The following is a 60,948-nucleotide window of genomic DNA, read 5'->3' as shown; positions in this document are numbered from 1 at the left end:
CCTTTCCATTAGACATACAAGTTTATTAGGAATATCACGATTTGATAAGAGATGTGATTAATAATATCTTTAGAATAAATCATAAGGTAATATTTTCTACGATGACAATCTATCCTAAAGATAATACTAACCATATCTTTATTATACAATAATAGCCCTAATAAAGATACAAAAGATACTTAATTTTCAAAGTTAATGAAAAACATATATTGCGTGATTTGAGATAAGATTTTAGGCCACAGTACACGAAAAAAGATAAATCTCTAATTAATAGATGTTTACTAGCATGTAGCGGGGATAAAGTTGCTAATGCACATGAGATAATAAAGAAATCAATCAAACAAAAAAAGTGATATAGAAAAATATGATGCTAACATAGTAACATATAGTGTTCATGTAACTATAAATAGTGTTTATGCAACTAACAAATAGTGTTCAAGAAATATAATATATTAGAAAGTATGAAAGATGTGCAAACAAAAAAATTGTTTTCTCCTTTTCGTGTATGTGCGGGCTCCAACAACCGTTGATACTTCGGTTACAATCAGTTGGATTAAATTAAGTTTAACGTCAAAACTACTCGGTAGACCCCTGTAGAAGACTACATCAAACAATGATGTGTAAGCCGTGAGTTTTCGTCAATGTTAGATCTACTCAATGCTCGTAGTTTGCCATGATAGAATTATGTTTATTTTAATTTATCTATACAAATATAGTAAAAGACGTGCGAAATAAAGCCTATGTGCCACGTGACACTCTCCTCAAATTTTCAACACAAATGCTTTGTGTCCATGTGTACTCCTTACTTTTGAAAAAAATGCGTAAGTGCAAAGTATCGAACACGTGACCTTTGAGATGAAAAATTAAGAGTTTAACCATCAATACACTATGACCTTGTTGTCTAATGTTTCAAATAAAATACGATAAAGTCTTGTAATAATTATACTTAACTAAATAGACTTAAACAAGTATATACATCTATCACAAGTTATTAAAAGAGACGGTCTAATTTTATGTTAAAATTAGACTAACTTAAGTTTACCACTTTATTCAAAAAGCCCATTATTTTATTCAAAAAGCCCATTAATACTTATCTTCTTTCTATTGAGCTTAATATGTTGCCTAATTTTAAATTAAAATTAGACGGTCTCTTATAAGACCAACTCTCTATCTATAACACACTGCGTAACTTACAAGAGAATATTGATGTCATATTCTCTAACCACGATTCCTTTTAAGGTATTGTTTTCAAAATCAAACCATTCAATTTTTTTTACTTATTACGTCGTGACGTGAATTTTTCAATTTTTTAATTGACAAAAAATACGAAAAGTAGCAAAATAAATTATAAAATTTAAAAATAATAACATATTTGTTTATTGTAACTAATAACCCAAGGCATCGTCCGAGGAAAAAACTAATTTGATTTTTATTTCTTGACTTCTATTATAAACGTCGTATGACTTCATATCAACAAATGACTTTTCGCTTCTCCGGTCAAATAAATAAAGCCATTGTATTTCCAATGGACCATTATCCACGCTCCTATAAATTGAATTATATTTCCTCGTAACTGGGCCTAGTTACAAAAACCAAAGTTAGTCCATTTAAAAGGCGTAGTCACGTAGTAGTTAGTACAAAATTATCAACTCTTGGTTAACTAGCTTACCACGCAATCACAAGTCACAACAAGCAACACTAACGTCCACGATACTTATCAAGAAACAAATCAATCAATCGATCATAATGACATTAACTTAAACACTCTCATTAAAAACCATTTAAAATATTACAACTACCTAATTGTCGAATCAAATGTCGACTTAAAGAAGACAAATACTTTGATATGAATCTGGTTTTAATTTGTTATTCAGAACTAGTTTTGGGAGACTTTGAAGTTTACTTTCTGTGCTTTGTTCATCTGAAAAAATGGAGATTTTCTCTCTCCTAACCCACTTTCGTACTTCCACCAACTCCTTCTTTTCTCAATATGAGCCACTTGTTTTAATTCTTGCTCCAATTTTCTCTCTTTTTATTGCTCGATTTCTTCATTCTATTCTTACTGTTGTTCTTGAAAATGGGATTAAATCCACTCTTATAGCATCCTTTATGTACATGATCAAGTAATTTATCAAACTTTGTAGTTGTCTTGTTTTTTTCTATTTGCTCCGTTTTAAAATAAATGAAATACTTCTCGATTTTATGTGGGAGCTTTTTTTACGGAGGTGTTTCACTTATTTCAGAACGGAGTTTGAGGTATGTTTTTTTTGGGTTATGTAACTTATGTTTGATAAGATGAGTCTTTCAATTCTGAAATGTGTAGGTTGATTCCTGGTGTTAATCGTTACCTGGATGCTGAAAAACAGAAGGTACTCACTTTTTGTTTTTGTGGAATTTTGATTGATTGAATGAATAGAATGTGAGATTGCATTTAATGTTGTTGATTTTGTAGTATGATTTTGGGGATTGAGATAGTTGGGAATATTGATTTTGATGTTGAAGGGAAATCTAAATTTGACTGACTATTTTGCATTTGTGGCATACATTTATTATTGGTATATTAATTACTTGAGGTGGTATATGACATGAGTTTCAATTATAGTACCCTCTATATCCATCCAACTCGTCAAAGCAAGCACAATTTTTCGTTCTTTGGGCCGTTCTTTTCAACTTATTTTTGCTTATGGGAACTTATTAGACTATATTAGTCCTTATGAGTTAGGAGACCTATTTTGTGAGTGTGTCAAACCTTAATTTTGCTGAATTGAATTAATATGAACTTATTAGAGTGAACTTATCTGAACTTATTTTTTCTGATAAGTACCGACGAAAATGTGAAAACAACAGATGGGTTTATGTAGTCTTCTCACTCCTGGCAGCTAGCTGGTTTACTTGCTCATTTGATCTGCTAACCCCAGTATAAAGGGTTTAAAGCTTTGACATTGTTGGTATTGTTGTGTATCGATTGTCGTAATCAGCTGGTAGCATTGGTTGCTTATAGAGATGCTTGGTAAAGCCAACAGTACTATATAAATGGTTAGCTTTTGGGTAAAACAGTCATGATTTATTAGGAAAAGAACAGCCAGAAAAGCTGTTCCAATCAGCTTGTTCATTAAGATAGGAACAGTCCCTAAAATTCTACTCTAAAGCTAACCCAAAAAAAGCAGGCTGTAAACCACATGCCAAACAAACCTATATATTGAGGGACTTGTATCATTGTAATATTAACATTACTTTAGTACAGAAAGTAATCCAACTCCCTCCATATTCCATATAAATGTAATGGCCAAATTTGACTTTTTTGGTTGAAATAGGCCAACTTCACGTCTTCCTTTTGTTTATGACTTATAACTAAAAGTGTAAAACATATAAGAAGGTAATTTTTATGTAAACTACTTTTTTAAAGACATCTTATCGAGTGTATATCAGTATGTTGTTGGCAGAAAATGCTATTTGGTGCCTGGTAAGGCAAAGGAAATGGGAGCTAAAACCTGGTTTTGCAAAATTAGTTTACCACAAAGTGGGAAAAATATCTTGTTCCACACAGAACAATAGAATTTTTTTACTTGGTTTAAATATGAAGTTGTTTAAAACTTCCTCCATTGCAAAATAGATGTTACATAGACTTTTTCACGTAATTCAAGGTGCTTCTTTGGTCATTAGTATCTTTAATTGCGCACAAGTAAAAATCATTGAAAGTTGATAGTTTGGAAGTATGTATTGATACAAATTTAACACGATCTCACTTGACTATATGTGTTTCGTTATATAATAGCGAGAAAATAGAGTTAAAGTTAGTTGATAAATAGTGTCAATCTACACTTATTTTAGAAAGGAGGAAGTATATGTTTTGAGTGCTCCCACCATGGATTGTGTTAGAAGTGGACAACTCCATGTGTGGCCTACATTGTATTCTGCCCTTAAAATGTTAATATTTTCCTTACATATGTTTCTTTCATAAAATTAAACTTTATTGTTAAAGAAATTAGTGATCAAAGCTAAGGCTATTAACTTTAATATGTAAGCAACTCCTATTATAGTGGATAAGATGTTTGTATAAGTTAGCTTTCTTCACATAATGCTCTAGCTAATTGCAGGTTCTTGCATTTAGATTTTCGAGTAACGTTGTGACCGTGCAAACAAATTCATTGATTTACACATTAAATGTCAAATGAGAACACTAGTATTAGGCTAAAAGAAAATAGTCACTTGGGATGGTTATGCAAATGGAGGGAGTACTAACTTATGCTACCTTTTCCTAATATATAAAAAGATTTTGATATATGCAGTCCTTAGGATTGCATATAAACATTAAGATTAGAAAAGTAGTAATTTAGGAATTAATGTCATAATTATGCGTCGATCGATGTAATAATTCTTTGCTTAATATTTCAAATTTTAACTTCTTATATGCAGCTAATTTTTTTAAAAATATATTTATAGACAATAAGTATAAAAAATGTTGTTATATTTGAACAGCCAAACATCTATATGTAGTTTGATATGAAATGTGGCATCATTGATTATGGAGGGAGCGACGTCTGTGTTTTTGATTCATTACTTGGCCCACTATTAATGTGTATTGGCAGCTATGGATGTTAGATTTGAGCCCGTGAGTCCTGGTGTTTTAGAAGTTTGTTAAGGCCGTTGCAGCTCTTACAAATTAAGAACTAGAAAATATTGTGATCCGTTTCACTAGTGTCCTATCATATCTAGGTATCCCAATCGAAGTAGGTGCTTCAAGGTTTCTATATAGGTCTTGAGGCAGTTTTCTACTTTGTAATTAATGAAGCAAATGTGTTTGTAACACCTTGCTCTTGCTAACCTTGCTTCTTCAGTTAGGGTCGTATATTTTTCTTCAATTAAGGTAGTCAGGATCCTCAACTTCCTGCTCTTGGATGACACAGTATGAAGCTTTAAGAGTGGGTGCATCTTCGCATACAATCTACAACTATACTTATTTGATAAGTGTATTGTAACTCTTTTTGCTGGTTATTTCTTATATTTAAGGCATGTACCACCTTAAGACATCAATACTGTTTGGTAGAACGGCAAGATGGTATCTGTAGCTTTAGGTTCATGGAATCTGCATTAGAACCTTGTGAGCTAATATTGCATGCCACTGCTCTAATTGGTATTTATCACACCTGGATCTTGAAATTTGTAACAATTATCCTTTGTGGTCAATTTATATGCTTTGCTCTTTAGTGAGTGATATTAGTATCCATGAAACAAACTAGTGACCACATCTTATTCAGGGGGTTTAATTGTTTTCTTCTGATATGCAGGTCGTAGATAAGTTGCAATCAGGTAATAAGTCGAAAAGAGATGGTTGGAGAACTGAATTGCCGGCTTCTGGCTTAGGAAGTCGAGTGATTGAAATGATGAAAGAGGAAAAGAGAAAGGATGTGGCATGGCAAGGCAAATGTTCTGGTACAGTGTATGTTTGTATCTTCAATGCGTGATGCACATATAGCCTTTAGTGTATAAGAGAAGATGAATGTAAAAAAAAAACTCATTATTTTGGTATCATGAATTTGGCATGGATTTGTCTATGCTACTTCTGACGTTCAGATTGTATTTATTATAAGCTTACACTCTAATGTATACCTAATGATCTTTGGTGCAGATACATTGGAGGAACTGAGTTTGAAGGTCATTTTTCATTGATAAATGAAGCATGCTCAATGTTAGTAGTGAGCTATATCTGTTTATTTTGTCATGTTAATTTCATTATAACACAAATGCATTGCACTTGTGAAAGGGGTTCTAGTCTTAATTTCTGTATGCCCTTGCAAAGATTCGATTGCTCTTCTAATGCTATCTTTGATTTAGCTGTCCTCATCATCTGTTGTCCTCTACACCCTTATGTTGTCGTTTGTTGCTCTTCTTCATTTTTCCATTGTTGTGTTAGATTGCTTATCATTGCATGTTTAGCTGAGCCAGGTCTGATGGAGAGTAATAGTTATGGGTCTCGAACATGTACTCATTGGTTTTTTTTAAGTACTTATTGTTACTTCTTTAAATCAAAATATGTGAAGTTATTTTTCTCAAATTGAATACCTTTGTGAACTAATAATATTGAATGTGTACATTTTGGATTTGCAAATTATGTCTACTCTAAAGAGGAAAAAGTCTGTTCATAAATTAGTAAATGGTGTCCAAATGGTGAACTGTTTACAGAGAATAGTTTGCTGAAAAATGAGGGTTGGTAAGATTATATTTATGTAATTAAGTCCTATTTTGTATCTTTATGATGCATCTAATGCTACTTGTACAACCCAAATGAGCATTTAGATATTCTGTACGGAATTCTGATAGCTTTGTGTCACTCCTAGTGCGGCCATGCAATGCTATTCACAGATCTATCGTGTCCCCATGCATGCTTGTACCTAGCCTTGCACTTGCATGATTACATTTGTGTATTATAGTTTGCAAAAAAAAATTCCACTTGAGGTCCTGTTGAACAATTGGCGATGCTAATATTGTTACTCTTTACCAGGTTTGCACATACCAACCCGTTACATTTGGATGTTTTCCAAAGTGTCGTACATTATGAGGCAGAAGTAGTTGCAATGACAGCTGCACTGCTTGGGGGTAAAGAAAAGGCGTCTGGAGGTCAGATATGTGGAAATATGACTTCAGGAGGCACCGAGAGTATAGTATTGGCTGTCAAGTCCTCACGTGACTATATGAAAACTAAGAAGGGAATCAAAAACCCAGAAATGTATGTCTGAATGGCATTCATACCAAGTTACCAACTTCTAATTTGGTCAGTATTTCCTTGGCCCTTTCTATCATTGATCGCTGAAAGTTCCCTTTGTTCCTTTTATGGCTAAGTGTAGGATTATCCCTTTATCTGCCCACTCAGCATATGACAAAGCTGCCCAGTATTTCAACATTAAACTTAGGCGTGTTCCTGTGAACAGTGAGTTTCAGGCTGATGTGAGAGCAATTAGACGTTCTATCAACAAAAACACCATCTTGGTAACAATCAATTTATACAGTCCCTTTTTGCAGCTGTAATGTTCTAATTTAGCTAAGGATCTGCAAGTCTGCTGATTGCCTGGCATGTGAAATTAATGAATGTAAATTTCATGCATTAACGTCTCTCTCTAACTTCATGCCTCATAGATTGTTGGATCTGCACCTGGGTATCCACATGGCATTATTGATCCCATAACAGTAAGTAAAGTGGTGTTTAAGATCATTAAGATTCAAGCCTTTGAACATTAATTGATCTTGGAGATTCTCCGTAGGAACTTGGCCAACTAGCGATGAGCTTTGGGGTCTGTTTACATGTTGATCTTTGTCTTGGTGGATTTGTTCTGCCTTTTGCACGTAAACTTGGGTACGTTTTTTGTTGTTGTTGCTTGTATATCTAGTTAAGCTTCCTGTTACTTTCCTATCTTCCTTTGTGTCTGTTGAGCTACCTGAATATATAGGAGCTGATATCAGAGGTTCTGGCATGTGCCACAGCCACTTCCCCTTGTGTCCTAAAGTCTAAGTGTTCAGCTCTGTCCAACATTTCCCTTTAGTACTGAACTTATAAGTTGGTGGTGTTGATTAATAATCAATGACACATAACTTTTTTTGGGTAACAACTACCGCATCATGACAAGGGGTATTCACTTGTTTGTCAGTGGCTATATTTAGGAGCTTGCAAATTTACAAATGTGTAATGTCCTTTCAGGTATCCAATTCCACCTTTTGATTTTTCTGTCCAAGGAGTTACCTCAATATCTGTTGATGTACACAAATATGGCTTGGCCCCCAAAGGAACCAGTGTAGTTCTCTACCGAAATCATGAAATCAGGAAGGTATTATTAATATTGTGGATCTTATCTCTTATCTGAATATCTTTTAAATTGTAGGAGCTGAAAGGTGTACTTTTCTTTTAAAAATTTATTGATCTTCTATTTTTCACTAGTTTCTGGCTTTCTGCTTGTGTCTGGAGGTCTGACAGATTGTACAGAAGATGTACTTGTGCAGCACATAGGAATGTTTTTTATTCTTCTGCTTGTGTTTGTTTAAATGGAGAATGTTATACTAACTATGCATGTTTGCATGACTTCATGCTTTGTGGTGCATCTTCAACAGCATCAATTTGTTGCCGGTGAGTCTATATTATTCATTGTGTTCCCCAGTCATATTTTCAGGAAGCTGTTGGCTATAGTTCTGATTTTCTGAACTTCTGATTGCATGCTTGTTAATACGACAGTTACTGAGTGGTCTGGTGGTCTTTATGTCTCTCCAACCATTGCTGGGAGCAGACCAGGTGGTCTTATTGCTGGTGCATGGGCAGCGATGATGTCTTTGGGTGAGGAAGGTGGGTAACCAGGGCTACCTTTCTTATTTTGAGCTCCCAATTTCTTCCCAAATACTTCTTGTGTTTCATTTTGACTTTTGCACTATCCACAATACCCCACTTTGACCATATTATTCGACTAATATATAAAAACAAATACTATTATGTTAAATGCTATTGGATTTGTCTGAATATATATTCTCAAAGTATGCAACATTTAATAAATTCTGCTAGTAGATAGTTATAGCTATTAATGGTCAAAGTTGTGTGCTAGAAATGTGAAAGTCAAAGTGGAACTCTGAAAAGAATCAGAGGAAGTATGATGATTGATGTTTTCAGATTGCAAATATTATCGTTCTCCTGTAAATCACAGGGTACTTAGAGAATACAAGACAGATTATGGAGGTATCAAAGAAGATTCAGGAAGGGTTTGTGCTGTTTCACTTAACATCTCCCTTTTAGTTTTATGCTGTACACCAGCATATAAACTGATGAGAAATTTATTTCTTCAGAATAAAGGGAATTCCAGAGTTGTTTGTCGTTGGGAGGCCTGACATGACTATTGTGGCATTCGCGTCCAACATTGTTGATATTTTTGAAGTTAACGACTTGATGTCATCTAAAGGCTGGCATCTAAATGCCCTGCAGCGACCCAACAGGTACTTCTACCAGACAGAAACTCTTGTCCACTTCTCGGTACAGGATCATATGTTGTCTTTATCCCAAAACTACCTCCCTGCTAAGTCAGGAAAATCCCAAAATGCTTCATAGTCCATACACAGAATCTATAGAAAATATTATCCCAGTTGTTAATTTATCTATCCTCCTCTACCAAACGGGAGTCCCCTCTACTTCTTGATTTCTTTTTGTTGCATCAAGAGGCACAACATGGATCCATTATAGCTAATTAACTGGATCATTTGTCAGACCATCTGATCAGAACTTTTTGGTCAGATCTAGTTACTTGTGAAGTATTTTGCTGGATTTAAAAGTATCTTTGTGTAGCTCCATAGTTCACTAGAAGGTTAATTTCATACTGAATTTTTTTTTGACATTTAAAGTATTGTTTAACTAATAGACGGTCCGACTGTCGGACTGTTTTGACAGAAAAAATTGTCATATACGCAATGTGACGACATTTTAGGGACTTGGAGATATCTTTCTCATCCAAATCATTTACATGTAACAGCCTGCATATCTGTGTGACTCTTCAGCATGTATCAGTGGTTGATGACTTCCTAAAAGATTTGCAGGAGTCTGTGCAAAAGGTAAGTTCTTACAAATTATATCTTGATATCATTAGAGATTGGTGATTTTATTTAAGAAAAACCATCGAACTTTCAGGTGAAAGAAAATCCAGGTCCAATCAGTGGAGGACTTGCCCCAATATATGGTGCTGCTGGGAGAATGCCTGATAGAGTTATGGTACAGGAATTGCTGGTAAATTTCATGGACGGCACGTGTTGATATGCCCTTTCTTAAGCCTTCCTATCATCTTTATACAGTTCACATTTTAATTTGGAACAAGATTGAATGACATCTTAGATCATTCCACCCTATACAGTGTGAAAGGGGTGGGATTGAATGTTTTAGGGATGCAAGATATAAGTATCTCAAAACATTTACACACAGTCACCATTATCGTAGTAATATGCCTCTGGGAGAATGTTTTGTGTCCCTTACAAATATGACAGTAACTATTAAATGATGTTCTCTAAGTGTAAAGAAATATTGTTATGTCAAAATGAAGAAGACTCTTTCAAGATCGTTTGGATCGATTATTAGTGAGATATGCATTTACTATATCTGAATGAAGGTCATTTTTATTGCAAATGTATATCTTAATGAAGTAGTACATAATCATTTGGAATTTCATGTGTGTGGTGTGCCTCATAGCCTCAGAACAAGTATAAATTGTGCATGCAAACAAAATGGTGCTTCATGTGTAGCACAAGCATCGCTGTAACACAAGTATTCTACATGTGGCATTCGGACGTAAGTACACCCAAGTAGTAAGGGTGCGTTCTCTTCAACTTATTGGCTCTGAACTTATCTAAACTCGAATTTATTGGACCTGATTGGAATTTATTGACCTTATTGAAACTTATTAGACCTTATTGACCCTGATTGAAACTTATTAGATCTTATTGGACCTGATTGAAACTTATTAGACCTTATTGGACCTGATTGAAACTTATTAGACCTTATTAGACAAAAAATTGACCATTAATAACATAAATATTACCCCTAACGTAAATACTACCTCTCAAAATGTATTATGAAGTAATAATTATTGAAATTCGTCCTTTTAAAAAATTATTATTATTAATTATCTCTTATGATAAATAATTTAACAAAAAAAAAATTACTCCCTCCGTCCCATAATATAAGTCCTGATTCTGTTTTTACGCGGGAATTAAGGTTAAATGGAATCTTGATTTATTTGAATAAAAAAAATTATTTTTATTGATAAACACTTACATTGCTTTTTTCTTTTTAACAAAAAATAAAAACTATCATTTAATGTTGCATGATTTAATGTGTAGAGGAGTTTAATGAGGTAAAAGATTCCATTTTGTCATTAATAAGGTGCATTGGAAGCTGAAATTATGATGACATTTTGGGAATTAAACTATTTTCATAAGGGTATTTTGGGTATAATTATTGATTGAAAATAGAAATAAGACTTATATTTTGGGACACCTTATAAGGAAACAGGACTTATATTATGGGACGGAGGGAGTATTATTTATATATTTGCCTAGACATAACTTTCACCACTAATGTATCTAATAGTCTTGTTTTGATTTTATAAAGCACTAGTAGAAAATCAAAAGTTGATTAATATTTATTGCTAACAAGTTAAAATTGGCACATATGAAAAATTCTCACTCCACTTTCATTTACTTGAAGGTAGTAGAATGCATTAACTCCTTATTTAAAGACGAATTACAAAATATTGTAATTATAATGATTATTATTGTTAACCTTAATTATTTGACCATGATTATAATATTATTTAATAATAATATAACCAGCTAATAGTAATATGAATAATCAAATAATAGACAATAATACAAGTACTCCCTCCGTTTCTTTTTAATCTACACACTTTCCTTTTTCGTCTGTTTCTTTTTAATCTACACAGTGTTGCTTTTTCTATTTTTGGTAACATATCACATCTACTTTCCCCTCTTTTTCCATCCATGTCATTTACCTTTTAATATTTTAATCCACTTTTTTGTTTCTCTCTCCCACTTTTCTGTTTCTCTCTCCACTTTTTCAGTTTCTCTATCATATTTTTGTAATTTCTCCTTGGTTCTCTCCTAAAGTGAAATGAGTAAATTAAAATGAAACGAAGGGAGTATAGTACTATACATTGTGGTACGTTAATAAAAAATTCTAATAATAACATAATCAACTAATAGTAATATGAATAATAAAATAATAGACAGTAATACAAATATTTAATAAAATAATAGACACTAATACAAGTATAATACTATATAATCATTGTGGTACTTTAATTAAAATTCTAATAATAACATAATCAGCTAATAGTGGTATGAAATTATGAATAATAAAATAATGGACAATAGTACAAATGTTTATTGCACATTGACTATTTGGACCTTATTAGACCTGATCGAAACTTATTGGACCTCATTAGACCCGATTAGAACTTATTGCACATGATTGGAACTTATTGGACCTTATTAGACCTGATTGGAACTTATTGCCCTGATTGGACCTTATTGCAACTTATCTGAACTTATTGGACCTGAAACTTAATTTTTTAAGTTGAGGAGAACGCACCCTAAGAGTGTCCATACTAGGACTGTAACTAACTAGTACAATTTGCAATTTTATCTTGTGTCACCTTTTTTTTTTCTTTCTGAAAGTCACATACAATATTCGAGGACAATTTTGGACCGTTAAACAATATTAATATTAATCAAAATAAAACGAATGAGAGCTAGTAGATTAAATCATCCTACGACAGTTATACTTTCTTTATTTTTTTAGTGGCAACAATTTCTATATATAGATGTTTTATTTAGTTGCAATATTTCCTTTCTTGATAAAGGTTGTAAACTTGTAATTTGACCAATTTATCCCCATTTTACCTATCCCATATGCAAAAAGTATAGGTAATTGGGTCAAATGTTACGCTCTCTCCTATTTTCTTAATATTTGTGCAAAAAAACATTTGTTGCAACTAAAAAACAAACAAAATACATTTTATGGAACTCAAGTTTGACAAATTGCAATTAAGACTTTATTCTTTTGGACTTCTTTTCCGTTCAGTTACTCCGTACATTTTAGATCCTTTCAATTCTGTTCAGTGTCTTCCTGTCCAAAAAACGGGGCCTAATTTGCAAGGAGACATATAAGAGGGGAAAAAACTACTAATTTCTTCCGTTTCAATACTTTCAACTTCAACTTTCAAAGTTGAAACCATTCTTCCCGCCAGAAACAAGTTTTCTGCTCTCAAAAACTGAAGTTCGGCGAATTCTTCCGTAAATCAAACAGCGACAATTCTCAATTCAGAGAACTGTAAATTTTCTAAACAATTGAAGGAAAGAGAGAGAGATTGTTGCTCATCAAAAGACGACAGAATTATGATCGAAGGCATTGAAGTTCTCAGAAATTTCAGAAATGGTTGTTCAATACCTAATTGGTAAGATTCTATCAACACTTCCTTGAATCACGTTGATTGAATTTCGCCTTAGAATTGAATCTTAATGTTTCCTGTTTCCTTTTTATTGGATATTATGTGATGTTTTCAGATATAGTTTTGGTTACACATAATTGACAAAACTTGCAAATTTCATCGCCTGAAATTTTAGTGTTATTATTATCTTTCAAATTGTGACCTAGAATTATTAGCACCGACAGCTTAACTGCGACATTGAAAACTGTGATTATGAAGTAGTGCCTCTGTTTTTTTTTTTTTTTTTTTTAAAAAAAGATGTTGAATCCTACGGAGTAGTTGATTTTTGAGCTAGAGTAATGAAGATTTCTAAATAAGGTCTTCATCGATCTCTCATACGGAGCAAATTCGACGATTGTGATTTGTGAATTTTAGGAAGGTGAATGGCTAATGCATCAGGTCTTGGTGGTATGATGTCTGTCTACTGAGGTTAAGGAGTGATCAAATTCAGTTGGATTTAGTGTATTTTGTATTGATTTATAAGAGAAGGAAAGCGTGGTTGACAAAGTAATCATTGGAGGCGATAGCATCACAGCAGTGCTTTCATCCAATAAGGCAATACAGTTGTTCATGTCCTGTTATTTTCAAGGAAAGTTCTATTTGTGTAACCAACTAACAATAGGCTATTCTACATTTCTACCAATGTATGCACATCCATAAACCAAACTAGAGTTATTTGGTTAAGTGACTGTAAGAGCGTAATAGACTTTTCGCGTCATGTTATAACTGTGTTACTCTGTTAGGCAATTACCGTGGCTCTTAATTTGAATGTCACTACTAGAGAGGGTAAATGAAAGTGATAATTGCAGTTAAGGTACCTGTGAAAGTCTAAATAACACTATATGTAGTAGAACGACTATTTTATTTGTGTAAACGAGGAGAGTTTACTATATATCCAAGCATAATAAAGAACAACTTACTAGGAAGTAACACAACTGCAATATTACATAGACTGATAGATGATTCATAGTTTCGCGCCAGAGTTGCTGCTATTAATTGTATCTAGCTTCAAGCTCAGCCACTCAACATACTTGTCGAATATATACTAGGGACATTCATCCATGAATATATAGCATTACACACACAAAGATGTATAGTAGTTCATCATGATGGAATCGCCAGAGCTGCATTCTTGGATCTGCTTTCTACAGCTCCAAAACAAGGTCTACAAAATAGTTGTACATCTTATTGTGTTAGAATATTGCAAGAACCAAAACTGAAATTCATGCCTAATGCATTGTGGAGTCAATAGTTCAATAGACTCCAAGGCTATTTCAAAAGGTCTTGGTGGCTTTGTGCTATTGTGCTAATGTTAATAACTGATTCCTTAGAGATGAGAATTGACCATTATAAATTAAATATATTCTATAATATAATTCATGCCAAAGTTCTTTGTCAAAAGATCAACTGAAACGCTAAGTAGACCTTGTGAAATAAGAGAAAAAAGGTAATGGGTTTTGCTGTTCTTTTTGGACTATATAGAAAAATACGTACTCGGCCAAGTATTAGACTTACTCAGCTACGCAACTTTTGCATGTTTTTAGGGCCAGATTTAAAACCCAAGTCCATGCATCCATTTGAAAAGCCCAATTCTGATTGTTAAGTATCTAATTTGGTTATGTGAGCTATATTAAAAAGTCGGAATAATGCAGATTGACTCTAGATTGATTGAACTGTAGTCTTAAAGAAAAACAGCATCACTAATGAAATATGATAGATTATGATATGTCATGCATGTGACTTACAATCTGCATCAGTTTTGATCCAGCATTCCCTGCTGCCATTTGAATCACTCCCATCCTCTGAGAACTGAGTTGGGTTAGAAATGCTCTTCCTGCAAAGCATATAGCCACTTTGACCTGGTTTCTGAGAGAAAGTTGTGGTGCTTTCATCACGAAATGCATGCTCATCCTTATAATAGCCCGCATCCCAGGGTACCATGTTCTTGATCCCAGCATTATGCATTTTGTTGGATTTTTCTGTGGATATCAAGCATTCTGGATGCACTTTCTTGTGAAATTTCTGCAGGATCTGCATGGAAATACTATTAGGCAGAGAAGTCTGAGACCTAAACCTAGATTGTCAATGTGCAAATGACATGCTTTCTGAGAAGTCCGCAATTTCTTACGTTCCCTTCACTTCTCTCCTTAAACAATGATTGATGAACTGTCAGAGAATTAGAAATGAAAGCTTACATAAAGCAGTGGAGGTTATAGTTTCACGTGCTAAGTTCTTAAGAACCAATGATTTCTGCTATGTGCTTCAGTTCTACTATGTTTACCAATTCATGAGTGGTTTTAGGATGGAAAAGGATACTCATAGCTCACAAGAGAGGATAAAGTGTTCATAGCTGAAGTATTCTAATTCATGAACTTCTATTCTGCTTTTATGTGATTTCGCAATCACTCCTTTGCGTTATATAAGTTTTCAACTTCTCATATACAGGTTTATATGACTGGCTTGTTGCATTAGTTGCTTACTAACATGACAGTGATCCTCTCATGGAGCTTAATTTCTTTCTCTTCACTTTTTCTGGTACCTTGAGTTTTTTCCACTACTACTTTTCTATGTTTTCCCACTAGTAACATTGTGACACAAATTACAGAATGGTTTAAACTTAAATATTACCAGAAAAAGGGGGAGTTTGAAATGTTGTCTACTTGTCTCTCTTCTTTAAATTTAGAAAGATAATATTTTAATGACGCTGTTGCAAAAAGTTCTGCCTTTTGCCTTTTTCCCCCATTGATTTGATGAACATTACTAGTTATTTGGGGTGTGTTATATTATACTGAATTTAAGTTATCTGAACTTAGTTGAACAGAACAACTTCAGAGCAACAAAATACTAGAAATATACCATCAGAATTATATGGAAGTATAATAAATCTTTTAAGATCAAGATGCAGAGAAAACAAGTAGTCTTTTATTTGATAGTGTCAAGACAATATAACAAAAATTTTGTGAGGAAAATATTCTTTAAATAATATACTTGTATTGCTCGTATTTCCACCAAAAAAAAAAAAATATACTTGTGTGAAATTGTATAACCATAAGTTGTTCAGTGCTATTCTGCAATCTCTTTTGTGCAATTATATATATTTTCAGTGAAGTATGTGCTTTTGCCTTTAGGTTAACATGGAACTCAGTACGTTTATTGCACTAAATAAGTCAATTACCTTGCACAGTTTTGGCTCTGCTGAAGCAGATTCAGCAGTTCCACGAGTTGAGTTCCTAGAAGCAGCATGCAGTGCATTTTTCTTTTTTGTCAGTATTTTTTTCATGAGGTTCATGGAAGCAGTTTTATCACCATCTTTATCTTCCCTCTTCTCCCCACGTTTGCATTTGACCTCTGAGCTTTCCTCTGCCTTGTGCTTCTCAAATAGCTCACCCAGTGATGTCCGGTTTTCCTTTTTCGGTGCTGTTGCCTTCTCTGGCAAATCGACAGCTGATCCCAACAGATATTCTTGTAGTGGACAGTACATCAAATTATTTCCTGTACTTTCTGGAATTTCCAATGGTTTGCCACTTAGAGTGATGGTACTAGCATGACTGATTCTTCCATTGCTAACATGACTGTTTCTTCCTGAGGAATCTGTGTAACCATCATCCTTAGCTTCAGCAGCAAGCTCCCTCTCTAACTCATCATTGATGAGTGCTAATTCATTTTCTGTCACTTCGGCTTCTCCTTCAGCTAATTTCTCAAATGACACTGCAAACGTTGGTGTCTCGGGCTCTGAGATCACTGAATCTCTCATTCCAAGAGTCCCGATTGCCAGAAAACCTTCAAAGTACTCCGGAAATTCATCAATTGATGATTTTCTTTCGTATTCTGCAAACTTTGATGTCTCCACACTCGTAAATGATGATCTTCGTTTTCTCCCTTGGATTTGCTTTTGATAAAAGTGAGGATCATCAAGCAACGATTGGCCTGAAAAATGGTAGAGTTTGCTGCTTTATAATTCAAGAACTTTCCCATGTATGTATATTTGACTTGAATAGTCGGTAAAATTTTGAAATTAGAAAGCTCAGTATCTGTTTTGAAGAAAAGCCTAATTCAAATTGTAATATGCTTGGCTGAATGGTAAGGACTAAGGAGCATTCCTCATGACCTCGAGGTCATAGGATCAACCCCCCTCCCCTGCTATAGGCTTCCTGGGGATGGGTATTCCCTTATCCCTTTCTAACCGATCCTTGCTCTCATGGGGCTTGACCTGTTAAGCTAGACTGGGTGTTGACTCTGTGAGAGGTGCCGGTCCACTAGGATCTTTCCCCTTACTTTATTACAAAAGAAAATGGAGGTATTGACAGTTGAGGACTTAACGGGGCATGCATGAATCATGTAGGATTAATAGGACGGTATTTTGTGTTAACTAAGGCATTTGTTGTCTTTCTATGCTGCTCACAAGATTACTGTCAAACTGTATCTTCTGGCACCACTACATGTCAGAGGGTATTATGGTATGTTGGTACTTCACAAAAATTGATGCACAAGACTAGTACAAGCTGGAAGGAGATTGATGAATTTGCTGTAAGAGAGATATGACAAGAGGATCAAATTGTTGCATAGCATCAGAAACTTACCCATGGGACATTCCTTCAATGTTTCGCTGTTACCTTGTTTAAACTTGCGATGCATCCATGTTAATAACTACAACAGACATAGCAGAAAACACTGAAAATTTAGCACTCAGAAATTATTATTTTTGTCTTTGCAAATATAATTGAACCTACCTTCATTTTTTCGGTCTTCAAGCTGATGTCTGTCTGATCAGTTTCAGTTTCCTTCTTTTTTCTTCAGAGAGGATAAAAAGGGAGTAATCTTGATAAAAGGTCACAGTTGTCTGAACAAGTTGCTTTTCATTATTAAGATGGTAGAACATATCCATGATTCTAGCTCTGACTTAAGTAGAAGACAAGAAGAAGGATACGGAGAAATGTACAACTTCCTGGTTGGGTCTCATTTGTCATTGTTGAATCATTTTACCACTGGGGGAGTGGGCTTTGGGTCCCTCATGCTGTTGATACTATGAGCTAGAAATAGACATGAGCTTCACTGCCAAGGTTGATTACCTAGTTTATTCTGCATGTGGAAAGTAATTCACCCACGTAAGAGCTGAAATACATGCAAAAACATGATCACGTTCGAAATGCATGTTGCACGTGTCTGTGCTTCCAGGTATGCAAGTTACTTCTTAGTAAGATTTTTTAATTATCTACTTACCATGACTTACTCAGGTACTTGTGTTGGATATGAGTATGTGTTCAATTCTTTGACTTGACTATTTTATGAAAGATTTCTATTATTTTGGCCCATGAAGTGTTAGCTAACCATACCCATGCCGGAGTGTCGGGACCCGACATGTGTAGTTAATGTGGAATGAAGAATCCAAGTGACATAAATCGTTATATTGGAGAGAGTGGTGCTACCTTAAAAGAATTAAGAATTAACCCGTATTTCCAATGTGTGATAGAGGGTAACACTATTGGGTGTAATACTGCAATAGGAAAAAAAATCTAGTTACTTATTGGTGCTAATTTCTTAAGCACTAGAGTACGAATTTAGAGTAAAAAAACATCATTTGTCAAGAGACATATGCTAGGTGTACAAGTTGTTTTCAGCTTCATGAGATTTTTGTGTCAATAATTCTTCGTGCCACTGAACTTCATGTCTTCTTTCTTTGATAATTCAGCTGCGTCAACATATTTAGTGAGCTTGGTCTTTTTTTATTCAGCAACATTGCTGGTTTGTCTCAACCAATCTTCAAGATACATGTCCTTTCACAAAAAATGGTCACATATTGATGTGGGGGGTCAAATTTTGCTAATTTTGACTACTATTTCCCCAATTATATAGGCATTAAATGTTTGAAGTACAATGTGAAAATATCATCTGTACATTAATCTAAGAAAGTTCTTTATTAAATTTACTTAATAATTTCATTTTTATAGAAGCTAAGAGTCAAATTAAATCAGCTTTAACCACAAAAATCGTTTCATAAAGAGATAGAACATTCAAATTCCTGTTTTTGTAATTTAACTAGCTAAAAAACTCATGTGATTCATATCAGGGGTGTTTTGCAAGGAGATATCATAAGAATTGGGTAAGATGAGATCAACAGCTCATGTACTTCATCATATTTGAGGATATTGGATATGAACGCGAACTTGCAGCTGGGTTTTTGCATTTGCTTCATTATGTGCTTGATTGCCAAAATTTTGGTACATTTTTGTCACTCCACCTGTAAATTGGAATTTACCTGGTTATTGGAGCACACTTTTATGTGTCAGATATTGTTATGCTTTGTTACCTAGCTTGGGCACACGTATTGGACCTACTATCATGGCATCTTACTGCGTTATGATTCACTTGCACTTTTATATGGCAGCTTCTTGAAGTTTGATTCACTTGCACTTTTTGAGTCATCTCCCGAGCTGAAATTTTGGGGATTGCTGATATTTATCTTCAAGAAATTTTGCTAATTGATTGTAGTTGGTCACACATGACACAATGTATATATTGTTGATTGGTGAATAGACATAGACTCATCTTTGAGAGTGGACTCAATATGTCGTCATGAAGCAAATACGCTGCAAATAATAAGTTAGGATGTCACTGGGAGTAGACCAAGAACACTTTCAGATGTCTTTATATCATATTTTCCGAGGTAAGTTGATCCAAGGATTAGCGAAAATTTGTTAATCCTGAACAACCTCAGCTATCTGATCTGAAGTGCCACTTACAATGTAGTAATAATATGAAATACTATATGGGAATCACATATTCTTTTAAAAGACGGTCTCACATTAGTGTTAACATGAGATCTACTGATGTTATGCTGACATCACACGCGTGCATCATAACAACAGTGTATTAATATGAATATTAGTGTTAACATTTTCCTTTGTTGTAGAACCTTGATCATAAGTAAATGAGATGGAGTTGCTGGCATTTCAGGGTTTGTGAGAAAAGCTTGCTTAAGCCTATTGAGATCTGAGACAAAGGGTGAATATTATGAATATTAGTTGATTACTATTTTTCTTGATTGTTTCTTATGGAACCAATCCCACTCAAAAGCTATGAATTGTGGTTTTGTTGATCACATCATAAACATTAAAGTCTCAACTAATGCATAAGGAAAGCTAGCGATTTATTTTCTTTTAATCTTGTAGGGTATATTGTGTGTTGATCTTTTAGATTCGTTGTTTAGTACAAGATGGTTATTATAGAGCTTACGTTGCATGTTTATACCCATTCATTTATTTATTTGCCCTCTTTTCTTTTGCTCGCGTTTTGGGTTAGGTGCAATTTTGCACTTTATGGCATTTGCTGTTGAAGCTCTTATTTGGGAGACATAGCCTTGAGATCACTAAACTAAGGCATTTAATTGTTGATACTCTATTAATTGTCTGATTGTCTTTTTACTGCACTAATGTATAACTTTGCATCCTTCAGTTCAAACTATACCATCGTATGGGTAAGTACCCAGACTTATCCCCATTACTGGCCTAGAATGTCGATTGAGGCAGTCGGTCGAATAGCAGAAACTACTAGGAAAGTAATACCATCACCCATAGTGTAGCAGGTATGACTAGCAAGATTCTTCCTAACTAGCCTGAGAAACCCAACACAAACCTGAATTGTCACTATAAAAACCCCTCAACATGCTTACTCAAGTACGTTTTAATACCCTAGAATTCAATACTTTACTTTTACCGGTTCTATATGTGACTTTAGCATTAAAGGTGATTCCGAAACCCCTAAGGATAGCTTATGTGTACTCTTTTATTATGACCTTTCTTCTACTATTAGATAGTATACCATTGTACTTGTTTATGTCTAGAAATTATGGATTGTTAATGTGTGCTGAGTTGAGTAGGTCACTAAGAAGGTTTGCCTGAATTAGTTGATCATACGCCGGAAACCTAAAGACAAAGTTGAACTATCTGAGGTGGTTCTGGGATCGCCCCTACGACGCGTCGACACCCAGTTGATGTAGAGAGAGAAAGTGTCGAGATATGCTCTGTTTTGTTAGGTGAGAATTCAATACCTCCTTATTGATGACACTAGTGATATTTATAGTATTGCTAATTCTCAAACCGGCAACATTGATGTGATGGGCTTTCCTTGAGATCAATGGCTATGTTGCCTTTTTAGGCAATTAGCCTTTCCAGCCCCATTTGTGGATCCCTAGACACCTTAGAGCTAGGTCAACTCTCACGTAGGACCCACTGTGCCACATGTCTAATAACTTATAATGATGCGGTAGAGATTTTGGGCTGACCCTTTATGGAGCCCAAACAGTACCCTACCATTACAAAACTATATTGTTTTATTCCTAAGGGTAGTTAACATGTACACTTTACTCTTAATTGTCATATAACACTCTTAATCATCGCATGCCAATGAATAGGGTTTTTCTTAATTTCCACAGCAAAGAAAGAGAAATTGAAGAGTTGTTCTTGTTGCATTATGTACATGGTATAAGTCGATGACATAGACTACTTCAGTCTGCATTATGTGTTTGAAAGCTTTGTTGACAATTGTTGGATTTTGGCTGTTGGTTTTTCTTTCTTGCTTTGTCTTTTCAAATGTATAATTGAAGTGATGATATTATTATTATCGTTATCATTATCATTCATTATTATTATTATTTGGTAAAATTTCACTGTAGAGAGAAAAACTTGTATTCTACTATTCTCACAGGGATTGAACAGACTTGAATGAGCATATATCAGCAGTAAAGTAACCTCCTACAGGCTAACGCTGGTGGAGAACAATCAGGTAACAACTATTTATGGTATGTTCTTTCTTGTTGTTTTCTTCTAACGCTCTTATAATGTCTTTGATGAGACTTTATCAAAACTATGGGGGGCCTGGCTTTCTTTTATGCCTTTGTATTCTGTTGTTATTGATCTTTTCCTAGGCTCTTTTGGTCACTGGTTTTCGGATGCATCTGATATGTAGTGATGCCTTCTTAAATAAACCACGTCGAATTATTATTAGATGTACTTGAAATCATGGATGCATTTTCGTCCCCTTATTTCTTCTAAAGTTATCTAAACTTATTAAACCTAAAACTATTAAGGTGACCAGATTACATTATGCTCTATTTTCATTATATAATTATCGCATTATGCTCTATTAAATGCAGCAATTGGCCAAATTTTGAGTAATAATAGGTAGATTCTTCCCCATGAAAATATTGCTAAATCATTTGAGACTTGAGAGCATGTGTTTCTCGGTTATGTCCCAAATTGTTTAGATGCACTTGGGAGTTTGGATTATCATAGATCCATGGGTGGCTAAAACAACTTTGAAGGAGAAAACTCTAATATGAGAAAATTTAGAGTAGTTAGCTAAAAGATAATGACGGTTGTGGACCCACACAAAATCAACTTACAAAAACTGCCTCACTATACTCGGAGAATAAAGATCTAGCTAATTGCCAAATAGCTATCACCTATCAGTGATATTTCTTTTTAGAATTGCTGATAGTATGTTACATCCATTCCATCCACACCCATAAATCTATTTTTTTCCATGTGTATAATGCATTTGAGCATGTAATTTCTATATACTTCTATTTTTTAGTGTTACACTAATTTTCATGGTCTCAGTGACTCCATTCATACTTAACTGCACTGCTTTTCTGAAATTTTCGAAGAAATTTAACATTTTTGGCTGTTTGGATTAATGAGTAATAGTACTAACTTCATTGTAGGAGAGGGTGGTAGGGGACACAAGTCATGATCCGTACAAATTCTATGATGTAATCATTACTAATAAAAAAATCAAAACAAATATTTTAGTTTTTTTTAAGAAAAGAGAGATTTCACTAATTGAAGGTCAAACGACATGTATAGTATAGTTATCAGAAAAATATATAATCAAATCAAAACCAAATTCGTCTTTGATGAAACTACAATGAACCAAACCAAACAATGCAGTGTAGTAGTGTATGTTGTTTGTTTTCAATCATTTTGATATAGTTTGGAGAATAACATTGAGGATCTCACTCTGTTGGCTATATCCAAGTTTTCAATAACTTCATCGTGATAGTCTTAGACTTCAACCAACGAAAACTATGACCCAAACTTGCAAATGAACAAACTCCACTAACTAGAGGGATACTGATCTATACAAAGATGCACAAATACCCTTTAACAAACTACCCCGTCATAATCTTGGTGGAATTAACTAACCCCAAATAGGGGACTGTAGCCATCACAACGGATGGACTAATATTGAAAACAAAACAAGATGGGAGGGGAGCTTGACGGAAGCCTGTAAGGGTCATGGCAAGCTCCCCTAACAAAACCTCTCGAAGTGGGAAAGGAAAGCTAGATCGTGGAAGAAATAAGGTGAAGAGAAAACCTTTCGAAGGGGAAAAAGATTACTTATTAGTAGTTACTATTCCCTCCAATTTTTTTTTTTTTAATTTACACCTTTTTTTTTGGTCTGCTTCTTTTTAATCTACACATTTTTTTTCTAATTTTGTTAACATGTCATATCTATTTTGTCCTTTTTTTCCACTTATTTCATATAATTTTTAATATTTTAACTTACTTTGTAGTTTCTCTCTCACTTTTCTATTTCTCTTTCATGCTTCTACACTTTCTTCTTCGTTCTCCCCCAAAGTGAATTGAGTGAATTAAAAAAAAGCAGATGGAATATACTTTATTAAGACATTAAAAAATATCTTAATTAGCAGATAACATATGTAACATTATAACTCAAATAAAAGTCGAAAATACAATTAAAAATAAAAATATTTCCTCTATTTTTACAACATGTTTATTGTAAAACGAATACAACACTTTCGTTTTTGAAAACCTGCAACATTAACTTAACTTTTTTCTTTTTGTTTAAACAATTATGATGATATATTAAATACATTTTTACATAAAGTTTTTGTCGTTTTAAAATAAGATAAGAGGGCTCATTTGAGGGGGTATTTTACAAAGGAATTGAAAAAGATTGTTTGTTGTACTGGTTTGATATCCACTAGTACTATATTTCTTGATGTACATTCTTTATCTAATAGAAAGGGATTTACTTACCACTTGTAATATTAAACATCGTTCGTATTCTTATAAGTATTTTAAATTTTAAAAATAAACTTCTTATACATCAAAAAGATAAAAATTTAAAATTTTTTAGTTGGAACCAAAAGAAAATTTTAGTTATACCATGGTGAGATCGATCATTTTTTCTGGTTCTACCATGGTAGAATTGAAAACAAGTTTGGTAACCCCATGGAGGAACCAATTTTTTTGGGTGGAATAGAAAAAATGGTCGGTTCCATCATGGTAGACATGAAATTTTCGTTCAATTTCATGGTGAATCCAATTTTTTTGTAAAAAATTGCACAGCAGAAGAGGAGGAAGGGAGATTGTATTGGGGGTATGGGGAAGGGCTGCTCGAGGAAAGGGATTGCGGGGTTTGTGGGCTAGGTTGCATGTTGTGGAAGGAGAGGCGAGAGTGTTGTAACCTAAGAGAACACTCAAGAAGGGGGGGGTTGAATTGAGTGACGAAATCTAATCGATTTTCGCAAAAATCCTTTCACAGCTCAGTGCCAGGCTCTGAGCTGAACACTCAAAAATGCTAATTTACGTTTTTGCGAATAATAAACTTAAAAGATATTAGATTTGACACAAGATATAACGTGGTTCAATCTCACCTCTGAGATCTACGTCCACAAGAAACAAAAACTCTTTTATTTCTTTGAATCCTATAATATCAAACTCTTGATACAATACGATTCCCCTCACTACTAACCCTAGTAATGACTCCCCCAACACTTAACTCTAAGTGTTGGCACTCTCAATAATGTAAAAGTTACAGAAAAGAACGATCCTCAAAGATGTGCTTCTTAGTCAAGCAAATAGAGGACAATTACACTTGTGAAATAGTAACTTAAACCTAACAGCTCAGTGCTACGCTCAGTGCCAAGGAAATAGTTTTCAGCTTTCACTTAGACTCGATTTTGCTCTCTGAAAACGTAAGATCTAAAAGTGAATTATGAATCCCTTTTATAGAGTATGGACTGGACGAATATCCTTCCAAGGATATCTTCCAATTTCCTTAATTCAAGGGATTTAATTCTCTTTTAGAAAAACAATCTTTATCTTTTTTCCTCTTTATCTTTAAAAAGATATGTTTTCCATAACAGATTTTCTATTCAACTCAAAAGATATTTTCCAAAACAAAATCTGATTTTATGAAACTCTTTACAAACACGTTTTGGAAAATCTGGTTTTATAAAAAATCTTTTTAACAACGTTTTAAGGAAACGTGTTTTTTGTAAAATCTTTTTCCTTAAAACACGTTTTATAAAATTCTGTTTTTATAAAAAATCTTTTCTTTTGAAAACTTGTTTTATGAAAATCTTTTCTTTAGAAAAACACGTTTTTATCAAAAACTGATTTTTTATTAAAATCTTTTTCTTAACTCGGTTTTATCAAAAACTTATTTTCCTAATCCCTTTTGATTTCTGATTTAGAAAACTTATTTCCTTTTTATATAGAAATATAATTTTAATATAATTATTTACTTTCTTAACTCAAAGAAGATAATAATTATATTAACTTTATATTTCTATATTGAGCACATTGCATATTACTAAGCATATTACATTTGAATCTAAAGTTACTATTCTAAGAAATTATAAACTCGAACTTCATTCTTGATTCTTCTTTTCTTCAAAGTCTTCGTTCATCAATTTCTTTTCTTCATGCATCTGTTGCAACTGTTACATACTTTCATGCTAAACATATTATATTAATTTTCATCATCAAAACATAACATGTACATGCACAACAATTTCCCCCTTTTTGATGATGAAAACCATGAATTAATATTTGTAAATAACATTTGTTCCCCCTTAAAGTATGCATATTGAATTTTGTTCCCCCTCAAACAATGCATGGATTGATTATTTACCCTTTAGAACCTATCCGTGAATCAGATTAATAGCTTTCAATTATTCACTTGTCCTACATGCTCATTTATATATTCAATTCACATTAGCTCAACCTAGGATATCATCAAGACACAAAGTCAATATTATATACCTTCTTTTCCCCTTTTGTCATTTCTCAAAAAGTACATAAAGACAAAAAAATCATTCACACAATCAGAAGAGTTTAAAATAATCCAATAGCTCAACTAATAAGCTAGTGATGCTGGTGCTACAACCAACACCAATTCACAATCTCCAAAATAATCCAAGAACATCCAAAAAGCATCAAAACAGTTTAACAAAAACCGACATGTTTTTCGAAAAACTACAAGGCATAGACAAAATTACATAGTAGGACTAGGATAAAAGGAAAGGTGTTTATGGTGTAGATGCTGCAGTTGTTTCTTCATGTCATGAACTTCTTCCACCACCATTAAGCACCCCACACTAATAGTGGCGTTGTCAATCCCTGACAAAAAGGCCATGTTTGGTATGGTAATTCCGAAAATCCACTAAAAGGGACCCCCAAAACTTCAGCCAATTTTGTGACAATTAAAGTAATCACAACATCATTAATAACAGAGGATAAAACCAAATCATCACTTACTACCAAATTCTCATAAAATTGTTTAACCTCATATTCATAAATTCCATCGTTATAACCCAGCAATTTAATCCATCCTTGAATTCTCAATTCATCCAACAAAAACTTAAAGGCCGGACGTTTTAACCAAGTAGTCGGAAAAACACGTTCAGTCAGAATCTTGACCGGAGAAGTTTTTGGTCTCTTAGAAGGAGATTGGGGTTTACAGGAATCCGCACCTTTTCGTTTGCAAGAGGAGGAGGCACCATAAGTCGTAGCAGCGGAAGTAGACGGAGAAGGCGGTGGGCGACAAGAAAAAGTCGCTGGCGCCGTGTTCAGGGACGATCTTGTGGTGGGTTTGTACTGGGCCGGAATGTTTGTCGGAGGGGTTTTCTTGGACGGTTTTTTTTTTTTTCATAAAAAGTCGCTGGCGCCGTGTTCAGGGACGATCTTGTGGTGGGTTTGTACTGGGCCGGAATGTTTGTCGGAGGGGTTTTCTTGGACGGTTTTTTTTTTTTTTCGTGGCCGGCATCTTTTTGTGGGAGTGTTCTGGGTCCTTTTTTTTTTTTTTTTTTTTTTTTTTTTTTTTTTCTCGTGGCTGAGGATTTTGAAGCAAAGGTTTTGAAGCGTTTGACGGGTTTAATGGGGGATGGTTTACTTGTTTGGTTTAAGTTGGTGGTGAGATTGTGTTTGGGCTTTGAGTTCACTATGCACCTCTAACGACCTCGCATACATTTTTAAAAAAACAATTTTGAAAACCAATTTTTGAAATTAATTTAGTTTTATTAAAGCAACATCAAATGGATATTTTTGAAAACATGATACTTTTGGAGATTTGTCATGGAATTTTTCTAAAGCAACTTAGGTGTAGGTTATCAGGACAGCATCAATAGCCTTTTCAGGAGTCTTGGATTAAATCAAAAGTCTGACTTAGTGTAGATATAATCTTTCGAACTCTTAAGTATGTAAAGGGGTCAAATAAACATACAATTCAACTAAGTACCAGAAATCAATCCCAAAGCTAATATAAGTTTTTCAAATTTTTCACGAGCAAGTGGTTTAGTGAAAATATCAGCTATTTGGTCTTCAGTACATATAAATTCAAGGGCTATGTTACCTTTTTCTACATGATCACTTGTTTGTTTTAGGAACCCATATTGCTTGGGTCCTTTTTCTTACGTTGAGCATCTAGTATGTCTTTCCTAACCCAGATTTGAGTAACATGTTTGACATTCTTTGCAATTCGATTTTTCTTTTTGTTGCAGTCGTCAATTAGATGACCATTATTACCACAAAAATTGCAAATTAGATATTCAGGAAGGCCCACATATTTTCTCTTTCGAAAGTCTCTTTCGAAGGGTCTGGCACTGAGCCTGGCACTGGGTTGCTGGTCAGTATATCCTAATCCAGTTTTGTTCATGTTGTTTGTGGTGCCAAGTTAAGTAATTTAGAGCATTCATCCCATTAGTCCATTTTTCGTGCATCTTTCGAGCAATAGAAAGTTGTGATTCCAAAAATTCAACTGAGGTATTTAAATACTACTTCTTTTTCGGGAAGTCTCTAAGTCTTTTTAACTTTATCCAACTCTTCTCTTATCTTTGCCATCACTGGAGCTAGTGGAACAATTTAAGATTGTTGTCTTGAGTTTTTAAGTTCATTCAACTCGTGATTTAATTTTCAATTTGTTCCTCAAGACTAGATTTTCAGCTTGGAACTCAGTGACTGGCACTGAGTTTTTACGAGATTATCAACTAGAGTCTTTTTGTTTTAGTGTGTTTATCTCTAAGTCTTTCTCGTCAATCCTTTTATTAGAGTTTGTTTTCTTTCAGCAATTCCTTATATTCTGTTTCTAATCCAATTTTTAGCCTGGTCAAATTTTTTATTTCCTTTTTCATGTTATCAAAATTATCATTCATGTTTTGACAATCATCAATTACGTTTTCAAGCAATATGACAAGCTTACTTTTGGAAAGAAGATGAATTGAAGGTTTTAAAGAAGTTAGACTTACCTCACTGTCTTCTTCCTCTTCAAGAGGGTTCGAACTTTTAGCCATCAAGCATAGATGTGAGTCGTCATGGCTCAGTGCCGTCTTCAGAGTGGTCTGTACAGCATTCAGACATAATTTTGCTTCGTGGCTCTGAGCGTGGCACTGATCTTCGTCAGAATCCGAGTCTCCCCAGACTGCTGCGATCATGGCTTTCTTGTACTCCTTCTTGACTGCTCTCGTTTTTCCTAGGCTTTTCTTCATCCACAAGGCATTCTTTAATCCTGTGATCAACTCACCACACTTGAAACAACCAGAGTTAGTAGCACTTTTCTTAGGGTTAGAAGTAGTGCCTTTACCTTTGAAGTTTCCACTTCTCCTGAAGTTGTTGCTCCTGTTCTCTTTTAAGAAATTTTGAAACTTTCTAGTTAGAGACGCTACTTCTTCATCACTTTCACTATCATCCGTTTCTACTTCAGTTTTTAAGGCCAACCCTTTATTCTTTGGTTCATTTGATTTAGGATCTAAAACAAGTTCATGGTCATTAAAGAACCAATTAGTTGTTCTAGTGAGAGTTTTGTTAAATCTTAGCCTCTTGAATAGCAGTTATTTTGGAAGCCATTTATTAGTCAAACTTCTTAACACTTTTCTAACTAAATCTTCAGAAGAATAGATTTTTCCTAAAGATCTTAGTTCATTAGTTATTAGTGTGAATCTGGTAAACATATCTTTAATAGATTCTCCTTATCATTGTGAACATTCATATATGTGACTAGTAAATCTATCCTAGACTGTTTTACCTCGTTTGTACCTTCATGGCCAATTCCAATGTGTCCCAAATTTCCTTAGCAGTGGTGCACGCGAGATTCTTGAATATTCATCAGGTCCAATTCCAGATTGGAGAATACTCATAGCTTTGAAATTCTTTTCGCCTTTCCTAGTCAACAGAATTGTACTCATCTTCCTCCTTGTCGAACAGGTTCCTCATTCATCTTTGTTTTGAATAGGAAGAGGTCCAGTCTTTATGATTCTCCAGCATTGAAAGTCAGAACCTTGAATGTAGATCCTCATCCTGTCTTCCACCATCCATAATCTTTCCCGTTGAAAATTGGACACTTGGAATACTTGTCCGAAAGTCATCTTGTGTGTTCATGATTTCTATTCTCTAGATGTGAGTCTTACGAGAATAGCCTGCTCTGATACCACTTGTTGTAACCTAAGGGAACACTCAAGAAGGGGGGGTTGAATTGAGTGACGAAATCTAATCGATTTTCGCAAAAATCCTTTCACAGCTCAGTGCCAGGCTCTGAGCTGAACACTCGAAAATTGCTAATTTCGTTTTTGCGAATAATAAACTTAAAAGATATTAGATTTGACACAAGATATAACGTGGTTCAATCTCACCTCTGAGATCTACGTCCACAAGAAACAAAAACTCTTTTATTTCTTTGAATCCTATAATATCAAACTCTTGATACAATACGATTCCCCTCACTACTAACCCTAGTAATGACTCCCCCAACACTTAACTCTAAGTGTTGGCACTCTCAATAATGTAAAAGTTACAGAAAAGAACGATCCTCAAAGATGTGCTTCTTAGTCAAGCAAATAGAGGACAATTACAATTGTGAAATAGTAACTTAAACCTAACAGCTCAGTGTTAGCTCAGTGCCAAGGAAATAGTTTTCAGCTTTTTACTTAGACTCGATTTTCTCTCTGAAAATAAGATCTAAAAGTGAATTATGAATCCCTTTTATAGAGTATGGACTGGACGAATATCCTTCCAAGGATATCTTCCAATTTCCTTAATTCAAGGGATTTAATTCTCTTTTAGAAAACAATCTTTATCTTTTTCCTCTTTATCTTTAAAAAGATATGTTTTCCATAACAGATTTTCTATTCAACTCAAAAGATATTTTCCAAAACAAAATCTGATTTTATGAAACTCTTTACAAACACGTTTTGGAAAATCTGGTTTTATAAAAAACTTTTTAACAACGTTTTAAGGAAACGTGATTTTTGTAAAATCTTTTTCCTAAAACACGTTTTATAAAATTCTGTTTTTATAAAAAATCTTTTCTTTGAAAACTTGTTTTATGAAAATCTTTTCTTTAGAAAAACACGTTTTTATCAAAAACTGATTTTTATTAAAATCTTTTTCTTAACTCGGTTTTATCAAAAACTTATTTTCCTAATCCCTTTTGATTTCTGATTTAGAAAACTTATTTCCTTTTTATATAGAAATATAATTTTAATATAATTATTTACTTTCTTAACTCAAAGAAGATAATAATTATATTAACTTTATATTTCTATATTGAGCACATTGCATATTACTAAGCATATTACATTTGAATCTAAAGTTACTATTCTAAGAAATTATAAACTCGAACTTCATTCTTGATTCTTCTTTTCTTCAAAGTCTTCGTTCATCAATTTCTTTCTTCATGCATCTGTTGCAACTGTTACATACTTTCATGCTACAACATATTATATTAATTTTCATCATCAAAACATAACATGTACATGCACAACAGAGAGGGATGCACATTGTGGCCGGGATGAAGGTAGAGGAGAATGGTGAGGAGCGAGGAAGGTGAGGGGCGAAGGGGGTAAGGAGAGAGGCGAAGGGTGGGATGGGTGGCTGTTGTTGGGGCCTTGGGGGAGTAGGGTGAGGGGTGGTTGTGGCAACGGGGGCTGAAGGGTGGTGGTTATGGGGGAAGAAGAAGTAGAGGAGGGAGAAAAAAGACAAAAAATATTATATAAATGTGAACGGGGACTATGTGACTTAAGGTATTAATTTTTAAATGTATCACTTTCAGTTTTAGCTTTAATAAAGAAAGTAAAACAAATTTTCTTTCCTCCTCCTTAGCAACTTTTTACTCTCCTCTTATTCATCTTATCCTTTTCGCTTCCATTTTTCTTTTTTTGCATAGCTTAGTGAGTGGTTGTTTCTTTTTGTAAATTTTTGTCTTGTGAGATGTCATTTTTTTAGAGAATGCAAGAAATTGGAGTAAGAGTTTATGTCTTTCATTACCATTAATATAGGTATCTAACTACTCGTGTAGTTTTTTAATGAGATATAATTACAAGATCTTATTAGATTTTATTTTAAAATACTAAACAATAATGCTATGTTGGATCAGTGGTTAAGTTTTCACTGTTCTATAATTAGTAACTATAAAATATCATTTTTTTTTAGTTGAATGGTTTGACATGAAAATACAGCATTTGTATTAGAGCATTAAAGAAAAGTGTCACATGACACATAAACATTCTTAGAAACATTTTTTAATATATTAACTAGTGTGTTGCCGAGCGTTGCCCAGGGTGTTACTTTTTTTATTCTTCACAATTGATATGTATTTTTACACTCTTGTAAAAATTAATTTTTTTTAAAAAAAATAATATTTAATTTAGTTTATGTTTGCAATGAATAAATAACATTATATGGATTTAAAAAGCACTAAAAAAAAATTTGTTGAGATGAAAAGGACAAATTTCCTTTGGAAGAGGTCGCATGTTCAAATCTAGTGACAAACCATACTTATTTTGTAAGATTACGTGATCTACCTAGCACTTAAGATGACGTGGCGAAGCTACATGACGCATATATAATGAATAGTGTCACATGTCATCCTTCTTTTGATAAGTAGACCTTTTAATATATAGTAGAGATATAGATTTTTCATTGCAAATTGTGTTACTTGAAAACCCAGTTTATATCCAATCAAACGCAGATTGAATCCAAATAATGAAGGTATAAATCTAGCGATAATAATATTAACAATGCTCAGGCCCAGCTCCGGGCCTGATTTTTATTATTCTTTCCCTTTTAAATTGGGTTGGGTCATTACTCATTGGGTGCCCTGCTAAATTCGCCACGGTCCAAGTATTGGCTACTAGAGAAACAAAGGCAGATTTAAGTGACCAAATAAATGTTAGTACTACTGTAGCACTGTACCAGTGTCGTACTACAAAAAACATTTTAATACTTCTAAAACACGACTCCACAATCTATAGGCCTCATTCAGTCCCACACTTGACACTCCCAGTCCCACTACACTAAACAAATAATAAAAAAAAAATGGGATGGTATGGGAATTCGCATTTCTCCTTTCTTTCTTTTCGAGTAAATTTTGGAACTCGAGGAAAGAAAAGCTAGGCGGGAATATAATAAAGGTTACTACCATGTCCATAATTCTACTACGAGTGAAAGCGTGACACATTTTTGGGGTTTCGTAATACGGTCAGCTATTCCTACTACTACTACTCCATCACTAACAATATAACATTATTTATAATATCATTTCTGACCTCGAACCCTCCAACTTTTCTCCCAAGTGAACTTTTTTTTTGGATTTTTTTTTTCTCAAAGTATAGTTAATTTTTAAGTTTTTATGAGAAATTACTTTATTAAAAAAATTATTGCCCCAAACTATTTTATTTTTACAATTTTTTTGTTGACAATTATCTTATGTCGATTTTCAACCTTGACTTTTAAGTTCAAAATTGTGAGAAAAATAAAATTATCGTTGTAGAAATTATTTGAAATTCGAGAAGACTTAAAGAGTGATTGAGGAGTGTGATTGTTTCAATTTTAGTTTAAATACAAGAGGAATTTAATGGTAAATTATTGATACAAAGTATTACAAAGATAAGAAAGAGAGAGAAAGGGTGATTGTTTCAATTTTAGTTTAAATAGAAGAGAAATTTAATGGTAAATTAGTGATATAAAGTAGAGAACGTATTGTGTCGGACTCGTCCGACCATAATCTTGGTCGGACGACTTTCAGGTGGTTCCAATTTTTTTTCAGGTAGTCTTCATTTTTTTCAGGTGGTTCCAATTTTTTTTCAGGTAGTCTTCATTTTGTTTTCAGTTAGTCTTCTTTGTTTTTCAGTGGGTTTTTGTGCTTCAGTTAGACTTACTTGGGTTTCAGTTGGTCTTTATTCCTTTTCAGGTAGTCTACATTTTTCTTCAGGTAGTCTTCATTTTGTTTCAGTTAGTCCATTATTTCTTTCAGTTGGCCCATTATTTCTTTCAGTTGGTCCAACTGAAAGAAAAGAAAGTCTAACTGAAAGAAAAGAAAGTCTAACTGAAAGAAAAGAAAGTCCAACTGAAAGAAAAGAAAGTCTAACTGAAAAAAAAGAAAGTCCAACTGAAAGAAAACAAAGTCCAACTGAAAAGAAAACAAAAACTAACCTCTACTTTAATTTTTCAGGTTAGAGATGATGGACTTCTACAGGATATTGTGCCATCCCAAATGCGAAATGATCAACCAACTAAAGCAGAGTAGGAAATCTGGATTACTACATATATTTCTACATATATATTCTATATTCAGATGATTATAATGTGGATTTTTATTACATAGTAGTACTAGTATATCCTTTCATTTACGCCGACACCTGTTACGGTGGCTGCGCGCCTCCGGTTGCCGCGCTGAGGACGGTGTCGCCGACGAACTCCGACGACGAGGATATTCTAGAAGAGGACGAGATGTCGATAATGAAAGGATAATGATGGATATAAATAATGATGTGTCAAACAGAGTATACGAACTGGAGATGAGCAGTATCAGATACTTTGTATTAGCTTTGTGAAAAACTTGAAGTGGCAGGCCGTCCGACCAATTCTTAAGGTCAGACGGTCTGACACAATACTTTCACTATAAAGTATTACAAAGATATGAAAGAGAGAGAAAGCGCGAGCACATATGGAAATAGAAAATTATGAGAAGGAACATTAAAAAAGGGTTTGAAGAGATCAAATAATATGACGTGACATTTAAAAACCAAAAAAAATAAAAGTCAACGTCGGAAACTGAAATAAATAGCTGTCAACAACAAAATTGTAAAAACAAAATATTTTATAAAGTAGTTTCCGCAAAAATTTGAAAAATTAGAGATAATTTCGAACAAAAAATCTTATACCGACTTTATTACTACTATAAAAATGAGCCACCTCCTAAGTTCCATCCCCAAAACACAACATTTTAAAATCTATTTGGACAAGGAGATACAACGAGATTCCACCGAACAAGGATAAACTTTGGTGATTTGCATGAATTTTTATTCATGAGTTTCAAAACTTGTAAGTTGTAATTGGGGAAAATAAAACTCACAACTCAATATTAGCAAATATAAGAAAAATAAAGGGTCACTTTTAGTTTAAAAGAACAAAAATTAGCTAGTGCTAGTAATTTTGCATGTTCTTTATGCCTAGCATGAAATATTATTTCTCTGAGACCTGAATTTTTTTCTCTGTTATTTCCTTATTGATGATTTTACTTGAAATCCTACCACTATTTAAAATTACATAAAATCTTCTTAATTTTTCTAATAAATGTGAAAACATAATAATATATTTTCATAACATTATACTACTACTCTACACACAATTACATATATTAAAACTCACATATGTGCAATGACAAGTATACAAGTTAAATGAAGACACTAGCCTTGAATTTTTTTCTCTATTCATTCTTTATTGATGATTCTACTTGAAATCTTACCACTATTCAAAATTACATAAAATCTTCTTAATTTTTCTAATATAAATGTGAAAAACAAATAGTATATTTTTATAACATTATACTACTACTCTACACACAATTATATATACTAATACTCATATATGTGCAAAGACAAGTATACAAGTTAAACGAAGACACTAGCCTTAAATTTTTTTCTCTATTCATTCCTTATTGATGATTCTACTTGAAATCTTACCACTATTCGAAATTACATAAAATCTTCTGAATTTTTCTAATAAATGACTACCTGAAATCTTACCACTATTCGAAACTACATAAAATCTTCTTAATTTTTCTAATAAATGAGAAAAACATAATATTATATCTTTATAACATTATACTACTCTACACGTAATTATATATATTAATACTCAAATGTGTAATGACAAATATACAAGTTAAACTAAGAACACTAATAAGAAATATATTTACCCTATTTTTTCTTTCTTTTGAGGGAAAAAATATAAGTATGGCGAGGAATCTCAAATTTACCTAATCCACACAGGATGACACACCTCATGCTCCATTCATAAAGAAGAAATGGAAAAAGAAGATACAATTTTTTCTACTTTTTGAAGCAAATATAAATATATTACTACCAACAAAAATGACAAAACTTCACTATTCAAATGCATCTGAAGTATACATAATACATCCGAGTATTGCAACTACCAACATTAACAACACTGTATAATATAAACCCATTAACAACAACACATAAATTCCTTTCCTAATAACATCATCTATATTCCCCCCCCCCCATAAAAAAAAAGACCTTCTTTAAGATTAAGAAATTTAATGAAAACAAAAAGAAATGATAAGAGGGAATAATCTGACTCATCATCTTCTTCAAATTTTTTTAAAAATTTTTTAACTTTCATTTTCACACATTCGGACCCCAAAGGTTCCATAAACGAGAATGAAACAATCCAATGAAATCCGGAAGTACCTTCCTCGCCAACCCTTTATGCTGTTGTTGCTGCAACATCTTCTTCTGGGTCCCACTTTCTCTCTCCTCCTCTTCACCATCACCGGCTACCGGAGAACACTCTTCCTCCACCTCATTTTCTCTCTCCTCCACGTCATCCAAAACCACACTCACAACCTCCACATCATCACCCACAACCTCCTGCACCGGCACCAAAGTGGACCCACTTAGTGAATCTCTCTCCTCCACGTCAGCAGCAGCAGTAGAACACACCATCTTATTATTGTTATGATTATTATTCTCTCTCCTCTTACTACTACTATTATGACTACTTTTGTTGTTTTTGTTGTTTTTCTTTTTGATTTCGGTTGAAGAAAGATGTTCTTCAAAAGCTTCAATGGCTTGATGAATAAGCTCACTATGAGGTGAAGAATCCCATAAATTCCAAAAATGAGAGAAACAATCAAAACAACAACAATCAAAGCTAGGAGATGTATGAGAAGAAGAGTTTGATGGGATGTAATTATTATTATAATTTCTTTTGTTGGATTTTTTCTTTGGGTAGTTAAGATTATTGGAAGATTTTAAAGAGTGAGTTATCATATAAGCAAGAGCTTCACGGTCTTGAAGAGAGAGAATGGAGATTAGAGTAAGAATTGCTGTAGGAAGAAGGTGGTTTAAAGATGAGATTGGGTCATTATCATTGCTTGAACAACAAGTAGGAGAAGGATGAACTTTGCCTTTGTTTTTGCTTTTGTTGAGCTTCATTTTAATGGCGGATTTTTAATTTTTTTTTTTTTTTTAAAAAAGGTGGTGTAGAGAATGAAGGGGAGAAGTGTAGTAAAAGGAGGAAATTTGATGGAATGGAGAAAGATAGATAGAGGGAGGCTAAGGACAAAGGGGATGATGAAATGGGTAGGGTTTCTTTGCTTTTTTTTAGTTTTTTATTTTTACTTTGGAGGTATGTGTTTTGGTTTTGCCTTGGTGAGTAAGGAAATATAAAGGAGAAAGAAAAATAATTGTGGAGATTTTGGTGGTGAGGAGGGAACTTTTTTTTGTAATTGAAATATTGAACAACTCTAGTCTAGATATTTTTGGAGATCACAAGAGTAGTTCTCTTGATCAATATTGCTTTTTTTTCAACATTTAATTATTTTAATTTTCATCAAAAGTCTAATATTGTATTTAAAACAAAACAAAAGAAGTATAATAAAAAGAAGGACATTGAAGATTATTATATCAGATAGTCTGACTTGTTCATACAGTAGTTAATTTAAAAATTAAAAATAAAGTTACAAATTTGGTTGTTCAATTTAAGTCTTGAATTCACTTGGATTATGTTCGTTACTAGAGTTGATATGACTTACCTTAGTCCTTCAATGATCCTAGAAAAAAAATGAGAAGATTTTACATTTATAAATCGCCGAAATTGGATTCAGAACCATTTGCATTATGGTTTTAGTATCTGATAGAAAACATGTATGACACAATTAGAATCAGATCTGAAGAGATATCTTACCATTTTGACTTTTGACGATATTCACAAATTTTACTTTGATTTTTTTTTATTTTTTATAAAGAGAGAAAACTAGGAGGTGTCTACACAAGAGACACCCCCTAAAACACCCATAAGGGTGATCACAATAGCATCAAGAACAGAAATAACGAAGAACAAAGGACCACTAAGGAACTCGAGTAAATGCTCCGCCACGGCATCACACCATCTCCCCAGGTCGGAATCGACGTCGAACCCTTCGCGGGGGCAAGACAAATTTCACTTTGATGATCTATATTATTAATATGTAAATAAAAATATCGTCGCATGTGATTTGTTAGATTCATCTATATGTATATTTTCAAAAAAAAAAAATCAATTTTTACAATTTTATCTTATACTAAACTAAAGATATTAATGCTCAAAGTTATTTGTTGACCAATCGTGATATCAAATGAGGTAGAAATAAAAAAAAAATAGAGAAAGTATATTACAATTCTAAATTTGAATAAAGATGTTTGTTAAGCTTTCACGAATCGAATCCAATTTGATACGTGTTAAAGTTGTGATTTTTGCCAAAAAAAAAAAGTACTTTATTATAAATTTCCATCTTAATTCATGGCTTACTTTTTTATAATTAAGATTAAGAAGCAAAGATGACATTAGAATACTCATAAATGTAGCTTTGTATCCTAAATTAATAAAAATGTGTATGTAGTTGTTTCGAATAGATTAAGTAAGACATGCATTAAAATTGTACTTCCTCCGTCTCGATTTATATATTTACATTCCATTTTGGATGTCCTAATATGTTATTGTTTCTTGTGTTTCTATTTTTGTAACGGTACTTCATTCTTGTTTTATGCTCATGTTTACATGAAACGTTGCAGCTACATGCCCTCAATTAATTTTCGTCATCACTCATAAAAAGTTTTAGCCACAATTAATATTTGTATTTTTCATCTGAATATTTATTTTTCCAATGCAAATACTTATCTTTCTAATGCAAATCTTATAAATATTTAAAGCAAATGATAAGTTCCTAAATTTTCATGCAAAATGAGAAACAAACACTATGAATTGGGACCGACAGAGTAATTTATAATAGTACTTTATGAATCTCTATTATATAAGGGAAAGGGAGTTATGGCGTTCTCATTTGAGTAGATTGTTTTTGCCCACTCCCCTTTGTAAATTACAAAATCAATTTCAGCCAAAATGAGTCTTAAAAAAATGCCGGAAATACAATTATAACAATCAATCACAAGTCAACTAAAATCAACAGAATTGCATTATTCACGTTATACAAATCACTCAAATGAGTAAACTTTACAAGAAAATATCACTACACGATTTGTTCCACTATTGAGTAACTGTTATGCCTAAAAATGTCGACGCACGCTTCACGTGCATTATAAACTAGTCTTATATTATGTCACTTTGGTGACTTACTATGCTCATGATCAGAAAAAAGATGGAAAATATTTGAATAACCCCTAGGGTTGCCAACTTTCTTAGACACATCAGAATAAAATATTGATATGTATGTAATAAATGAGGAAAGAAGAGATATAAAAATAATGCTTTAATGTATTCCTAACCAATGAAAATTCAATAATAAGAAGGTTGCAACCCTAGGATCACTCAATCAATCTCTAAAAAAGATATTAAAATTATATAATTAGGTGTTTTTATGTCCTAACCTACATACATCGAGTTAAACTATAAGTTGCACAAATGACCTACAACTCCCTAAGTATCTTACCTTGATCTATTAACCACACTGCCAAAAAGAAGTATATGCACATAAAATCAACGTACCAACTCGGAGGACTAGTAAGAAATTCGATCAGTTACCTTAGTGCTTCCACAATTCCAAGATGTTGCAAATTAAAAGACTTCACTTTTATATAGCCATCAAATTCAATAAGTATACGTCTCAAAATTACAGGATTTGACTCATAAAAAAATATGATGCGATCAGAATCTAGTAAGATATGTGTTTCAATCTAGTTTTTAACACAAACTTGTATGGAACTATTGGGATTAGATCTAGTAAAATATGTGTTTCAATCCTCATATGTAACAAAAACGTATATGAAATAGTTGAAACCTGATACAATCAAATATGCGTTAAAATTGTTGTTTTCGTTGATTTTTGCCAGACAACACTTATGTTATTATATAAGATTTGAAAAGTCATTATTATACCCAATCCCATGCTAAAGAGAAAAGATGAGATTATGCTTTAATTAGGTGCTTCTATGTCCTAACTCTCAATTTACATCTGAGGAAAACTACAACTCGCACAATTGACCTACAAGTCTACAACTCTCACGCAATATATAGCAAAATGCATGTGCCACCTTGACAGACAAATGCTACCTTAATCAAACAAATGAGAGATGGAATAACATCACAGGATAGCAATGCAATAAACTACCTTACATTCTACCAACGTAAGGCGAATAAATGAACAATGCTAGTGCAACATTTGATTTGAGCCTTTGAGTTTGAGGTGGTCCATCCGTCCATGCTTGCCTCAAAAACATAGGCCAACTTGCAAATTTCAACCGTCCATGAAATTATGAGTGGCCTAAAATACACTAACACTCTAACACTAGTTACACTACATACTATCCTCTGGATTTTGGCCCTTGGGACTCAAGCCTCAAGGACATAAACGCGTAGGCTTCGAGGGTATCCTTGAACCTCTAATTATTCTTCATCGCACCTCTTTAAGTTCTCATGGCCCATGGGTAGAGAGCTCCTCAATTCCTAAATTCTACCCTTTCTGTGTCTAATTACTTGCTACATTTATTTTTAACGTAATATTTTAGGAGAGAATACTTACATGTTTGGTAGGAAACTAGGAATCATTCTTTTTTCAAAATATTACAAAAATGAAAGGTTAAAAGATAGGGGGAAAATAAATATAAACAGAATTATGAGTACTTTTGTGTGGATCTTGTCTACCAGCTAAGAAAATGTAGTTATTAAATAGATATATTTATTATAAAAATATAGCAAGTAAATAGAGATTGATTTTTTTACTATTATTAGGAAATTAAGTCAACCCAATGACTAAAAGGCTACTAGCCTGTAGGAAACACCAACACATTGGCTAATAAGACATGCATAGCATAGGAAATACCCCAGCTGAAAGCTGGGGGTAAGAATCGAACCCCTAACTTTAGGGGCCAAGGGAAAACGCTCTACCCGCTTGAGCTAACTCCTATCCTTAGTAAATAGAGATTGATGGAGTAACTAAAATTAGATAGAAGTATTATAACAAGAGTATGAAGGAATTTCACATATTAATTACAATTGAAATTTGAGAAACTTTATTGCATAGATTATACCGACCCGATAAATGAACTAATTTTTTTAGGGGGCCGTCCTGAACCCAACCCCGCCATTTGATCGTCTCTAATTTGCAAGGGTCGTTGGGATGGGGAAGAAGGCTGGGGTGGGTAATTAACTTGATTTATTAAATGGGCTATATCACTTTAAAGTTTAAATCCTCTCTAGAGTTTGTGCAAAACCTTTTGGGAGCGTTTGGTTCATATGATTCTGGTTAGGGAGGAGCACAATCAGGCACCAGGTCAAAATGCAGGGAATTGGAGACGGACCCAATCAGTTGTGGTTCATAAAATTTGAAACCAGAATTGGAATTGGTTGGACCATATCTTCATTTTCTGGAATTGGTATTGGAATCGATAGAAATCAATTTTAGTATTTGATATTCGGTACCCAATCAAGCTAAATTGTTTTATTGTTAAGCTTAATAAAAACTAAAATAAGAACCATTACATATATGTATTAGTATCCCTTGATATAATTTCGGCCAAACTTCTATTGACGAGCTATAAGTTTTAAGACTAAATTATTCGCCATACATAAAAAAAATTCAACTAGGTACTTAGTCCGAGACCTGATTTTGCCAAGTATTTACAATTATTGGGTACCCAGTGGGAACTGATTATTCGCAACCAGGTCCCTAGATTCGACCCAGAACCGATCCTAGCAGAGCCAGTTCCAGTTCTAGACCCACTTGGTCCAATCGATTTTGAAGATCTAGAACCGGGTACCCGATTTTATCTTCTCACCTCTAATTTTGGTATGAGATATAAGTTTATAATGAACAAAACTCATACCTAGTGTTTGTTTAATAATTTGATAGATTTAAAACCCATACCTCAAACTCATAAAGTATGGGTTTAGAAATCCAAAAGGGGTGGTGAGTTTGGCTTATACTAATACCTCTTGGTATTAAATAAAAGAAATAAATTTATTACCAAACAAAACCAAACACATGAAATTAGGTATTAAGTTCCAAACCTATATCACCTTGGTTTCATTCTTGATTCCAAACTCATATCACTGTATGAACCTAACGTCGTCCGTGGTAAAGATAATTTACATCTTATTTGAAAAAAAAAAGGAGCATAATTTATTTTAATATATTACATTTCTTTTTCTTTTTTGATTTGAAATACATTACATTTCTAGTTTCTACCATCGTTGTAAACAACCTCCGTTGTGTTTAAGAACTTTTTTAGGAAATAAGAAGAAAATAAAAACGAAAGTTGATAGAAAACGACTAGGAGATATTGACTCCATCCAAGAGGATAAGTGCAAGTGTGCAACCGACCAGACAATCATTTTTAATGCTATTCTTTCTTTGATTATTCGTTTCAAAAGATTAGTTATTTACCGACTTTTGGTTGCATTATGTGGCGAATAGTATTAGTTCTAATTCTAATTGCGAGCTTATCTAATAAGTGAATTGTATAAAATTTATTCTGATTTATGAGAGTTGGATTCGATAGATATAAATTAGGGATGCTAATCAGTGCTATTAAATGAGATCTACTGTCGGACATAATTAGGAATTCCCAAAGAAAATTATTCAGCCACAACATTAATAATAATGATTGAGGGATATATTTCAGTTAGTCATAACTCATGAGTCATGAGGTAATAATGCGTTTGAGCACAGTTTGTACTCCTACAATACAAAATAGAATATTTACAAACTAGCTTTTAACCCGTGCAAAAATGCACGGGAAGTTTATTTTTTGAGATAATTGTGTACATCAAATGTAATATTTGTAAATATTGTTGCAACATATTTTGAAGCACTTAAAGTTCGCATGCAATATAAATCATGAAAATCTGAGGTAAAAAAAATACATGTCAACAAAGTGGATGAAAATAAAAATTAATTATTGAGTAACATTAATAATAAGAGTATTTAACCAATATTCTGAAATACTTCTTTGTACACTACGTTCGTGGTAACATTTGATGTTCCACGTTCTTTATCAACTATTAAAATTTTCAAACCCTTCTTGCTAGTAACTCTTGATACGGCCACATAAAATTGTCTGTAGCTGAAAAGACCGAGGAAGATATAGGCCAACATGCGAAAGTGATTGTCCTTGACTTTTATTGATTGTCATTAAGCACACAACCAAAGGGAATTGTCTCCGTTGGAACTTGATGGGAAATTTTGTTGAGTCTGACGAAGTCAGCGTCATTCGTGGAATAGAGACGTTATTGCCCAAATTACTACCAGATACCACAATAGCCTCTACAATGCGATCGCCTAAGTGCTTAACGACCAATCTTGTGCTATTACATAGCCCAGAACTTTGATCAATATTCCTTAGGAGCATCACTGGTGCTCCAACCTTCAGTCATATACTATGGTTTGGTAATCCTCCGCATTTAATTGTATTTAGGAACTCTGTTGAATACATCTCATGAATTCCAAAATTTCCTTCCTCCACTGAAATTGCATCTGAACTCAAGTAAGTTCTTTCTTCACCTGGCAATTGAGATCACGTGATCGTTAACCGTCTCAGCAATTTCATTGGTTGGAGCAAGAATAGCTCTTTCTTGAAAATAACTTGGTTCCCAAATGTGATCCGCTATGTCAGGATATGTGCTTTCTACTATTGTCGCAATAGGGTCATGTCCCCCATCTACCAACATTTCATGGGGTATTTCAATATCGACCTCACCATCATTTGGCCCTCCAACTTAGCCATCTCCAACATTGAGTATCCATTATGAAAATTCTTAAATTTCATCAACATTTTAATTACTTGAACCTGTTGTGAGGAGCATGTTCTTTATCAGCCTAAGTACTCGGCAAAAGTCCCATAAGTAAGAACTATTTATTGCTGAGAAGACAATGTCTTGTCTGCTTCCTTTAGGCACCACGGGTAATATTTTTCTTAAATCACCAGCAAAAACTACAACCTTGCCACCAAATGTGATATCTTGATTTGCAGGATTCACAAACTGCATAACATCCTTTAAACTCCTATCTAGAGCTTCAAAGCAGTATTTATGCATCATGGGAGCTTCATCCCATATGATTAACTTTGTCTTCATAAGGAGTCCGGTTAAGTCCGAGCCTGGCTTAATGCCAACACATGTTGAGTTCTCAGCAACATTTATTAACGGGAGTCCAAACCTAGAATGAGTAGTTCTTCATCGCGCGCAGAAGCAATAAAGAAGCTATTCCGCTTGATGCGACTGGCAAAACGGTATCTCCTTTACGCCTTAATGAGGCACACAACAATCTCCAAAGATACGTCTTACCTGTTCCTCCGTATCCATATACAAAGAACACCCCTCCTTTTCCTCGTGATACAACTGACATAATTTCATTGTAAATTCCACGTTGCTCAGTTGTTAATCCTTGAAACAGTCGCTGGAACTCCTCTTTTAACTTCCCTCGGTCATAGGAAAGCTCGTCCATTATCATTTTGTTTTGCCCGTCTTCTATGATCAGATCATTAGGATATGGCATTTCGCCGAATTTACGTAATGTGCTGCCATTACTTTGTAGCTTAGCTTCAATGTCTGCTAGCGCAAAGTTTGCAGTTTTTTTTCCACGTCATCAAATTTTACAACCTATATTTACTCAGATATTATATCTATTTTTTTATATAGTGACTTTTTTTTAATAAATAACATGAATTCGCATAGATCCATACGATTTTAGTGTGGGCCAAGTCCATATAATTTTTTTACACATTTGAATATATGAAGTGGTAAGTTCTTTCCTTTAGTGAAAAAGAGTGAAATGGAAGCTAGTAAAATAGTGTTTATTTAAAGATTAACTTTGATTGTTTTTTTTTTTTTTTTTTGATTCAAGAAAGAAAAATTAGGAACAAGCCCCTAATCGGGAGGCCAGCCTAAAACATCCTTACGGATGACAAGAGAGAAATCAACAGAAAACGGCGGGAACTTGTAACAGAGATTCTGAGCCGCCTGACCTTGATGAGCCATAAAATCTGCAGCCCTATTCGCTTCCCTCAAAACAATGAGAAAAAGAGACACTGTTAAAATTACCCAACTCACACCAAACATCCTGCAATAAAGAGTTGATAACCCAGGGAGGTTTCCAAATTTTAAGAACTGCGTTGATAACCGAGAGATTATCGCCTTCAATGATGATCTGAGGGAGAGAACAAAAAAGGGCAGCCTTAATTGCTTCCCTAAGCCCAAGAGCCTCCGCTTGAATAATAGAACAATCAGAAGACAACGAGTTACAACCTGCAAGAATAACATCACCCAGGAAATTTCTAATAACAAAACCAAAGGAGGCTCGCCCATCACTATATTTGGAACAATCAAAATTTACTTTAAATACACCCTCAGGAGGGGGAACCCAAACAGCACACCGACGGGCTAAAGCATTATGACCCAAAGGCTTACTAAAAGAGCAAGACTGAGAGCTAGGAGAAGACTCATCACTCAAGTTATTTTCCTCAACAAATTTATGAACAAGGAAGCTGATTTTTCGGACAGAAAAAGCTTCGAAGGAAAAAATGAGTTTATTCCGGGTGAACCAAACAAACCACCAAACAACAGCTAGCTGACAAGTCTTCGATCTTCCAATCGAGTCTACACAAACCTGCAAATTGGCTCTAAAAGAATCCAAATTCGCAGCTGCCGGAATTTGAGGCCACCCATAATCAGCGTCAAGTTGATGCATAATGTCACGAGTAACCTGGCATTGAAAGAAAAGATGCGACGAGGTTTCCACTGAGCAAGAGCAGAATTCACACTGCTGAGGAGTGAAAACATGCACCTGTTCCAACCTGGCCTTTGTTAGGAGGCCATCATTACAAGCTTTCCATAAGAAATTTTTAATCTTAGGAGAAAGCTTAGACTTCCAGATCCACTGAAAATCAACCTGGGTGAGACCACCAACTTTCTGGTTAATAATCAGCTGGGCCCCAGATTTAACAGAATAAATACCATCAGGGGAGAGGGCCCAAAAGACCTCGTCATCAACATTATTTTTAGGGATAAAAAGATTGGAAATCTTGAGACAAACAGCCGGAGGAAGGAAGGAGCTTAAAAGCGGAACATTCCACGTCCTATTTTCCAAAATAAATTCACTTACCCTAGTTAAATTATTCATCCTGGGATGTTGAATCATTGAGCTCAAAGAATGAGGGAAAACCCAGTTATCATGCCAGAAATTAATGGTATGCCCATTACCCACTTGCCAACGGAGCCCAGATTTAAAAATCGAGCGTAAAGACATCAGCTTTTTCCATTGCCAAGAGGCAGAAGAAGGAACCTTGCTCACCAAGAAATCCTTATTTTTACAGTATTTCTTTTTAGCCAGCACCACCCAGAGATTATTTTCATTTCTAAGAAGCTTCCATAGCAATTTCATTTGGTTAGCCATATTGTTCACACTAGCTTTACGAAAACCTAAACCACCTACCACCTTCGGGGAGCAAATACGGTCCCACCCAATCAAATTAGGAGCTGACGAGTTGGGGGCTTTATTCCAAAAAAAATTGCGATAGCAACAATCTAGCTTGGAGAGGATGGTCTGAGGCAGCAGGAAACTCTGCATCTGATAATTTGCTTTCGAGGCGAGATTAGCTTGAAGGAGAACAGCTCTACCTGCCTGAGAGAGGGAGTTTGCTTTCCATTTTGGGAGTTGGGCCTGAACTTTATGCACAATGGGCGCGAAAGTCTCCTTTGTCACACGACTATCAATAATAGGGCATCCCAGATAATTCTCTAACGAATGAGAGTAGGACATCCCTAAAATATTCTTAAACTCTTCACACTTTACTTGATCAACGTTATCAGTACATTTAAAAGCTGATTTACTATAATTGACTAACTGACCAGACATAGAACAATACTTATCTTAGATAGAACGAATAGCCCTGCAGCTATCTACATTTGCTTTTGCAAAAATCATAGTATCATCAGCAAAGGTGAGGAAAGGAACTTTCACTCCAGATTTGCCCACTACAACTCCAACCAACTTACCATTAGAGACACTATGATAGTGCAGTTGGCGAGCTAACAATTCTGCACAGAGAATAAATAAATAAGGAGACAAAGGATCCCCTTGACGAATCCCACGGGAAGGAAAGAAACGATCCCCAGGAGCACCATTAGCTAAAACCGAAAAAGAGACAGATGAAAGACAGGCACGGATCCAATCAATCCACACTTGACTGAATCCCAAATGTTGTAACATAGCAAAAATGAAACCCCATTCCAATCGATCATAAGCTTTTTCCATATCGAGCTTAATGGCAATCCAGCCTTCCTTACCCGATTTTTTCCGGAAAGAATGAAAAACTTCATGCGCTATAAGAATATTGTCCTGGATAAGTCGATCAGGGACAAAAGCTCCTTGGAGAGGATGAATAATCCGCCCTAGAACAACTTTTAATCTAGTTGCAAGAATTTTCACGATCACTTTATAAATAGTAGAACATAAACTAATTGGGCGGAAATGTGACGCAGTCTCCGGATTGTCAATTTTAGGGATGAGAGCCAAAAAGGTGTGGTTGATTTCTGATAATAGGTGCCCAGAGTGGAAAAAGGCTTTAATCGCTCGGTTAACAGACGGACCAACTAGTGTCCAATATTTCTGGAAGAAAAAAGGGGGGTAACCGTCAGGGCCTGGAGCTTTATCGGGGGCTAAATCAAACATAGCGCTTTTGATTTCTTCGTCCGTCACCAGCCTCGTAAGCAGAGAATTATCCTCCTCCGAAATAATAGGGGAAATAAGCTTGAAATCCAAATGGTTCCCAAACTGGCATTGAGAATCAGAAGTAAATCTATCCGTAAAGGATTGGGTAAGCAAACGAGAAATCTCATCCGGGTGAGAGCAGGAAGAACCCGAAACATCTTTAAGGGATTTAATTTGATTGCGATTACGTCTGATTGAAGCAAACGCATGATAGTACTTAGTATTTTGATCCCCTAAAGAGAGATGTTGGCCCCTATACTTTTGCTTCCAAAACTTATGATGATAGTTAAATAATTGTTGTTTCTTGTCTAATAGTCGCTTTTGCTTTTGTTGAAGCCCAGCATTACTAGGATCGGCAAATAATCGAGCTTGAATTTGGCCTAAATCTTTATCAACATTACGCTGTTGTGTGAAGATATTACCAAATCGAGTCTTATTCCAGATTTTAATATTAGCTTTAAGTTGTTTACACTTTTGCACTAGACAAAACATATATGAGCCATGAAATTTATGACACCACGTTTTTTTAATGAGTGTGTCAAAATCTTTTCGTTGGCACCACATTTTTTCAAAACGAAAAGGAGTAGATTTAAGCGAAAAAGATAAGCCCAAAGATAGGGAGATAGGGCAGTGATCAGAGGAAGAGAATATGTGGTTCGTAATAGCTGCATTAGGGAACATTGATAACCAATCTATGCTAGCATAACCATGGTCCAGTTTTTCATGAATATTGTCCACTCCATACGCTTTTTTCCTCCAAGTAAAAGCAGACCCTTGAGAAGGGAGAGCTTTACAAGGAACTAAGGAAGTGAAGTTCAGGAGGCGTTCAAACCTCTTGGAGGAGGGAGGAGCACCACCATTTTTGTCACTAGAGTTACTAATCTCATTGTAATCCCCCATGACCACAAAAGGAACACTAAGCGAATTACAATACATAGTCAGCTCATGCCAGAATTCATTTTTGAACACAGCATTAGCAGGAGCATAAATAAAAATAATCAAAAACTGTAAGGAAGACTTAGAGAGAGTAATTTGACACGAAATAAAACGATCATTTTTATACATTACATCCAAAGAGAAAGGATTAAATGAGCATTGCTTCCACATGATCCATAAACCACCAGACATACCTATGGTGGGAATGAAATCCAAAAAATTAAAACCACACTTTAACGCATAGAGGTTCAAAGGAGGAGACTTGCACTTTGTCTCACATAACATACATATACTAATGGAATTAGCTTTACAAAAGTCCTTAACCTCATCAAAGGCATTTTTCCTACGGCACCCTCGAATATTCCAGCAAGCAATCTTCATTTAAAACTTAGCAAAAAACCATCGCAAAACACTTTTAATACCTTCAGAGCTGTAGAGATCAGGTTCTAGGCCTCTTCAGGGAAGAGGAGGCACTTTCTTCCTCTGGTTCCTCAACCTTTCTCTTCGAGGACTCAGATTGAGAGGTGTGCTCCATAGGAGAAACCTGCTCAACCCCCAACTGTTCAATTTGCTGCACAATAGAGTTATCAGAGTGGAGGGACTGAAAGGAGTTCTCAGTAATAGTCTTAACATCTTCATCCTCATTGAGAGGCATATCCAGAAAAAATGCCCCACTTCCAGACCTTTCATCACTACCATGAGGGGATCTGACAGCAACAAACTCATCCTCACACAGCATATCATCATAATAACTCTCAGAGAAGAGATGAGAAGTATGGAACACTTTGATGGGGGGGAGAGCAGGGACCAGAGGTAAGTCTAGACACCCTATGTCTCCAACACCAGGCTCAATCTGAGGAGGGCCCACAATAGAGAGAGGGAGCACAGAGGAGAGCCTCCCTGAATCCTCATCATCAGAGGAGATCTCAACAGTAGGAGAAGCTATAACAAGCTTACCCTTACCTTTAACAAGAATAGCATCTGAACTTAGCTTACTTACACCATGAAGAGAAGAAAGATTAGCACTTGCACCCGCTTTGCCTACAGCCCTTGGAACCTCAACAGGTTCCTTAATAACAATACCAGGACTAACTTTCAAGGGAGCAGTTTCAGGAATACCCATGAGAGGGTGAGAATCATCAACACCTTCAGTCAACACAGCCTTTTTCTTAGAGGCAGCTCTAACAGGGTTAAAGCGCTTCTTAGGAGGAACCACCTTCTTATCAGCTTGACTCAATGACTGATTAGCTAAGTGCTTAGCCTGAGCTTGAACTACATTTGCTTGCTCAGCAGTAGTATCAAGGTTAGCTTGGCCAGCTTTAGCTAGATTGTCATAGAGACACTTTTGCTTTGGATTTTTCATTAAACGAACTTTCATTTCCTTTTTAGGGGAGGTTAGCAAAGGACAACAGTCAATAATATGGTCTTCAGACCCACAGAATGAACAACCTGAAGAAAAATCTTCATACCATATAACATAGCCTTGAACAAGGTCACCATGCCTACAAACCTCAGCAAACTCTAACAAAGGAGCTTTAATATCCACACGCACACATGCACGAGCAAATCGGATTTTATGCCTTAGCAAAGACCTAGGATCAAGCTTTATCAGAGCACCAATGCCATTAGCAGATAATAGACTAGCAACAGAATCAAAATTGAGGAGCTCAGCAGGGAGCCTAGGGATACGAATCCACAGGTCAACCCACTTAATCTCCTCAAGATAAGGATCAAAAGAAGGGCGCCAAGGGTAGATCACAAAAAATACTCCCTGAACATGCCATGGCCTCTCACTCCAGACAAGTGAGAGGTCACCAGGGTTAGAAAACTTAAGCATCAACCACCCATTCCCCATTTCAAGATATTCCACCTCCCCTTTGACAAATTTCCAATCAGCCTTAGTACGAGAGATAATAGTACGAGTATCAATAGTAGAGCTAAGCATTTTACCTATTAAGCAAGATTTTGTGAGCTCCACAATATCTTGTTTTACCTGAGGCAGTTCATCCAGAACCACATTGGCCTGAGCAAACTGGGGAACAACAGGGTCCGCCACTAATGAATCGCCCTTATCCGGCAACTCAGCAAGGACAGAACCAGAATCAACATTCAGAATATTTTCAGAAAGGTTAGAGCTATGAGGAACAACAGAGGAAGAAATAAGAGCTTCCTTAAAAGAAGAAAGAGGATCCATTAGGGGACTACCAACAAAGCAAACAGAATTTGTATAACTGAAGTTAGAAGTAAGAGGGTGAAAACACAATCCAGTAATACTAGATTTAGATAACTAAGGTTTATTTATATAGGAGTTTAGATACTTACCAACCCCTCTAAAAGAGGGAAGGGGATTCTGAAACAGCAGAAGTGAATCCACTTTCACATTAAATGCACAATCCTTTAAGAACTCTTCCTTCTCCTGAACACGCATTGAATTACCAGACGACAGCATAATACACTCCACTCCAAAGGCGATTAAAGACCGAGCATTAAATGCACCCAAATCGAAATCCCCAACTTTACCCTTCCTTTTGTACTTGAAAGAGAGAAACCCTAGATCATAAATCTTGCGAACCTTTGATCTGGGATGAGTAGGTAAGAAACAGCTTACCCAAAGTTGATTAGACTGAACCAAACGCAGTTGAGATGAATGATTTTGAGAATAGGAAAGGACGATTTCTCTCCCAACTTTAACTTCGCCTGAAATACACTCAACAGGCTGTAACTTCGAATAGAAAACAACTAAGGCAACGATTATACTTTCGAGAATCGTAATCAATAGGTTTGCATTATGATATCTAGACCTGCCAAACGGATTAGGTGAAGCAGGAGGAAATTGCAGAGGTGAAGATCTAGGGTTTTTTGATTTTGGGTAGAGGATTTGGGAAAGTTTCTTTTCGCCTTCTCTCTCTTCTTTTTTCTCGTTCTCTCTCATCTTTTTTAAGATTAGATTAACTTTGATTGTAAAAGTTATATTTTCTTATATTTGGACACAATCAAAATGGCTCAAATTTTGTATTCTCCATAAATGAGCATACCACTTTACTATAATGATGCTTCAAACAATTTAGCCCTTGGTTATAAAATAATGCTCCAAGTCCACTATGTGTTCTAACTCAATAAAAAATATCATACAATCTCTCTTATTACAACTACATACATCATCTTCTCCATAAATTGATTCTAAATCTCTCTCTACATACAATCTCTATCTTATTACAACCCACGCCTAGATGATTCTAAAACTTATTACAACCAAACCTATCTTATTACCGATTATTGCATACAACTTATCTACGTTTTTTTAGCAAATCTCTCTTAGCTACATTTTTTTATACTTTAAAGCTACCAATTATCCATCAAAATTATACTCCAAGTCATCGATTTTTGCATCAACAACAAATATAAAACTCATGCATGTGGGTTTTATGAAGAAATTAAGCCTTTGATCTCCATGTTCTTTGCATTTGAAGCATGGTTACTACAATTCCTTGATACAACCAAGGTGTAGAATCATTCAATCTACAAAGTGAAGAAGATTTAAAGACCGCATGCAAAACCGCAAATATATGGAGTTGGATTTTTTTTTTTTTGAGGGGGAATATATGGAGTTGGATTGATATGGAGTTTGAAGAAATTTTCTAAATGGGTCAATATAGGTTGAAATTGAACTGATTTTATGTTTTCATGTAGTTTTTAGCATATATATATATATATATATATATATATATATATATCATATAATTATAATACTAAAATGAGTCATATAATTCTTAAAATTGATAATAGTGAGTGAGAAAAATCAATAATATAAGCTAAGGTTGGAATAAAATAGTCAATATGCCAATGTATTGAAAATTTTGTAATTTATTACAGTTAGTGAGTGAGAAATTTATTGAAAAAATTAAGATTCTAAGTTTTAACAGTTAGTGAAAATTAATTCAATATATTAGTAGTATAACTGTCAATTAGGAATTTAAAAATTACCCATCAAATAAAAAAATTTAGAATTAAGATTATTAAAATAAGGATGATTTCTACCGGTGAGTGACACAATAATTTTAAAATTATTAAAAAATAAATAGACAATATAAGTTTATTCCATTGTTAAATATTTAGGGTTGTATGAATTTAAATTTTTTGTAGTAAACTTCATCTTTTTTGTTTTGGTTTACGGTAACGCCATTTTGTTTTTGTGCTAACATGGTAGTTTTATTTTTTTTTTTTGAGACTCATTTGAATTTTTTTTATTTTTCGTGTAAAGAAAGAAGTGGAAGAAAATCAGTTTATATTAGGGTGTGATTACATGAACATCTTATATAATACATTTATTTTTTTGATAAGTTACACAAATGGTAATGTAAAATGGTAAGTTTTATCAATATATATTGTTTACTATTAGTTAGCAACTGTGCCGTAAATAATATGATTGTAAAGCAATTCCATTTGTTGAGTTACACTTACCAAATTTATAAGATTGTAATTGATCCATTGTACACGTGGCACTAAAAGAATAAGAATAAGTATAGTGATGACATGTGGCAAAATGAGCATTAGCTTGACACATAAGCCAATTGAACATTGTTTTATATATATATATATAGATACGAAAACCAATATTTTATTATTGAAGTGGAACATTACAAAAATTCACTCACGAAAACGAAAATTTTACTGTGAAAATGAAATATTACAAGATTTTATTTATGAAAAAAAAGTTGAAGTGGAATATTATCAGAATTCAATTACGAAAATGAACATTTTATTGTTAAATGAAACGTTACTGGAATCCACTTACTTAAATAAAGTATATATTCATCAAAGATATAGAACATACTTCAGGAAAAATAGAACATATTTTCAGAAAAAGTAGAACATATTTTTGGTAAAAAATAAGTTTTAAAAGAACATTTTTTAAAATAAAACATTTATTTATCGAAAATAGAACAATTTTCACGAAAAATAGAGCATAATTTTCTATTGAAAAATAAGCTTAAAATGAACATTTGTTGAGATAGAACATTTGCTTATTGAAAATAAAACAATTTTTTCGAAAAATAGAACATATTTTTTTGCTGAAAAATATACTTAAAATGAACATTTACTCATCGAAAATGAAACAAATTTACCTGATACATGGTATACACCGTGCTCCTGGGAGTACAATAGAATTTTCAATAATGAAGATATGCAAGTTCAAGAAATACTATTTTAAAGCTAACAAGTTGAAAATATTTTCTGAAATTATATTCCCTTCGTTTCCAATATAAAACACTAAGCTCAAACTTTGACTGATAATTGTATCGATAAAAAAATAGGAAAATTATATATATATTTTTTTAACACAAATATAGTACTAGAATTTTTGTTTATCCAATTATAAGAGTAATATGGGTAAAGCAATTTTTTTATAAAACGTGAATACTTTATACTCCCCCCGTCCCATAATATAGTGCTTGTTTCTTTTTTACACAGTCTTCAAGACGTAACTTTGACCTTTAATATCTTCAATTCCGTATTAATAAAAAATATAAAAAGTTGATATTATGAAACTACACATTAAGGCGAATCTAACAAGATCCCACATGAATATGTTTTTTATATATACAAATGAGAATATTCGGTCAAATATTTTAAAGTTTGACCCACCAAAAATGAAGTAGGCACTATATTATGGGACCGAGGGAGTATTTTATAATGGAGTAATAGTTTAGGATCAAGACGAAATCTTATTTTAGTTAGCGTTATTAATGCTTAAATGTAGCTTAATGTTTCATGTCTAATTAACTTCTAATGATTGGCCTTTAGTCTTTAGAACTCCATATATTGTACTCTAACGATACATGTATAAATATTTTGACGATCTTCACTATCACTGCCTTGAAAAAAATCAAATCTAAAACCGCACCATAGAGATATCAATTAACCAAGCTTGTTTGGTGGATGCGGTGAAAAACTCACAAGTTCGAACCCCACTACCTACTTATGTTTGAGAGTAGAAATTCCCTTATACATTATATCCCCCTTACTCTCAAGAGGCCTTCTTCTTACTCGGGTCTCCAGTGGGGCCCAAAAAAAATAGAGATATCAAATTTTTTTAATGTAAAAAAACACCCTAAAAGAAAAAGGGAAATTCTCCATCATCAAAATGAAGTTTTTGACTTCATAACGGTTGACCAGAAAGAGTCCATAAAAACTTGTGAGAGCTTCACTTTTTTATTTGCATAACTACTAACTTGTGAAAAATAAGAATGCATAACTACTAAAGACAAAAATCTCTCTCTAAAAAGGAGACCATCTCTCTCTAAAAAGAGAGTGAAAACCTAACTTCAAAATCACCCTTTTTTTTACAACAAAATTGCTCGCCTTTCAAAAAACCCTACAAGATCTCCCTTGTTATCAAAAATCCCAACATATCAAGCCTTCCCAAAATGCAATCACAAAATCCTCAACTAATAAACCTTACCAACGACGAAAATCATGAAGCAGCAAGTCTAAGAAGAATGGGAATACAAATAGAATCTCTAGAACAAGACACAACGCAGGATGATTATATCCTATATAACACAGTCATGGGCAAGGTTAAAGACCTCAGAAATTTTACGGAAAGTCATAGCCCATTGGGTTTCCATGAACTGGGAAACGCATGATGAAATCCAGGTAAAGAAAGTAGGAAACTTTTTTTTCTTCTTGTGTTCAGATGCCAGGGATAGAGCAGGTCTCATGGACCTTGGAACTGCGAATTACCAAGGAGCTCTATTCCTATTCACGAAGTGCATTCCTCAAAATTCTTTCCACTCGCATATGTTCCAAAGAATCCCAATTTGGATAAGAGTGGAAGAACTTCCGTTATTATACAACAAAATGCATACAGCAAGAAGAGCATTGGAGAGAATATGGCATGTGCTCTATTTTGATAATGAATCCACAACTGAAGGATTCAAGGATTTTCTTCGAGCGAAAGTAATAATACCAATAAACAACCCGCTGGTTCCAGGTCTCTATTTCAACAGACAAGAAGGGCCTAGGGAATAGGTGCACTTCAGATACGAAGGAGTTTTTGTCTACTGTTCAAAATGCGGAAGGATCAGACATAAACGTCCAAGATGCAGACTCCCAATAGTTATAGCTCAAAGCCATTTCGAAATGGTTCTCGAAGACATCGACCAAGGAGTGGGAACTCCCATCATTGCCCCTAATGCAGTACCACTATTCACTAACAAAGTAATAGGGCTCAAAAGAGTGGAGAGAAACCGTACTTCCCACGTAAACTTGATCGAACTAGCATGGGATAGGGATAAAGATAGGGACAGTTTCTCGAAACAAACCCTACCAGATGACTCAAGTAATGAAGATAGTCCGGATTCCAGCAACTCTTCGGATTCAGACGACCCTCCTGATCAAAATGCAGGGGATCAAGCAGATTCTCATAGAGACCAGGACAACCAACAACCAAGACTAGAAGACCAACAACATAACAAAACAAAAGCAGCCAGTGGTTCAAAGAGGCGTAGATCAGATGAATATCATGATTCATACAATCACAAGAAAAGAAGACGGGCAATGAATTGGGACCAATCAGTCCCGAAATTCATTAGCCCAGGTCCAAATCTTCGGAAGGGCCATGCACACAGGTCAACAAAGAGAAAGCAACGAAAATCTTTCAGAAACAACTTCACCAGCCATCAATGTACTGTAGCAAATAAGACTAAGAGGACCGAAGACCAAGAAAGCAGTCAGCAAAAGAAGAGAAGGAAATTGATGAAATTTAAGTCTCAACTACCCAAAAGTATGTTGGCTTCGAGCGAGAAGATTGAGGAGAGTAAAGAGTCTTACTCAAGCAAGGAGAGAAGAATTCACAGCTAAAAGAAGTTAATGCTAGCCGAAGACCCAACTACCCGCATGGAGAAAAAGGAAAGCTTCATCCAGGTAAGATAGTTAAATTTTCTTCCATTCTTGCTCTTATACGAATTGACAATACTACCCATTCTTCTCCCAACAAGGGTAGCATTGTAAATTCATATAGTAAATTTTCAAAAGAGACTTCTGCGAGTATTATTCAGAAGATGTATAGTGTTTTTGCACTGACATTTCTAGCAGATAGAAAAAATCCTCCTGAAAATTCTTGCACTTCAGTTCACTTACACTTCCATCACTTCCTCTATTTATATCTCCACATTTCAATCCTCTCTCTCCACCGCCACTTCACTAAGAAAACTCAACTTAAAACAAAAATGGCTTCCACCTCAAAAGTGCACCCTGCTCCCCTCTCACTTACCCAAGAAACAAACAATCACCATCCTCAGCTAGGATTCTTCCCTCCTTATGAAGAAGTTAACCTAGCCTCCTTGTTCACCAACATCCAAATCACGGATAATGAACGTATCCTCATTCCATCTGACCCATACTCAGACTTTTTCATTCCTTTTGGTTCCCTTCCTTACTTCAAAACAGCTTTAGAAGCTGAAAATTCTGACGAAGCCTTTCTTCTTCATGAAGAAGCTTTGCTTCTCAAAAACCCACCCAATTCCCCATCTCATGAACCACAGATCCCATGCCAGAATTCTTTTGACCCTCTTCATCTGAAGTTTGATACGATCCAGTCCAAAGAACAACAAATCCTGCCAGCGGCCGACTCAGTGGAAGACTCCTCTCACATTCACAATCATCATCAGTCCAGATTTGTTGATTATTTGAGTGGTAATCTTAGCAATATGCCAAACCAAAACGCACGTGTGGGGTTTTCTAAGGAAATGGGCCCAAAAAGCCCTGTTACCTCCCAAAAAAGGAAAACAATGACTGCTAGCCTCTCCTTTTCTGACTGGGATGAGTTGGGCAAAATAGTCAATCAAGCTTGTTGTGCATGTACATGTTATGTTTTATGCACATGTTATGTTTTGATGATGAAAATTAATATAATATGTTATAGCATGAAAGTATGTAACAGTTGCAACAGATGCATGAAGAAGAAAGAAAATTGATAAACGAAGACTTTGAAGAAAAGAAGAATCAAGAATGAAGTTCGAGTTTATAATTTCTTAGAATAGTAACTTTAGATTAAAATGTAATATGCTTAGTAATATGCAATGTGCTTAATATAGAAATATAAAGTTAATATAATTATTATCTTCTTTGAGTTAAGAAAGTAAATAATTATATTAAAATTATATTTCTATATAAAAAGGAAATAAGTTTTCAAAATCAGAAATCAAAAGGGATTAGGAAAACGAGTTTTTAAAGAAAAAGATTTTTCTAAAAAATTGCGTTTTAATAAAAACAAGTTTTGAAAAAGAATAAAATTTTTAAAAACGGTTTATAAAACAGTTAGAAAAATTTTGATAAAAACAAGTTTGGAAAAAGATTTTGTAAAAACCATGTTTTTATATAAAACGAGTTTTAAAAAGATTTTGAAATAAAATTATGTTTTGATAAAATCCGCAAGATTTGGAAAAAGATTTTATTTTCAAAAACGTGTTTACAAAATCATATTTTGGTTTGAAAAATATTAGTGAGTTGAAAAAGAAAATCTATAAGAAAACTTATCTTTTTGTGTTTAAAAGATAAAGATAGAAAAAGATAAAGTTTTATCCCTTAAATCAAGGATTAAAAGATAAAGATATTTTTAAGTGATTTTCGTCCTAAAAAGTCTTATAAAAGGGAATCAGAATTCACTTTTAAATCTCACGTTTTCAGAGAGAAAAATCGAGTCTAATTAAAAGCTGAAAACTATTTCCTTGGCACTGAGCATAGCACTGAGCTAGTTAGGTTTAAGTTACTATTTCATAATTGTAATTGTCCTCTATTTGCTTGACTAAGAAGCACATCATTGAGGATCGTTCTTTCTTGTAACTTTTACATTATAGAGAGTGTCAACACTTAGAGTTAAGTGTTGGGAGTCATTACTAGGGTTAGTAGTGAGGGGAATCGTATTGTATCAAGAGTTTGATATTTTAGGATTCAAAGAAATAAAAGAGTTTTTGTTTCTTGTGGACGTAGATCTCAGAGGTGAGATTGAACCACGTTATATCTTGTGTCAAATCTAATATCTTTTAATTTATTATTCGCAAAAACGTAAATTAGCGATTTTCGAGTGTCTGGCTCAGAGCCTGGCACTGAGTCGTAAAAGGATTTTTGCGAAAAACGATTAGATTTCACCACTCAATTCAACCCCTCCCCTTCTTGAGTGTTCCCTTGGGTTCCAACAAGTGGTATCAGAGCAGGCTATTCTCATAAGACTCACATCTAGAGAATAGAAACCATGAACACACAAGATGACTTTCGTGACAAGTATTCCAGGTGTCCAATTTTCAACGGGAAAGATTATGGATGGTGGAAGACTAGGATGAGGATCTACATTCAAGGTTCTGACTTTCAATGCTGGAGAATCATAAAGACTGGACCTCTTCCTATTCAAAACAAAGATGATGAAGGAAACCTGATCGACAAGGAGGAAGATGAGTACAATTCTGTTGACTATGGAAAGGCCGAAAAGAATTTCAAAGCTATGAGTATTCTCCAATCTGGAATTGGACCTGATGAATATTCAAGAATCTCGGCGTGCACCACTGCTAAGGAAATTTGGGACACATTGGAATTGGCCCATGAAGGTACAAACGACGTAAAACAGTCTAGGATAGATTTACTAGTCCATGAATATGAATTGTTCACAATGAATAAAGACGAATCTATTAAAGATATGTTTACCAGATTCACACTAATAACTAATGAACTAAGATCCTTAGGAAAAATCTATTCTTCTGAAGATTTAGTTAGAAAAGTGTTAAGAAGTTTGACTAATAAATGGCTTCCCAAAATCACTGCTATTCAAGAGGCTAAAGATCTAACAAAACTTTCACTAGAACAACTAATTGATTTTTTAATGACCCATGAACTTGTTTTAGATCCTAAATCAAATGAACCAAAGAATAAAGGGTTGGCCTTAAAAACTGAAGTAGAAACGGATGATAGTGAAAGTGATGAAGAAGTAGCGTCTCTAACTAGAAAGTTTCAAAATTTCTTAAAAGAGAACAGGAGTAACAACTTCAGGAGAAGTGGAAACTTCAAAGGTAAAGACACTACTTCTAACCCTAAGAAAAGTGCTACTAACTCTGGTTGTTTCAAGTGTGGTGAGTTAGATCACAGGATTAAAGAATTTCCTTTGTGGATTGAAGAAAAGCCTAAGGAAAAACGAGAGCAGTCGAAGAAAGAGTACAAGAAAGCTATGATTGCGGCAGTCTTGGGAGACTCGGATTCTGACGAGGATCAGTGCCAGGCTCAGAGCCACGAAGCAAAATTATGTCTGAATGCTGTACAGACAACTCTGAAGACGGCATTGAGCCATGACGACTCGCATCTATGCTTGATGGCTAAAAGTTCGAACCCTCTTGAAGAGGAAGAAGACAGTGAGGTAAGTCTAACTTCTTTAAAACCTTCAATTCATCTTCTTTCCAAAAGTAAGCTTGTCATATTGCTTGAAAACGTAATTGATGATTGTCAGAACATGAATGATAATTTTATAACATGAAAAGGGAAATAAAAAATTTGACTAGGCTAAAAATTGGATTAGAAACAGAATATAAGGAATTACTTAAGGAAAATAAAACTCTGATGAAAAGGATTGACGAGAAAGACTTAGAGATAAAACACTAAAACAAGAAAAGACTCTAGTTGATAATCTCGTAAATAACTCAGTGCCAGTCACTGAGTTCCAAGCTGAAAAAGCTAGTCTTGAGGAACAAATTGAAAAATTAAATCACGAGTTGAATGATCTTAAGAACTCAAGACAACAATTTAGAATTGTTCCACTAATGCTGCCTAGTGATGCAAATATAAGAGAAGAGTTGGATAAAGTTAAAAGAGACTTAGAGACTTCTCGAAAAAGAAGTAGTGATTTAAATACCTCAGTTGAATTTTTGGAATCACAACTTTCTATTGCTCGAAAGATGCACGAAAAATGGACTAATGGAATGAATGCTCTAAATTACTTAACTTGCACCACAAACAACATGAACAAAACTGGATTAGGATATACTGACCAGCAACCCAGTGCCAGGCTCAGTGCCATAACCTTCGAAAGAGACTTTCGAAAGAGAAAATACGTGGGCCTTCCTGAATATCTAATTTGCAATTTTTGTGGAAATAATGGTCATCTAATTGACAAATGCAACAAAAAGAAAAATCGAAATGCAAAGAATGTCAAACATGTTACTCAAATCTGGGTTAGGAAAGACATACTAGATGCTCAACGTAAGAAAAAAGGACCCAAGCAAATATGGGTTCCTAAAACAAACAAGTAATCTTGTAGAAAAAGGTAGCCCTTGAATTTATTTGTACTGAAGACCAAATGACTTATATTTTCACTAAATCACTTGTTCGTGAAAGATTTGAAAAAAACTTAGATTAGCTTTGGGTTTGATTTCTAATACTTAGTTGATTTATGTGCTTATTTGACCCCTTTACATGC

At 34.3% G+C, this 60,948-nt stretch overlaps 3 protein-coding genes and 1 long non-coding RNA gene across 7 annotated transcripts; 2 read left to right on the top strand and 2 right to left on the bottom strand.

The window, feature by feature from the left end:
* Nucleotides 1-1,705: 1,705 nt before the first annotated feature.
* Nucleotides 1,706-10,096, top strand: LOC104897531 (sphingosine-1-phosphate lyase). 2 transcript variants are annotated; one of them, XM_010684416.3, is made up of 15 exons: nt 1,727-2,123; nt 2,324-2,369; nt 5,289-5,440; nt 5,630-5,689; nt 6,503-6,727; nt 6,846-6,987; nt 7,135-7,185; nt 7,260-7,351; nt 7,694-7,820; nt 8,101-8,116; nt 8,222-8,329; nt 8,682-8,736; nt 8,821-8,967; nt 9,498-9,576; nt 9,653-10,096. In XM_010684416.3, the coding sequence occupies exons 1-15, from the start codon at nt 1,930-1,932 to the stop codon at nt 9,773-9,775; spliced, it is 1,617 nt and encodes a 538-aa protein (XP_010682718.1). In that variant the 5' UTR covers nt 1,727-1,929; the 3' UTR covers nt 9,776-10,096. The 2 variants fall into 2 exon arrangements, 1 of the variants encoding a protein (XP_010682718.1); XR_007275194.2 differs by lacking the exon at nt 9,653-10,096 and having other exon boundaries at nt 1,706-2,123; nt 8,648-8,736; nt 9,498-9,578.
* Nucleotides 10,097-12,198: 2,102 nt separating this feature from the next.
* Nucleotides 12,199-34,910, top strand: LOC109135373 (uncharacterized). 3 transcript variants are annotated; one of them, XR_007275772.1, is made up of 4 exons: nt 12,199-12,989; nt 17,820-18,197; nt 20,926-21,803; nt 33,774-34,910. It is a non-coding gene; the product is annotated as an uncharacterized LOC109135373 (long non-coding RNA). The 3 variants fall into 3 exon arrangements; XR_008969749.1 differs by having other exon boundaries at nt 20,926-21,819; XR_008969748.1 differs by lacking the exon at nt 33,774-34,910 and having other exon boundaries at nt 12,624-12,989; nt 20,926-23,183.
* Nucleotides 13,868-17,899, bottom strand: LOC104897530 (hypothetical protein). Its single transcript, XM_010684415.4, has 5 exons — nt 17,753-17,899; nt 17,603-17,669; nt 16,198-16,949; nt 14,768-15,053; nt 13,868-14,187 (listed from the first exon to the last, which is right to left on the bottom strand). Exons 1-5 carry the CDS (start codon nt 17,756-17,758, stop codon nt 14,168-14,170), a joined length of 1,131 nt encoding a protein of 376 aa, XP_010682717.1. The 5' UTR covers nt 17,759-17,899; the 3' UTR covers nt 13,868-14,167.
* Nucleotides 34,911-35,686: 776 nt separating the features above from the next.
* LOC104897529 (uncharacterized) lies at nt 35,687-37,220 on the bottom strand. Its single transcript, XM_010684414.4, has one exon. The coding sequence runs from the start codon at nt 36,784-36,786 to the stop codon at nt 35,974-35,976; it is 813 nt and encodes a 270-aa protein (XP_010682716.1). The 5' UTR covers nt 36,787-37,220; the 3' UTR covers nt 35,687-35,973.
* Nucleotides 37,221-60,948: the final 23,728 nt, after the last annotated feature.

This window comes from Beta vulgaris, chromosome 6 (assembly GCF_026745355.1).
Source record: "Beta vulgaris subsp. vulgaris cultivar EL10 chromosome 6, EL10.2, whole genome shotgun sequence".
NCBI classification, from domain to species: domain Eukaryota; kingdom Viridiplantae; phylum Streptophyta; class Magnoliopsida; order Caryophyllales; family Amaranthaceae; genus Beta; species Beta vulgaris.
This window is presented reverse-complemented; position numbering and strand designations above follow the sequence as displayed.

Bases quoted from the DNA above. Each gene is read 5' to 3' on its own strand.
- LOC104897531 (XM_010684416.3), top strand. From the start codon at position 1,930: ATGGAGATTTTCTCTCTCCTAACCCACTTTCGTACTTCCACCAACTCC. The intron at 8,737-8,820 runs GTTTGTGCTGTT...TTATTTCTTCAG, and splicing joins TCAAAGAAGATTCAGGAAGG to AATAAAGGGAATTCCAGAGT. The intron at 8,968-9,497 runs GTACTTCTACCA...TACATGTAACAG, and splicing joins GCCCTGCAGCGACCCAACAG to CCTGCATATCTGTGTGACTC.
- LOC104897529 (XM_010684414.4), bottom strand. From the start codon at position 36,786: ATGAAGCTCAACAAAAGCAAAAACAAAGGCAAAGTTCATCCTTCTCCT.
- LOC104897530 (XM_010684415.4), bottom strand. The intron at 16,950-17,602 runs GTAAGTTTCTGA...ACCATTTTTCAG, and splicing joins ATTGAAGGAATGTCCCATGG to GCCAATCGTTGCTTGATGAT. The intron at 14,188-14,767 runs GTAAGTCACATG...ACTATTTTGTAG, and splicing joins GATCAAAACTGATGCAGATT to ACCTTGTTTTGGAGCTGTAG.